The sequence below is a fragment of the Denticeps clupeoides genome, chromosome 14, assembly GCF_900700375.1.
Source record: "Denticeps clupeoides chromosome 14, fDenClu1.1, whole genome shotgun sequence".
Lineage (NCBI taxonomy): Eukaryota > Metazoa > Chordata > Actinopteri > Clupeiformes > Denticipitidae > Denticeps > Denticeps clupeoides.
The window spans coordinates 9580742-9651437 of NC_041720.1; the positions used below are offsets into that span (position 1 = coordinate 9580742).

The 70696-nt window shown below is 43.5% G+C and overlaps 4 protein-coding genes and 2 long non-coding RNA genes across 24 annotated transcripts in view; 4 read left to right on the plus strand and 2 right to left on the minus strand.

Moving 5' to 3' along the window:
* The first annotated feature begins 6852 nt into the window (after positions 1–6852).
* Positions 6853–8212, plus strand: LOC114763737 (uncharacterized). The gene is made up of 3 exons (XR_003742374.1): positions 6853–7073; positions 7374–7481; positions 7639–8212. It is a non-coding gene; the product is annotated as an uncharacterized LOC114763737 (long non-coding RNA).
* Positions 8213–11374: 3162 nt separating this feature from the next.
* On the minus strand, positions 11375–40384 carry syt14b (synaptotagmin XIVb). 7 transcript variants are annotated; one of them, XM_029002134.1, is made up of 14 exons: positions 40123–40384; positions 38587–38634; positions 35811–35878; positions 33052–34009; positions 32094–32222; positions 31302–31531; positions 29641–29811; positions 29263–29529; positions 28428–28608; positions 28267–28323; positions 24725–28004; positions 20313–20588; positions 14737–14874; positions 11375–14287 (listed from the first exon to the last, which is right to left on the minus strand). In XM_029002134.1, the coding sequence occupies exons 4-11, from the start codon at positions 33836–33838 to the stop codon at positions 27688–27690; spliced, it is 2139 nt and encodes a 712-aa protein (XP_028857967.1). In that variant the 5' UTR covers positions 33839–34009; positions 35811–35878; positions 38587–38634; positions 40123–40384; the 3' UTR covers positions 11375–14287; positions 14737–14874; positions 20313–20588; positions 24725–27687. The 7 variants fall into 7 exon arrangements, with proteins under 7 accessions (XP_028857967.1, XP_028857964.1, XP_028857968.1 ...); XM_029002131.1 differs by having other exon boundaries at positions 24725–28120; positions 40123–40383; XM_029002135.1 differs by lacking the exon at positions 28267–28323.
* On the plus strand, positions 20283–26346 carry kcnk5b (potassium channel, subfamily K, member 5b). Its single transcript, XM_029002138.1, has 5 exons — positions 20283–20606; positions 23537–23648; positions 23776–23942; positions 24415–24583; positions 24698–26346. Exons 1-5 carry the CDS (start codon positions 20421–20423, stop codon positions 25480–25482), a joined length of 1419 nt encoding a protein of 472 aa, XP_028857971.1. The 5' UTR covers positions 20283–20420; the 3' UTR covers positions 25483–26346.
* On the plus strand, positions 40088–47157 carry nt5c1bb (5'-nucleotidase, cytosolic IB b). 2 transcript variants are annotated; one of them, XM_029002140.1, is made up of 7 exons: positions 40088–40435; positions 41390–41552; positions 41644–41811; positions 44233–44362; positions 45384–45506; positions 45888–46072; positions 46169–47157. In XM_029002140.1, exons 2-7 carry the CDS (start codon positions 41406–41408, stop codon positions 46532–46534), a joined length of 1119 nt encoding a protein of 372 aa, XP_028857973.1. In that variant the 5' UTR covers positions 40088–40435; positions 41390–41405; the 3' UTR covers positions 46535–47157. The 2 variants fall into 2 exon arrangements, with proteins under 2 accessions (XP_028857973.1, XP_028857972.1); XM_029002139.1 differs by lacking the exon at positions 40088–40435 and having other exon boundaries at positions 41183–41552.
* Positions 47158–49660: 2503 nt separating this feature from the next.
* LOC114803062 (uncharacterized) lies at positions 49661–56029 on the minus strand. 2 transcript variants are annotated; one of them, XR_003751868.1, is made up of 3 exons: positions 55961–56029; positions 55635–55751; positions 49661–50956 (listed from the first exon to the last, which is right to left on the minus strand). It is a non-coding gene; the product is annotated as an uncharacterized LOC114803062 (long non-coding RNA). The 2 variants fall into 2 exon arrangements; XR_003751869.1 differs by having other exon boundaries at positions 55922–56027.
* The window catches only part of LOC114803060 (brain-enriched guanylate kinase-associated protein), a 23827-nt gene continuing 6775 nt past the window's right edge, over positions 53645–70696 (plus strand). Inside the window, exons 1-7 of one of the 11 annotated variants that reach the window (XM_029002340.1) lie at positions 54023–54155; positions 54908–56340; positions 56437–56600; positions 61712–61859; positions 63443–63681; positions 67332–67493; positions 68721–68787. In XM_029002340.1, coding sequence (XP_028858173.1) covers positions 63611–63681; positions 67332–67493; positions 68721–68787 — 300 coding nt within the window. In that variant the 5' untranslated portion in view covers positions 54023–54155; positions 54908–56340; positions 56437–56600; positions 61712–61859; positions 63443–63610. Of the gene's footprint in view, positions 54156–54907; positions 56341–56436; positions 56601–61711; positions 61860–63439; positions 63682–67309; positions 67494–68720; positions 68788–70696 lie in introns of all 11 variants that reach the window. The other 10 variants (XM_029002345.1, XM_029002338.1, XM_029002339.1 and 7 more) reach the window with 10 other exon arrangements.

Here is a 70696-nt window from a genome sequence, read left to right on the forward strand (position 1 = left end):
TGGTTGTGTGTGTGTGTGTGTGTGTGTGTTTTATGTTTGTGTTTGATTATGACACCGAGCTGCTTAGTGCAGCTCATAAAATAACTTTGAGATAATCCCTAAAACCATTTACAGGAGGGGACAAAAAGTTCGTTTACCGTAGCATAATCACTGTCTCCACCTTGTTTTTTCCCTTTGTGTGTCCATGTGTGCGCCACCATATTCCACCGCTCCTCTGTGTACATAAAAATCAACCAATAGACATTCTGTTTTCAGTTAAAAATGAGGACCGCTAAGCAGACCCAGGCTCACTTTATCCCGGCTGGAGCTGTAATTTCACCCGCCTGCCCAGGCCGGCTCTTGCCGGGCACCCAACAATGGGAAATATTTTGGCGCTGGCGGCCCATGGGACAGTTAGGGGGCGCTGTAGCATGTGATAATGGAGTGTGCCGGGACAGTAATGGGAACACTGCTGGGCGCCCATCTGCTGCGTGTCGAACGCCCGCATACCTTCTGCTGCGGCGCTCAGTCAGACACGAGCGTTTTCGCGGTTGGAGTCGTGGAGCCTGCTCACTATTAGTGTTGTCTTGTTGTGAGCCTCTCTTTTTCCCCTCGCTCTACTCACCAACGTTTTCACCAAGCACATGGTGTCTGTGGTGTTTCGGCGATCCACCAGGTTGGGTCTGTATTCACATATTAAAAAAGCACCCCTCTCTTTCGGTGTGTCTATGATACATTGGGGCAGTGGTGGCCTAGGAAGCGGCCCCGCAATCAGAAGGTTGCCGGTTCGAATCCCAATCCGCCGAGGTGCCACTGAGCAAAGCACCTGTCATGGCTGCCCACTGCCTGTCATGGCTGCCCTCTGCTCACTCAGGGTGATGGGTTAAATGCAGAGGACAAATTTTACTGTGTGCACCATGTGCTGTACTGCTGTGTATCACATGTGACAATCACTTCACTTCACGTTCCTTTGTAAGTGGTTTTGGTTTGTCTGTTCCCACCAAATTACTGGCTTTGCCCTGGTGCTGTAATTGGCAGTTCAGAGCAAGGAAGATAGCATGCGCATTCCTTTGTGTATTGTGTGTTGGTCCTGGTTTTGTTTTTTAATATACCTCCTTGCAAAATAAACCATTTTCCCTCTCCCCCTTGCAGTGTCACAACATTCATCTGTTTGTGTCCCTAACTTAGACGGGGACGTGACAGTCCACCTTAATGACACTCATGCATAGAGCGGTTGCAGCAGCATGGTGGTATTGTTTTGTGGAGCCATGGTTGGGTGCAGTGGGTTGGAAAAGTTTGTTTTTGGGGGTGTCTCAGTGGTGCTCAGGTAAGGCTCATTTATGTTTCCTAGAGGTTGGTTCAGATCCCAAACTTTCAGAAATGTTTTCATTTTAAAAATTAAAAGTATACGCAGTGATGGCAATGGTCAATGACACCCTCAAGCAGATTCTTGTTATCAAGATGCTAAAAACCATTTACCATTTCAGGTAATCTCTCTTCATAAAGTTCCAAAATTTCATTTGCATGACTCTCTTGGGGGAAGAGTTATAGCCAAATATCTCCTGAAAGAAAAAATAGGACATTTTGAGGAGAGGTAATGCAGAAATGTACTTACTAAACACACCATTACCACCTACTCCACTGTCGCCATGTGTGTTGGAAATTCGGAAACGTTGGTAAATGACGTTGATGATGTATGGAAGTGAGCGGGCCTTGTCGGTTGAAGAATCTGTTTCGTATGTAAAGGGAACACAATTGATTCCACTGTTGGCCCCTCTGTTCCAGCTCCTCTGGTCCTATCTCACTTCTGCATGTGGCTGCCAGGCCTCTGTGTTACCTGCGGCTGACACTGCCGCTATCCCCTTAGGGACCGAGTGGCGGATCCGCCAGTGATCTGAAACAACAGACACCGGCAGGTGCTACAAGACAGGCGTGCTTATGGACATGTGTTTGTTTCGTGACGACAGGGAAGGAGCGTAAGATCGCTTACACAAAGGTGGAGCGAGGCACAGGAAGGAGTGGCTTCGGCGGCTGCTCCCCAGGAAGCTGCTGACTTGAAAGGTCAACACATCCTCTATGGTTGTCATGGAGACCCATGAGCCTATGGCATCTTCCTCCCTGGGTGCTGCAGGTGGGACTTTGCAGCTTTGAAGTTAGAAGAACGGGAAAAACGCTGGCGTTATTGTGACGGGCACACCCTGCTTACTGCAAATGTTTTAACTCGGATGCGTATTTATAGATCGCGACCGGATGACGCCTCTTTTTCTGATTAATGTGCATCGTGAGTGATGACCCAACATGTCTTTTCTCTGTTTTTTAGTATATAGTGCCATCTGTTGGTGGAGAATGTGCAAAAATCTAAATTGGCCTGGGAATTTAGATTTACTTTACTTTACTTAGCAAACGCTTTTATCCAAAGGGACTTACAAGAAGAAGACACCATCAGATTTAACAGTCAGTTAACCAAAAATGTCCTTCTTGAATACAGCAGAAAAATGCTTCTTTTGTTCTACAGATGTTGCTGATATTACTAAGACTAGCATTATGTCTTTCTGTTTGTGTTGTGTGAAAGTTTTAGACACTGAACTATTTTAACTGTTCAGTGGCTAAAATGCTTGAAATCATTTCACTATCAGGACATATTATTATTATTCTTTTCTCGAACTTGAAAGCACATTCTATTGGTTGCCTCAAGCTTCCGGAGCTCGCTGCATATTTCATCAGAGGGCCTGCCGCACAGGAAAGGATGATGTCTGTGGAATCTCTCACGCAAAGTGAAGGGCCGGAGATCGCTGAGTAACCATGACACTGGAGGTCTGGATGGGTTGCCAGGCAACATAGTACAAGTAGATGCTGTCAACCAGTGAGCCACAGCTTGATTTCTCAGATGATAGTAGTCTGTGGCCCTGTGATCGGGAAATGGATGAGGAGCCTAAATTTATCTTCTGACAGAGATGGACACAAGGAGAGACTATGAGAACGAACCGAAAATGTGAAAGTAAAGCCTTAAAAAAAGCCAAAGAGTACAAAGAATTGTATTTGCTGCTATGGTTCTCTATCAAAGTGCTTAATGAAAACATGTTTTTAAAAAATTGTGAGTCTCGTATTAATTTGTCACATTTAAATTAGGTAACATAAATGTGCAATTCACTGATGGAACTGAAAAAGTACTAAAAATATATAGGTAAAAAAAACGAACGTATTTCGGAGGTATTTTTAGGTTAAAAGTTCATATTCTTATATTCTGCCTAATTTGGTGATATTTTTGGATGTATAAAAATAAGGCCATAAACACAGAACTCAAGGACACGTCATATATAAGCAATGAAAGAAATCCAAGCAGAAATTTACAGAAGGTAATTAAGGAATTAAAAAGGAGGAGTCAAAAGCAAGCAATGAACGAACATGTCAGTCTTTTTTTGGTTTATTGTTTGGTTCATTATTTCCGACTCACTCTCCTCCTCCTCTCATTTCCTTCTGTTCATTCAGACAGTGCCTCGCTCTCCCCATTTTTGTTCCGTTTGCTTTGTTTGTATTGCTATACTTCTTCGCCATCACTTCGACTCTCATTTCCTCCTTTCCTATCTGTCACCCCTACTCTTGGGTTCTTCATTTTTTCATTTTTAATGTCCACTTTCCACCTCTCTCATAGTCAGAATGGCTCCTTCTTTCTGTCACTCTGTCACACAGCAATAGGAAGTATAGTCTTCCTATTGATGTGACCCTCTCTCTGTCTCTCTCTCTCACACTTTTTGTCTAAGTACTTTATTTTTTTTCCTGCTCCAGAACAGGCACGTATTGACATACACCCCATATTGAAAAAAAACTATGTTTGAATGTTTGAAAAATTCATGCTGTTTTATCCAAATAGAAATAGCTTTAACCAAAAACATACATTATAAAGTTTATTCATTTTTATCTATTTAAGTGACAAAAAATGAACAATGGCTTTATTCTTCATAGTTTTTTATCATATCAAACACCACCAAAAGTCTAAGATGACACGTAAGATTGTCATTAAATTTAAATAAATACCTAAAAATTATCATTAATGCAACATGCATACATCTGTTGCTGTCACTTTAGGATTAACTCACCATTTCAGTAAAAAGTCTACATTTTTAATAAAAAAAACTTTAAAATACATATTTTCATTCCACACACAAACAATGGCTGAAAAAGACCTGAATAGTGGTGGGCCTTTAAGTCTGGCAAGTTCTGTGAAGATATTTGCATATCTCCCAGCATTCCCTTGTTTTGATTTCTGCTGCTCTTTCTTGTTGTTTTTCAGTGTTTTACATGAATGTTCTCCTATTTAGTTATGTTTCAACTTTTGTTGGTTAAGGTTAAAAAAAGAAAGAAATTTACCAGGCCTTAGCTCACCCTCACGTAGGTCCATGTTACTATGGCGACATTTATAAGGCAGACAGGGAGGTCATGTTCATTGCTCAGATGAGCTTCAGTGGTCTGGGGTGCAGGCTTCAAACCTGTAGCTGTCTAGCGACAGAGTGGTTCAATTCCACCTTCTGAGCGGGAATGTCAGAGCGAATGTTTGTCTCTGACATTTATGATATTTTAGGTTTTGTTAAAACATTTGTGAAGTGTTTCATATTCCTGTAAAGTAATTCTAACTTGACAACCAGCTGGATTTTTTTTATCTTGGCTTTGCATTAGTGGTGAGGGTGAAAGTCCACTCTGTGTCATGATTGCAAAGAGCATGAACTCTGCACTCACCATGCTGGCTGGAGTACGTATAAAGAAAGAGAGAGAGAGATAACAATTCCACTGAAAAGCTAATAGCCTTTTCCTTGGGCCTTTATTCCTTTAGATTTACATAGGGGTAGTGGTGGCCCAGCGGATAAGGAAGCGGAACCGTAATTGGAAGGTTGCTGGCTTGAATCCTGAACCACCAAGGTGCCACTCAGGTGCCACTGAGCAAAGTACGTCCCCTCACACTGCTCCCTGGGTGCCTTTCATAACTGCTCACTAAGGGTCATGTGTTAAAAGGATACATTTCGTTGTGTGCTGTGTATCACTTCACTCTTCATATTATCTTTCCTTTGTTCTGATGTTATCTATTAGAATATGCTCTTTAATTATAGTTTTTCATTATTGATCTGACAAAGGTTGCATGATTTTGCATGTATTGTTCGACTTCTACCTTTTTCCTTTTGTGCTTTAAATGCCTACTTACAGCTTTTTAATCTACATTTAAATTTAAGGCATTTATCAGACGCCCTTATCCAGAGCGACTTACAATCAGTAGTTACAGGGACTTAGGGTTAAGTGTCTTGCTCAGGGACACAATGGTAGTAAGCGGGGTTTGAATCTGGGTCTTCTGGTTCATAAGCGAGTGTGTTACCCACTAGGCTACTACCACCCTGAAAGCAAGTTGCATTTATATCCCATTTAAATGGAATGCATGATGGAAATAGGTTGCAAAATTAATGAAGACATTTTCAATATGTCACACCATTTTGCCTCCGTCTTTCTATGCTGAAGTGTTAAGCGAAGGGTATAAATCGCAAGCTGTGCCACCTGAAACCAAGAGGATATATATATTCCTATCTAGAGCCTCATCCTTCTCACATCAGCTCTTCATTTAAGCCTGTTTTTTGCATACATTAGAACATTGGAACCTCATCTCATTCAGCTCTGAGGAACCCAGAAGAACATCTCCATATAGTTGTCTGCATCAGCCAGATTTGTAGCCTCAGGGCCAAACTGCCTCAGGGCATGCATCGTTTAGTGTTTTCACAGAAACATGAAAGCTAATGTTCCTCTTATATCAGAGATGAACTGGAAGATTATAATTTTAAGCATTTGCCAGTTCAGGGGGAAAATGCAAGTGAACAGAGGAGGAAGGATCTTGCAGCCAGTGCTGCCAGATTTGAATTTGATATTTTGATCTTGTCTAGAATCACAAATCCCAAACCACAAATGTGCAACTGAGGTCCCCACTGAGCAAGGTACCATCCCACACACTGCTCCCCGGGCCCTTGGTGATGGGTTAAATGCAGAGGACACATTTTCTTGTGTGCGCCATGTGCTCACAATGGCAACAACAATCATTTTCACTTATAACCATTGTGTCCCTGAGCAAGAGCACTTAACCCTCAGTTGCTGTGCTGTGCTGCTGTGTATCACAAGTGACAATGACTTCACTTTCAAGCAGCAATCAGAGCAAAGGGTGGATATTTTAGAAACTAGAATATAAAACATGTTTTCAGCTATTTCACCTTTTTTTTGTTAAGTACATAACTCCACGTGTTCATTCATAGTTTTGATGCCTCCAGTGAGAATCTACCAACGTAAATGGTCATGAAAATAAAGAAAACACACTGAATGAGAAACTTTTGGTGTGTACTGTATATTTGAAACAACATAGGCATACGTATACGATGCAAAACAAATGCATATAGGTTATTGATAAAGTCTTTCTCTATATTGTGACTCTTCACAGGAGCTGCCGAAATGTTTGTGACTAATAGTTTACCGTAAATAAAGCAGACGCGAAGAACTATTTGTCTTTAAGTAGTTCGTAACCTCTCGGTTACGTGCCGGTATAAAAAAACATTTTAAAAAGTAAAGGCAGACAGAGATTAAATATTTATTCACTCGTTTTTTTGTACAACAGTTGAGTAGCAGCTCAAATGAAGAAACAGCTGGACAATAAATGTGAACAGTAACTGTACCCTGCTGACCGCTTGATAATTTACTGTAGACCTTGTGATGTGATGGAGTCGAGCAATGTGTCATGCTTGAAGAAATGAAGTTTGACACGAAAATGAAGTGTTCTTTGAACATGTGAAGCGATTTTAGGCCATTTAAAGTGTCCCATCTACACTTGGTTCATCCTACTAGTAATACAGTGCTGGATAGTAAATTATTCAGTATAACAATACTGCTAACATCTGAAATGCTGTTATAGTTCAGATTAGTTTATTTTTTCCCTTCCCTTCACTATGCAATGTGCTAAATGAAGGAAATATATGTTCTCAGAAGTGCAGATTCCCACCCTGAACGCCATAGCCTCCGGTCTGGAGCTGCAGTGGATGCTCCAGACGGTCGTCATGGGCCGGTAAGACCGTCAGGTAAGACCGGTTCGATGTGGATACTGAAAATATAATGCATAAGTTTTTGGTTTATTAGTGGTACAGTCTTTCACACTAGGCACATATTTCGCTACAAATAACATAAGATAAGATGATCCTTTATTACTCCCACAAGTTGGAAACGTACAGTATAATATGGAATAACATTCATCTGATAGATAAATCCTAGAATTTTCCGGTCTTTTATGGTATTTGGAAAGAAAATAAAGTAGACCATGACCCTGTATTGATGGTGTGTGGTTTTCTGATAAATGCTGTAAATGTAATGGTTGTCCTCAGCTCACTCCACAAGAAGAAGAGGAGCAGAGGCTACGAAGGGAAAGATACAAGATAGCTGCAGCAAAATGTCGTAACTGCAGGAAAGAGCTTGTTGAACAACTGCTAGGAGTAAGTTTGAGGGAAACCATCCACCGCACTGAAAAACAAATTCTTCACGCACATGCACTAGATTCAATTTACTGCCATGTGAACTTCTCCGATTGTGAAACCCTGAAACATGAATGACAAATGCACGAACGTTAACTAAGTGTGCACGTGCACTCAGGAGACTAAGAGGCTGGAGCAGGAGCAGACAGGCCTCCAGGGGCAGGTGGAGACCCTCAGAGAGGAGAAGGACCAGCTGGAGCTCCTTCTGAAGGCCCACTCCCTCGTCAGGCCGTGAGGATTCCCTCTGCCAGGAGTTCCAATTTCCCCATGACGACCGAACGAGAAAATTCAAATTTTATTTGTCACGTACACACAGTATATGCAGTGAGATTCGCGGTATGATATGTAGTGAAATGCTTTTGCGACTGCTGTAGACCTCAATATTGCAAATATTGCAAGTATTCAAGTGGAACCAATATGCAAATAAGGCAAACATAACCAAGTATGACAATTTTATGCTTTTAAATATAAAATATGTGTAACAGGTAGGGTGAAGGTGTGCAAATGTGTAAAGTGAGGTGAAGGAGGTGATGACGTTCAGCCTTGAAAAGCGCCCTGTTGCAAGGACCTTTCCTCCATTCTGTTACACTCTAAAAAACGCTGGGTTGTTTTTTCAACCCAAATGCTGGGTTGAGTCTGTTGTTGGGTTGATTTAACCCAATTTGGGTTGAAAATCGGTCTCGATCTGTAACCCAGCGGTGCTGGGTTGGGAACGCGGACCTGAAAGAGAGCACGCACGTCACGTCAACTACCTGGGACATCAGCGAGAGGAGCCGCCATTGTCTTTGCACCGTCTTTAGTTTCTGAGGGGCGAAAAAAAATTTTTTCTGAAGGGCGAAAAAATTATTTTATGAGCGAAAGCCGCGGGGTTAGGAAACGGGCGGAAAAAAAATTCTGAGGCAAAAGCTGCGGGTAGAAGGACAGAGGAGAATTTTTTTCTTGCTAACTAACACTTGCTATGCTAACAATGCTTAATATCTTGCGACTGCATTGGGGCCAGCAATTTGTGTGTACTCACTCACACGGAGATAGGTAAGCTTTATTTTGCATATACAATGTGAAAGGGGGTTTTGGGGTTTAATGTTGTATTTTAGAAGTATACCTTTCTGTCTACATTTGTCTGTTTCCCTCAAGTTTGGACTTTTTTTTTTAAAGGAGTTTTGCTTGCTGCAACGAGAACCATTTTGTGGATGAACAAGGTGAGTTGTTTTCTCTATTCAAATTAGAAACTGCTGGAACATTTGTAGTTTGAAACATGCATTTAATTATGAGGTCATCTTAAGGGAACAGTGAGCATTTGATACTTGCAGCAATGTGTTTTTAGAGTAGCTCTCTACTTATCTACATACAGTTTTGTAGAATTCAAATTATTTCAATGTAGGTTTGAAAAAGTAAACACCCACTTTCAACATATGCCATTTTTTGCACTACTAGTTTTGTTTAAAGCCACTTTAATATGCTTTGGAAATGCAAGTACTATCTGCGAGAAGAGCACAGTTTTTTAAACGTTACAGGCTAAAATATGGAACTTATGCAAGAAGGAACTAAGCCCTTTCCTTGCTTGCATCAGGAATCATGTTTGTTCTTAGACAAGAGGAGGTTGTAAAGGATGAGCCTGACATCAACCAGATGATCCAAAGCTGGCCAGTGCTTTTTTGACTGAAAACCAGGTTTGTGGATGTGTCCTTTAATGTTTTTTTTTCTTATTTGTTTTACATACATGATGTTCAGAGAGGTTTATTTGTGTTATAAATAACTCTGCCTGAATATCAAAACTGAGCATATTTAATATTTTTCAGGTTTACCTGGAGTTTAACAGGATTGTTGGTAGAAATTTTAAAGAAGAGTTCTTTGGTGTTCTTGATGGGTTGTGTCCAATTTTGATGGAAATTTCAAGAGGAAGACAGGTCGGATAGAAAAGCAATTAGCTGACCTGCTACAACACAACGGTGGGTTGATATTTCTCTTTTCTTCTCATAATGATATTGATGGTTAGTTCAATACATAAACTGTTCTCTTGTGGTATTTCTCTATATGGACAAATAAACTGATATAAGATTTATTTCCTTTGTTCTACATTCAAGTGTGTTTTATACCACTTTGCAGAGCACAGAGCCAACAGCCATTAGATGCCTTGTCCTGAGAGGACTTCCAATAATTCTTGGAGATCATGCATCTATGTTCTTCAAGAGCAGTTCAGTGAGTAAACCCTTTCTCCATTTGTACCATTCAAATATCAAATTGTGTAATATACCACCTACTGTCACAACATGAAAGACGCCTATATATAAACACAAAAAATAGATTGTTTACAGTGCCTAAAATAAAATCACATTGAATTACAAAATCTATAATATTAGATAATTCTATACAGTTGATTGTAGACAAATTGCTGTTAACCTGCATATTCTCTTTTTGTCATGTTTCTTGCACTATGTAGAGTCTATGGAGACTCCATGGACATCCCAGTGGGAATCCTCTATTATGAGGACAACAGTTCAGCAAGCCCAGCATTGCCATAACTCAACCCCTCAAGACTGGGCATCAAACGAGAGGGCAAGGGAAGCACTCACCAACCTACCTCAAGCAATGTGCCTCTTGTTTGGCTTAACCTACGCACTTCACCTGCAGCACCCAAAGTGCTTGAAAACACGTTTACCTTCATTCAGCAGGCAATGTGAAATTAAGGTAGAAGTGAGCTACCTCCAAAGGTTCAGAAGCTGAAGAATGAGCTAGCAGGGTAAGACCCAATTATGCTTATAGCACAGCTCTTCATGCCTGATTGTTGTACAATTACTTTGCAGTGATTAGAGCAAATAGGCTTGCAGTTGTTCATTTTGTATCTGATTCTTCTTGTGCTTGATGTGTCTAGTATTGTGTTATTGTTTTTTTTTACAGAGGGCACATTTTAGGAAAGTTGCAAGTTTATTTTGACCAAATCTGATCCTTACTGCATAGATGTTCTTAATGCCTGCTTTGTTGTGTGTTTCTTACAGATGACTCTTATATCTTAGTTTATGCATGATAAGAAAACTTTTTTTCATTACATTTACATGTCAAATTGTGTTTTTCTAAAGTTAATTTGGCTTCAATCTGATTCATTGTTACTGACTTTATTCCAGAAACACTGTGACTACAGTTTGATACATTCTCATAAAAATTGTCTTAATGTTGAGGTGGAGATGGAAAAAAAAGTCTTAAATTCATATGGACACATTTTTTACATGTTTTGTCATTAATAAAATTCCATTATTGAAATATGTATTGCTGTATAATTGTTTTTATTTTAGTAATTTTAATCACAAGTTTCTATATTAAATTTCTGACCCATTTTGGGTTCCATTCAACCCAGCAGCGTAGTCATTTTTAACTAATAGTTGGGTTAATAATCACAACCCAGCATGCTGGGTTAAACGTGTAACCCAACTTGTTGGGTCAAAATAACCCAGCGTTGGGTTGGTCCCTTTTTGACCCAGCGCTGGGTTACCAAAATAACCCAAATTGGGTTGTTTTTAACCCAGCAGTTTTTAGAGTGTAGAGAGGGGCGCTATTTTCGCTCATTCTAAAGCTCTGCCAATCAACACTTTTTATGAACAGCAGTGTCAATAGCTTTCTAGTGAAGAAGACTGACTTGACAATGAGTGACTTTTTTATGACATACCAAAATGTCCCAAAGATCAATTAATATTGCTGAAACAAATTGGCAGAATAATTGTTACAGCAATTGTCACAGTGTTTTCTGTGGTTTATTTTAGAATCGTTCTATAACGATCACTAGGTGGCGCTGTTGTACACTGGTTGGAAAATAGCCAACTGTAGAGACTCCAGTGGGCAAAACAACACACAAACACTCAAACAATTACTAATTTTAATGAAAATTACAAAAACCATAACGTTTTTAAAGATACAAACAGACATGTGTTTATGAGGAATCCATAAACTGACAGTATTTACTCTCTACAACTCTTATTGCCCATCTTTTCTGGAAAAAAATAAATAAAAATAAAACCACACAGTTGCATAAGATGGTTCCCAAGGTTTTTAACCTGATAATTGGTGCCTACATTACTGAGGTAAATGTGTTACTAGCCAGATTTCGACTTTGCTTCAGCCATGCCTCAAGTTGTTATTGCAGCCAGCTCCAAGTACAATTTCTATTTAAATACATTTTCTTACAAACAGCAGAAGTCAGCCAGAACAGGGGAGGTGGGCCCACTGACGCTAGACAGCGTTAAAGCCAATGGAAGCATTTTATATCCCAACAGATTCAGCACTCACCTCTACGGGAAGCCCAGTGCAGGTCCATTAGTCCTTAAGGATCTTTGCATTTCCTGTTTCCTGTGCTTTAATCACAGCAGTGGGGAGGAGATTTAAGGCTGGGGTATTTGGAACGGGGTTGGAGTGGATAGGCCGGATTTTAAGGTTGTGACATTTCCGCGACCAACCTCACGCCATCCAGCAGACGTGAGTCAGCCGCAGATGTCTGGGTTTGTGGGAGATTCAGTCGCACTCTCGCATGAGACAGCTGAGAAGACAATGCCTACAAGGCCATGAGGAGCAGAGGTGCACATATCTCCAGGACACCACGTGCAGAAAACAGCAGCCGGAGGGGAATATAAACTCACAGCCTCTTCCATTCATACTACGGGCCAGAAGCTGGGAACCACCCTCAGTAAACTTCCATTGTATTTAATTGACTGGTTTTGAAGTGTAAGGTCTTGCCTTCAAGGTGATGAATGGACCTGCTCCTTCATATCTCTCGGCACTCAAACTTCTCATCTAGATCCTCCTCTCATCAAAATACAAGCAAGATATGTATCCAGACTCTTTTTCAGTCCTGGCTCCACAGTGGGAGAACTTCTAATCATCATCAGAGTCACTTCCCACCTTCAAATGAGGATTGAAGACTCCTTTTTATAGAGTATCTACTGGGCTAAATACACCTAACTTCTCAAAAATCCCTGCTAATGTTTATTCCCCTCACCGCACTTTTGGTATTTAAATATAAGTTGTTGTTTTTTTTACTTTAATAGGGATTCTGGGGGTATGTAATTTATCTACTGGTCTTTGATGAACAGCAGCTGTTGATTTCAGTCTAGCTTCGCAGGTTTGAAGATCAGATATGGACCAGATATGCTGAAAATGAAAATGTGAGGTAACAACATTTACTGTAATTGAAATTTAATGGATGTAACAGTTTATGTAGCCTCACACTTGCCTTTATCACAGCAGCATAAATCCACTGCATCATTTCCAGACATTTTATTTTAGCAAAACTTGAGTCCAAACCCCTCCGAGCATCTTTTCAAGAATGCAAAGTATGAAGTCACACCTGACCTGTCTTCTTCAACAACTAATACTTCGAGCCTTTGTGGCTAAACAATGAGGCTAGGCCCAAGCTTTTCTAGCGTCAGATGTTCATACCGGCGATGCAAAGCTTATTCAGCACATTGTTCCTCATGATCATCCATCACTTGCCATCCTGTAGAAATGTTTAACCATTTATGGGCCGGAAACAGGAGAGCTTTCTTTTGTACCTCAAACATTTTCTCTGAGAACTGCGACCACGACGCCTGACTGAAACATTTTACACAGCAGCTGCCACGCCCCAGAATTCACTACCAAACTGAAACATTCAATGAGATTAAGTTAAACAAATATTGTAATAGCAATAATATAGGTCTAATAAAAATTATAACATGATGATAACAGCAATCATTCAAAATATAGAAATAATTATGTTCTTATTTTCAAGATGATCTGTATTACACAAGGAATATTTTTTCTCCAATTCACTGAAATTCCAAGTGGAATATGCTAATCATTGACCACTGAGAAATAAAAAATTGCCAAACTAACAAACATAGCTGAAATCTCAGTTTGGCAACTTTTTGCCAGTAACACCATACGTACACTAGTCTACCGTCTTCCCAAGAGCAGTCATTATGGCGCGCCAGTGCCCATGTTGCTAATCTGATATAATGAGCTCCTGTGTCAGAACATTGCATCATTTGTTTTAAAGTGTAAAGCCAGGGGGGTTTGAGCAAACAAAAATGCATTAGTCACTGACTAATGTCACATGTATTATACATGCAGAAATCGTACAAATTGAAGCAAAGACTGAAATCAAACTCTATTAGTTCTATACTAGAAACAAAAACATATGGTCCTAAGAATCATGCAAGCTATTATTGGCTAGTTAAACTTAAACTTGCACGGTTGTAATAGTTAACTCAGCGGTTACACCCATGTCTTCAGAAACGCAGCAAAATACTCAGAGGCAACAGCAGAGTAAATCGTGCAGACCAAACAGGATGTTGGCAAACCAAAATGACATCCACATGTTTACGACACCAGCGGATAAATGGAATCCACTGTGAACCAGGTCATAATTATTCTGCAGCTTCAGAAAGAAGGAAAAGAAATGTTCCATCTATAAAACTGGTAAATTAGATGAGTTTAAGGATCATAGACTAGGTTGGTAGAAGCCCTATTACACACTTCCCTATTAACAAGACATTCCCTACAAATAAACACGCGCACTACAGAGGCCTTACCAAGGGAGGGAGGTAGTAGGGGACCAACAACACACAGGCAACGGATTCTACACAACACCCTAAGCAAATACCACAACCAAATAACCACAGGGCAAGATCTCTCGCAGACCTCCCGAACACATTCGGGAGGTCTCCTTTTAAATCTTGTGGTGGCCAATCAGCAGCGGCAGGCGGAGTCGGTTGGAGTGGAGCCCCTCCCACGAAGGCAGCCTAAAACACACACACAACAGAGAGACACATAAAACACACAAAAGGTGGAAACATACAGCCTAATGACACCAGGACGTAACAAAAGGAGGAAATACTATTGTATATTATTGTAGTGACGGGCGTGGAAGGGGAGTACAGAGAGGTATTTTATAAACACTCTTAATACACCCCTTTACTGTCTTGCTTCTCCCCTTATCCAGAACATTGGGTGGCCTGCCTCAGGTGTTCACGGGCTACTGTACTGCCTACATACATTTACATTACATTTACATTTATGGCATTTGGCAGACGCCCTTATCCAGAGCGACTTACAACGTGCTTTCAAGCGACGTGCTTTCAAGCGACTTACAACGTGCTTTCAAGCCTACATCTGATGCTGCATGGCCACCGCGTATGCTTGGGGTGCTGGGCAGGGTGGCCGCCACACACCAGGTCAGTTGGAGTCTTACCCAGCATGAGGGCAGATGAGCCTCTCAACCAACCCGTCCCTCTGGGTGTGGAGCAGAGTCGTCCGTGTCCTGTAAAACCCACACAGTTCCATCACCAGGCATGACTTGCGGTTACGTCCTTGGTCACCGTGTGAACTCCTATGGGACGCCAAATCGACAAAAATCAGACAATCGACCACCATGGACGTCTCCTGGTTGTGAATGTTATATGCCAGTGACCCCTTCTTGGGCATGCAGACATCGCAGCACTTCACAAGCCCCGTCTGCGGTACCCCAGTTCTGGTAGAGTGCACCCTCTTCCAGCCACGGGGCATCCCAAATAGCCTCCAGGCACCTGACCTGTCTCCTTCCATTCCAGGACCTCTCACTGTTTTTTTTTTTTGTTGTTGCTAGGACCACCGGTGAAGCCCAGAGGCTCTGGGAAGGTTGAAAATAGCCTGCTGCCAACATCTCCTCAATCTTGTGGTCTGCTTCCTCCCTCAGTGACAGTGGGAGGTGCCGCTCTCTTTGGGCGCATCTCTGTTTTCATCCCATGCTCCACCAGGCCTGTAGTACTGCAGTCTCTATCGCTCACCACAAACAGGTGACTGAACTTCAACCCAGGGCCTTCAATCCGGCCCGAGATGCCTTCAGGAGAGTGGCCTCCTCGCCAGGGCCATGAGCCAGTCGGCTCCAGACGGCACTTGTTCTTCACGATGAAGAGTGATATCTTCCCCAGGGCTATGGGTGTCTGTGACCACCTGAGCACCCATGCTTCTCCGCTCCTTCACGCCTTCAGTTGCCACCACCATTCCCTGTCGCAGCATTGCTCTGACCTGCTGACACTCATTGCAATTCAACGTGCAATCCAACCCCTGACTCATTCCTCTCCTTACCACTAGAGACCGCTACTAACTCTCTCCTCACCTCACTTTCCCTTTCCATTGATCAACTCTGTCCTATATCAACTAAACCCAAAAGGACTTCTCCCCCTGCGCCCTGGCTCTCCGATACATTGCGTAGCAATCGAAGAGTTCTTCGAGCAGCGGAGAGAAAATACAAGAAATCTCAACTTGACTCAGACCTACTGGATTACCAGAATCTTCTGCGCAAATTTTCTACTAACCTCACTACTGCTAAAACTGCTTTCTACAAAACAAAACTAGAAGCCTCTGCCCACAACCCTCAAAAACTCCACAACATCTTCTTATCCCTACTCAACCCCCCGACTTCCCCTGCCCCAACTTCATTAACAGCTGATGATTTTGCCAACTTCTTCACAGGGAAGATTGAAAAAATCTGTGAGACATTCTCCACCACTAATCCTACTCTTCCCTCTGAAAATTCGACAACTACTCTAAATCAATTTTCTAAAATCACATCTGATGAAATCATTCAGATTATTTCCACAGGCAACCCAACCACCTGTCCACTAGATCCAATACCTTCTGCAATGTTTCAAACTATCTCCCCTGACCTCATCCCTTTCATTTCTTATATCATAAACGGCTCAATCTCATCTGGCCACGTACCATCCGCCTTCAAAACAGCCAGGGTTCTTCCAATCCTAAAGAAACCCACTGCTGATCCTACAGACATTAACAATTACAGACCAGTTTCCCTCCTCTCGTTTCTATCCAAAATCCTTGAGCGCTGTGTCTACAACCACCTATCACTCCATTTATCACAGAACAACCTCCTGGATCCTAACCAGTCTGGCTTCAGAACAGCTCATTCCACCGAGACTGCCCTTTTGGCGGTTACCGAGCAGCTACATGCAGCCAGATTGGCAAAACTGTCATCAGTTCTTATTCTCCTTGACCTATCTGCTGCATTTGACACCGTTAACCACAAGACTCTCTTGTCAATCCTGAAGAGGCTTGGAATTCGGGGCTCAGCATGGCAGTGGTTTGCTTCCTACCTTGATGAGCGATCTTACCAAGTGACTTGGAAAGGATCCACCTCTACCTCACGTAGACTCTCCACTGGTGTCCCTCAAGGCTCGGTGCTAGGTCCTCTCCTTTTCTCCCTCTACACGAGATCACTTGGTGAGGTCATTTCCTCACATGGATTATCCTACCACTGCTATGCTGACGACACACAACTCCTCTTCTCCTTTCCTCCCTCTGATCTACATGCTGCTTCCAAAATCTCTGCATGTCTAACAGACATCTCGTCTTGGATGGCAGCCCATCACCTCCAACTCAATCCCACCAAAACTGAACTAATATTCATTCCAGCAGATTCTTCACCACATCAGGATCTTGCTATTTACCTAGACAACTCGCAGCTCTCTCCTTCTGCAACAGCCCGCAACCTTGGCGTAACAATAGACAACCAACTCTCCTTCTCAACTCACATCAGCAATCTTTCCCGCTCATGTAGATTCCTTCTCTACAATATCAGACGAATCCGCCCTTACCTGTCAACCCAGGCCACCCAACTACTGGTTCAGTCCTTAGTAATCTCACGACTGGACTACTGCAACTCCCTTCTAGCTGGTCTACCTCTATATACCATCCGACCTCTACAACTCATACAAAATGCAGCAGCACGACTGATCTTCAACCTTCCCAAATTCTCCCATACCACCCCTCTGCTACGTTCCCTTCACTGGCTCCCAGTAGCTGCACGCATCAGGTTCAAAATACTGATGCTGGCCTACAAAGCCAAACATGGAGCAGCACCATCCTACCTCACAACCCTTATTACACCCCGCACTGCACCTCGTCTACTCCGAGCCTCCAGTACTGCTCGCCTGGTCCCTCCATCTCTGAAGGTAAAAGGAAAACATTCATCTAGACTCTTCTCCGTCTTGGCCCCTCGGTGGTGGAATGAACTTCCCCTCGAGGTCAGAACAGCTCAGTCACTGAGCACCTTCAAACGACAGCTCAAGACCTTCCTCTTTAAAGAATATTTAGATTAAATTGTAATTTTCTTGTCAAACTTTGTGTACAGAATCTACAACAGAGTGAATTAAATAGATGTATTCATAGTTGGGGTCCTAGTGAACCGGAATTGATCTCTTCATCGATGGTAACTTGAAAGCACGTTGTAAGTCGCTCTGGATAAGGGCGTCTGCCAAATGCCGTAAATGTAAATGTAAATGTAAATGTGGTTGGGACCTCTCAGACTCTTCCACTCTCAGATCCCCTCTTTCTATATTTCCTCCCATCCACTTCCACTCTGAGATCCACTCTTTCTCTATTTCCTCCCGTCCACTTCCACTCTGAGATCCCCTCTTTCTATATTTCCTCCCGTCCACTTCCACTCTCAGATCCCCTCTTTCTATATTTCCTCCCGTCCACTTCCACTCTCAGATCCCCTCTTTCTCTATTTCCTCCCGTCCACTTCCACTCTCAGATCCCCTCTTTCTCTATTTCCTCCCGTCCACTTCCACTCTCAGATCCCCTCTTTCTATATTTCCTCCCGTCCACTTCCACTCTGAGATCCACTCTTTCTATATTTCCTCCCATCCTCTTCCACTCTGACATCCACTCTTTCTCTATTTCCTCCCGTCCACTTCCACTCTCAGATCCCCTCTTTCTATCTTTCCTCCCGTCCACTTCCACTCTCAGATCCCCTCTTTCTCTATTTCCTCCCGTCCACTTCCACTCTCAGATCCCCTCTTTCTCTATTTCCTCCCGTCCACTTCCACTCTCAGATCCCCTCTTTCTCTATTTCCTCCCGTCCACTTCCACTCTCAGATCCCCTCTTTCTATATTTCCTCCCGTCCACTTCCACTCTGAGATCCACTCTTTCTCTATTTCCTTCCGTCCACTTCCACTCTGAGATCCCCTCTTTCTATATTTCCTCCCGTCCACTTCCACTCTCAGATCCCCTCTTTCTATATTTCCTCCCGTCCACTTCCACTCTCAGATCCACTCTTTCTCTGTTTCCTCCCATCCACTTCCACTCTCAGATCCACTCTTTCTCTGTTTCCTCCCGTCCACTTCCACTCTCAGATCCACTCTTTCTCTGTTTCCTCCCGTCCACTTCCACTCTCAGATCCACTCTTTCTATATTTCTTCCCATCCACTTCTAACACTATTGTAGCAATAGGTGTGGATGGGGAGTAAACAGACACAGAAGTTTGTTCACTGATTTACAATCTTGCTTCCCCTCTAATCCAGAACACGAATATACTACTCGCTCTAGCAATCACCCTGAACTCCTTGGGGGTGGGAAAATGCAAATGTACCAGCCTTGACAAAGAGAGAAAAACATTTTCACTTTTTTTTTTGCTTTGAGAACATAAACACACACATAAGTACACACATATAGTGTATATAACACTGCATATATCCATATTTATATATGTGAGGTTGGCGGTTTACTGTAAATGTGTGTGAGCGGGGCCTGCAAAAAGGAAAGAGTTGATGACTTAACATCCACATGTCTCCCAATCAGAAATTCACTGAAAAACACTGTTCTATCATAAAATAATTGGTTTGTATCTTTGCAATTTTATCATATAATACGAAATATTCACACACCCAAAAGTAGAAGAAATGATCACACTGCAGGTTACTTACTGTTTATTCACACCCTGTGTGAGCTGTACTTGATTCTATTGCTAGTTAATTAGCTTTTTTCTACTAATTAATTAGCATTTTCTAATATTAGCACATTTCAAATACAAGGGAATGCACGGTATCCTTTAAATACATATATGATAATCATTTTTTTGAGTTTCCTTAAATCATTTTACTATGCAAACCAATGTTCCTCAAACTGTTTTATTATTATTATTATTTGTTAAACAGGACTATGGTGAATTATATATTTTAAAAAGTATAAATACTGATATGGCCTTTAAGATGCTCTCTCGTAAATTTAAAGTACAGGCCAAAAGTTTGGACACATCTTCTCATTCAGTGTGTTTTCTTTATTTTCATGACCATTTACATTGGTAGATTCTCACTGAAGGCATCAAAACTATGAATGAACACATGTGGAGTTATGTACTTAACAAAAAGTGGAGACCTGACCTCCACAGTCACCGGACCTGAACCCAGTCGAGATGGTTTGGGGTGAGCTGGACCGCAGAGTGAAGGCAAAGGGGCCAACAAGTGCTAAACACCTCTGGGAACTCCTTCAAGACTGTTGGAAAACATTTACATTTACAGCATTTATCAGTCGCCCTTATCCAGAGCAACTTACAATCAGTAGTTACAGGGACAGTCCCGCCTGGAGCAACTTATGGTTAAGTGTACACAGTGGTAGTAAGTGGGATTTGAACCTGGGTCTTCTGGTTCATAGGCGAGGCTACTACCATTTCAGGTGACTACCTCTTGAAGCTCATCGAGAGAATGCCAAGAGTGTGCAAAGCAGTAATCAGAGCAAAGGGCGGCTATTTTGAAGAAACTATAATATAAAACATGTTTTCAGTTATTTCACCTTTTTTTGTTAAGTACATAACTCCACATGTGTTCATTCATAGTTTTGATGCCTTCAGTGAGAATCTACCAACGTAAATGGTCATGAAAATAAAGAAAACACACTGAATGAGAAGGTGTGTCCAGACTTTTGGCCTGTACTGTACGTGTATGTCTGGCCACGTCTGAAGGCGTGAGGACCGACCAGGGAAGTCTCACCTTGGTGGGAGGACCGCAGTCTCCGTTTCCTCCATTTGCAACCCGACTCCGCTGTTTTCTCGTCACGGACCTCCGGAGGCCGTGGGAGCCGCAGCGGGGACCCCGACCATGGCCGACAAAGGTCCCTTACTGACCTCGGGGATCATTTTCTACTTGTCCATCGGAGCCGCGATATTCCAGCTGCTGGAGGAGCCCAACCTGCAGGCTGCGAACGACGAGTACGACAGAAAACTGGAGGAATTCGTCACCAGATATCCGTGCTTGGAGAAGGAGAACCTGGACGAAATAGTGAAGGTATGAAAGTTCCGAGTGGGTTTTTTTTTTTTGTATTTATTTATTCATATTTTTTCGTTACCTGCTGGAAGATAAAGTGCGACAATAAAAAAAATAGCTTTTTTTCCGTAGTTATAAACTTCTCCAAACACCTTTAGCACACAACGTGTCCAAACGGACACTGGCGAAGAACCGCTGGTTTTTTTTAAACGGAGAAAAAGCTTCTCTGTGAACTTTATACAGTTTCTCATTCAACAGAAAAGGAAAATAAGGATAAAAGTTGCGTTTTGGCAGGTATGTAAAGGCGCGTCGGGACGTGCACGGCGCTATTGTTCACGCGTGGACCGAGTGGAACGGCGCGGCTTACATTTTAACCCGTTTAATAACTCGCGACGGTGTCGTTATCGTCTTTTTTATAATCATTATCACGGAAGGTTAATAAAAGCGTATTTTTTGTTGTTGTTGTCGCCGCTGGAAGCTCCGCCTGTTGGAAGGTGAACCGGGAGCCGAATTTAAAAAAAAAAAAAAAAAACAGCGCCGCGGAAAGTTTCTGTGGGATTTACTTCGGACCAGATTTTGATTTTTTTTTTAATTTAGAGTTTTTTTAATTTATTATTTAAGTTACATATTGACGTAGTCTGCAGGGGAATTCGGTCGGGGTGTGCTAAGGGCGTGTGTCGTGCCTACGGGAGCTGGCATGGAGCGGAGCGATGTCGCCATTTCCGGCCTCCGGTTCCCGCTATCGAGGGAACCGGTGACAATTAATCTGGAAATAAAATGGACCAGACACATCCACTCTACTCTGTCCATGACATGGGTCTGAATAGGAAAATTACAAATATAATAAGTTGTCGTTGTGAAAGTAGTGTAGTGGGTAACACACTCGCCTGTGAACCAGAAGACCCAGGTTCAAACCCCACTTACTACCATCATGTCCCTGAGCAAGACACATAACCCTGAGTGTCTCCAGGGGTGGACTGTCCCTGTAACTACTGATTGTAAGTTGCTCTGGATAAGGGCGTCTGACAAATGCTGTAAATGTAAATGAAGGTTTGAAATAATGAAACGAGTAGGTAAATCTGGATTTATAGTTTTAGGTGCATGTGTTGTTGTTGTTTTTTTTTGACGAACGAGCTCAGTGAGAATTATAATCGGTTGTAAAATTAGATTTTTTTAATTTAACTGTAACTTTCTGGGAAATAAACCATTGACGCAGAATGCGTTCTGTCGTGATGTGTAGATATAGATAGTTTGTAAGACTGGAAAGCCGAATAAAAGGTCAAACAGCAGTTTTCAATTTGGAGCAGGCCTAAGGCCAACCAGGAGTCCAAGTTGTAAACACTTGGCGCGTGTGAGTAATATTTTCCCTCGCTTGTCGGCCTGCAGCAGCTAAACCTCCAGAGTTTTGTGGATTATACTGTGACCCGGATCAGACTTCCGAAAGCAGCGATGACATTACGGTGTCGGCTGCATAATTATCTCGACCAGAAGCAGCGCATCATTCCCCCGGCTCTTATCAGCCGGGGCCCTGAAGGAAGCGACGTGGCGCAGGCCAGCGAAAGCGGCGAGCTCGTCTGAGGAAGATACCGCTAAGGCTCCTGCGCCCCCTCTGATAGGCCCGTGTTGATTTCCTGACGATAAACTGTTTACTTCCTGTATCTTAAGGCACAAATTCGGCGAGGGGAACGCCAACAGAGGCGTCCTTCCTTTTGGATTCGGTTGTCATGGGCACATGTTGGTCCCCACCCCGTTCGGGCCCCAAGTTTTTATGAGTGAACTGCGTGTCCCGGCTTCCTCCATTTAGAAACACCCTGGCGCTCTTAGAATAGCCCGGCAGCTTCGATACGTACGTCCGTGGCACAAAGACACATGCCTGAAATAAACGTTGCCACGCGAAGGAGGGCGAATGCCCTGTGAGAAGACTGGTTCCCCGGCGTATATTTTCAGTAAACATATTTCCGAGCTGCCAAATCTGGCAACACTATGTCTGGAGACCGACACACAGCCAGAGCTCACACTTCCAGTCAAGGATGAGAATCAGTTTTTAATCGAGATGGGAATCTAACTGAATCGTGACATTTTCTACATCATATACTGCGAATTATAGTTCATTAGTTAGTAGAATTTTAGTTGTATTTTTTAATTTGGTCTTTTATTTAGCAGAAGAACATACAAGAAGTTAATGTCTTTTGAATGTCTTTTGAAGTTTTTGCCCATTTTGTCCAGCCAACTGTTTACATACACACAAAGCATAGTTTTACTTCCACTCTAGGCTGTCTTGACTTCTGCTGATCACATAATGCAGGGACTCTTGTTGCTAGGGCCCCCTTGACAGACAGGTTTTATTCTAATCATTGCTTCACAACGCATGTGACAGGTAGAAAGCACAGAACGGAACACTTGATATAATATCTAACAAGTGCTGTAATAATTAAATAATCAAATTTAATCAAATACCCCTCTGTCTCCATTTTTTTTAAAGGCCCCCTATTATGATTTTTTTTTTTAGCCAGTCCCACAATGAGATTTCCCCAGGATGCACCTTTTCGGTGTGTAAAATGAGGTGGAGAGAGGCGGGACGAGCAGGAGAGCGGTCTGTAGAAGTGAGGGGGCATTTGCGTCATCGACACCATTCACCAACCACAATGGTTTGCAGGGGACAAATTCTAGATCCAACTTTCACACTCTGAACAGCGAAGCAGAATGACTAGCCATTCTTGTGACTATTTCTAGCCACTGCAGGACGATTGACAGGCTAGGGGAACTATTAATATAGTTCCCCCACAAAGTGAACATTTTAAATTGGAGACCTTTTAAGATATTTTTGCCCACCCTTATGCTCAACCATAAAATGATGCTCACAATATTCAACATAACAGTATCAATGGTCATAATCTTGATATTTATCAATATGTAACCCAGAACTGTTTTTATTATTCTGTGTCTTCAAGGCAGTGAAAGATGCTGCAGGACAAGGGGTTTCCATTGCAAGCAAAAACCATTTTGAGAGCTGGAACTGGCAGAACTCGCTCATCTTTGCGGCCACTGTCATTACTACCATTGGTATGGTGTTGGTAACTCTCTATTCATTTGATAACAACATGTTTCTAACCGTAGCGTAGCCAATGGCATTTGCCCGAACCTACACCGTTCTATCTTTCCAAAATCTCTGTCTGCTCGGGCTCTACAGGTTATGGGAACGTCGCTCCAAAGACCAGTGGAGGCCGTATATTCTACATCTTGTATGGGCTGTGTGGCATCCCGCTCTGCCTGACGTGGATCAGTGAGATGGGCACGTTTTTCAGCGGCAGAGCCAAACGTTTGAGTCAGCTTTTGATACAAAAAGACCTTTCAGCGGCAAGTAACACCGTGCAAAAGTTTTTGCACCCCACCCTATTGTCATTAAGAAAGCAGATTTTTTTTAAAATGGCGAAACATATTTACATGAGCTATCCTTTGTCTGAACGGTTTAAATGTCCATCTGACAATGTCCAGTATCTTTCTGTCTGGGTGTTCCAGAAAAATCATTTGTGGCAAAGATACAAAAGTAATCAACATTCCACGTCTTAACGTAGTTACGGAATGTTTTTGTACACTAATGGTGATAAATGTTCACCATGGTTTGAAACCCATAAGCAGTGATTCATTCCTCTCTGTATTGTTAGAGGAGCTAGGGGGGGAGAACTATGAAGGACAAAGGCAACAAAACAGCTTTCTATGTTTGACCGGTCAGACTTGATGTCCCGATCTTTGTTGTGTAAAACCTGTTTTTTACAAATCAGTGCAGTGATCTTATTTTCTTCTCGTGTATTCCACTTCAATCTTCTAGAGGAAAATTCAGTTCATCTGCACAGCGCTGTTCTTGTTGTGGGGACTCCTGGTGCACCTTATCATTCCTCCGTTCGTTTTTATGAAATTTGAAGGCTGGACCTATCTTGAGGGATTTTATTTCTCATTCACCACTCTGACAACGGTTGGCTTTGGAGACTACGTCACAGGTACAGTAAATATTCCAGTCCTGTGATACAACTATTAAGTAATCACATTAATTGAAATGAAGCATGCCACTAAGCACAGAAATCAAACAAAATCACATATATTTTCTTTAACAGGAGTTGATCCTGACATAGACTACCCACCTATTTACCGCTTCCTGGTGGAGGTGTGGATTGCCATGGGACTAGCTTGGCTGTCACTGTTCTTCAGTTGGAATGTTCATATGGTGGTGGAGGCCCACAAGGTGCTGAAGAAGAGAAGACACCAGCGCCGTCACAAGGTTCTTCCAGATGTTCAGCAGCTGCATGAGGACCCTGAGCATGGATTGCACAAAAAACCCTTAGAGCACAAGGCCACTTTCATTGACATTTTCAATTACCTGACAGTGAAAGATGAGGACTACAGTGATGTGATCAAGAAGATCGGCCTGGAAGCCAGGAAGGAGAAGGAGAAGAAGGTAAAAAAGAAGGTTACCATCAATGAGGAGGTCACCAGGTCAAAGAGCTGCAATGACCTCCTCAGTGAGATGAAGATTGAGACCATGGACCACTCACCTCGCCTTAAACGCCGCTTCAGTGTCAGTGAAAAAATTCTCTCTCAAGTCTCAGATTCCCTCATGTCCCTTGCAGAGGACCAGGAGCATCAGAGTTTGCTGGATGTCTTCAAGAAGGACCATGCCATAGACGAGTTATGTCTAGATGAAGAAAAGGTTGACCAGCGAGGTTGGTGTCCCTGGGATTCCAGAGAACCCATAACTCAGAGTCCAAGCACCATCATCAGCAAAGAAAACAACAGAGAGAACCACAGACGAGAGGAACGAAAGAGAAGGTTTACAGTATACAAAGTGCCCGAAGATGATCTAGTTGAATCAGAGGATGAGCAGAAGGATGAAACAGGATGAGGCCGAGTGTTTCAGAGGCTATGTCTGCACTTTGGGGGGGCATCTGGAGATGGCTGAGGAGTCAGGCACTCTTTAGCTACCACAGCCAACTTGAGCTCTTAGTAGGATCTGCACGGTAGGATATGCTGAATTGAAGAAATTGACTGAATCTAGGACTAAATTATTCGAGCGGTTCTCCGGAAGCGCCGCCAACCACAACACATTCCTTCTGACATTTTGACGCATCAGTGGCAGCTTAACAAGCATCTGAGCCTAAACGGAGTCACGGGGTTCTCAAGGGCGGGATTGTAAAACTCAATGAATGGTTTGGTGAGACCCAACCAGTGGGTGACAATCTATTGGCTGAAATGTTGCCATGATCTGCCTTCATTTCTGCCCACACTGTATTACTGGCTTTTCCCAGCAATGGGATGGGCCACAAAAAAAAAAGTGTCCTTGTTTACATTATCAACAAAGACTGAATATGTTTCATGTTTTCATCACATCCTGCTTACAAAGGCAGGAAATTGCTTGTCTGTACATTTTGAGTGATTCGAAAGCAGTGTTGATGATGAATGCTAGTCTCAGGTAGGTGAAGTGTGACGATAGCCATTGATTATAACAGTTAAATATTTTGAGATACAGTATTGCTTTTTGTGCTGAAGACTTTGCCTACATGATCTCTGTCTGGCAGCTTTACTGTGTTTAATGTGCGAACAGATGTGACGGGTTAGATCGATTCTGGTCTCATTTGAATGTATTTATCGTTTCAAAGATTTATACAATAGTAGCCAATTTCAGAAGACTTTAAGAATTTAAATGTAAACATTTGTGTTTGCTTTGACTGAAGAGTAAGGAACTAAAAGATAAAAACATTTGATCATTTCCTAATTTTTACATGAGACACACAACACTGGAAATATTGTTAATGAGACCTATACAGATATAGAAACTTTGTTCAGGCCTTTTTCGGGCCTTTCATGGTGTGTAATAACGGTGCAGTCAGTTTCACTAACTTGTTAATAAATGTCAGGCAAATAAAAAATTACTAGCTCACTATACTCAAAGCTATAAACCCTCGCATAAAAACATTCTTTTATAAAATAATATTTTAGATTATTCTTCGTTTTCATTCAATTTGTTATTTGCACCAGGACTAATGTATTTCAAGCCTCCTTTGCTGTTCAGCTGTAATCTGAGTTGATCAGGACTTTAAAATATCTTTACACACCACTTACGTTAGAAGAGAACGCACAAAAATATGCATTTGTGAGTAATATGCAGTAGAAATATGCATAATTTTATTTGTAAACAAACTGCATTATTATAGCCCATGTATGTAACAACGTGCTTGTTCAGGTTTATTTTTTTTCCACCCAAATCTTAAAACAGCATGGAAGTGTCAACATTGCATATGTGATGTTTTTGCCATCACATTCATGTGATGCCACAGTTGCCATGTACCGTGGTTCTACAGCACACGGAAGCAGAGCATGAATTTTATCTGCAGTGAACCCAAAAGCCCTCATTTTGATCCGCATGCCGTGCATAACGGAGCTCAGCATGTTCCGTCTCGTTCCTCTCAATTTCATAAGTAATGTGGCATCAGCTGGTTTTACACCAAAGTACATGTTCAGTGGAGAAGCTCACGAAGTCCAGAAGTCTGTTGGCAGTTTAAAGGGCACATGGGGATAGTGACAAGGGTGTAGGCTGGAAGTGATCTGTCCTCGACCAATACCAGTACATGACATCTGTTAAATTAGAACCTAAATTAGAAATTCTTCCTCTTGTAAGTCGCTTTGGATAAAAGCGTCTGCAAAATAAAGTAAAGTAAAGTAGAATGACAGCTGAATTGCATATTTTGGGGGAGAGTCCGCTAATGTCACATCAAGATTTAGAGAAAAAATATATAATTTTTTTTTTCTTGGGTGTAAAGAAAACATAATGCGACTTCCGCTGTAGACATCAAGTCTATGGAAGCAACCAAACCAAAACATGCAGATCCGTCATGTGTGAGTGTGACAGTTGAGAACACTCCCGCTGTGTTAGTCGTACTTCAGATCCATAAGCCAAATATGGAATTCATTCTGCTAAACGGGACTAAACTCCTTACTTACTACCTTGACTGGCAGCGTCAAGTAACCGTACAGTAGTAGCTCGTGTTGTCTTACCAAAAGGGGTAAGGGTTTGATTGGGTTGTAGCTTGAATGGTGTCTTTAGCTGGTGTCATTTTGTGTTGCCACATACGTGTGTCCCCTCATGGCTTTGCGCCTGTAGAGCTCGAGGCTTCATATCACCCACCAACGTGACCAACGTGGACGCTACGCTTGAAACTCCTCCACCTAGGATTCCAGGAGCGTGTGCCAGTGGCAGACCTGCTGTCCCTCTGCCTCCTTCATCTTGGCCCAGTGCTCCTCCTGCTCCTCGCCGGTGCTGTTGAGGCCAAGCGAGACCCAGCCGAGCCGCTCCCTCCTCTTCATGCTGCTTCTGCGGCTGTACACAGACACTTGAAGGGTCACCTCCGACAGCTGAAACAGCGCCACCTGGAAGACAAAGGTCTCCTTGTAGATGGGGCTGGGCTGTCCCCGACACACCGATGTCTTGCACTTGGACATCTCCTTTCCTTTCGAGTCCAGCATGATCAGCTTCACATATGTGTCTGAGAAAGAGGACGAGAAGTAGCTAATAAGTGCCCTCTGGCGGCCGTACGCATGCATTACATGTTTTATCCTCAAAAAAGACCTGGGAAGCAGGAACTCGGGTAAAACAGAAAGACAGGGGGAGTGGAAGAGGACAGACACTCACCTCGCATGATATAGAGCTGGCCTCCTACAAACTGTTTTATACAGCAGAACAGGCCAACTGCAAGAGAAACGGCAGCAAGAGTAGGGAAAGGATGGGAATAAAAAACAAGGAAGTTAACGCGAAGGGACAGAGAGTCTAGGCCAAACAATCAGCAGGCTTACTTGGCGGTTTGTCAGAGGCGTTGTTCTTAAACTGGCTCCCTTTGATGACCTCCGCAGACAGACGGCCGGTGGTGGCGTTATAGAGGAGGCCCAGGAGGATCTCGGGGGTTGCTGACTCCCCTGTGGAGCGGTAGGACATGGCCCCTATGCTGCGTGACACGCTAACCGTGGACCCGCAGCCCTGAAAGGCAAGCTTCGTTTAGCAAGGACGCTAGTCTGAGAACCTGATTTTCACTTACAAATCTTTGGGGCGTGTTGGAGTGAGTGAGTGTGCCCTCACTTTCCCTTTAAACTCTCCGGGTTTACATTGAATGTACCCCATGGGAGGTATTCTCAAATGTCACATGTACTACTTAGGAAAGTTGGACATACTGACAGGAGGGGAGTCATCGGTCAGAAGTTACAGGGACAGTCCCCCAGGAGACATTTGCTCAGGGACACAACAGTAATAAGTTGGCTGTGACTTTGCAGTCTTCATAGGCGGGTGTGGTGCCCACTAGGTCATGTTGCCCATTGTGTCCCTGAGCAAGACACTTAACCCTGAGTGTCTCCAGGGGGGGACTGTCCCTGTAACTACTGATTGTAAGTCGCTCTGGATAAGGGCGTCTGATAAATGCCGTAAATGTAAATATATGGGCACTATCACCCAACATCACACCTGCTCTTCGACCCCATTTCCCCCCATTTCAAATATTGTTGCAAATAATTACACATCCACGAAAAGGACTGGGTGGAGAGTTAAACCCAAGAAGTCATCGTTTCTGTCTATTCTATTCAATAGTTTTTGGTCATTCCTGAAGACATACTTGATGTGACCATGCACACGGTTACTTACGGTTACTGCTGAGCCGGCCTCCAGGGTCACAGGTAAGGCCATCTTGGAGTGTGGGTTGAGCTTGGTCAGGTAGAAGACCTTCTCGCCCAACACCTTCTCTTTCTTCATCCTGCGCACGCTGTAGAGGCGGAAGCGCACGGCGTAGTGGCCGAGGGCTTCCTGCTCCACGCGTGAGAAGCGGAAGGTCTCCGTGAAGACGGGACAGGGACCCTTCTGCACCCCGGTCTTGGCCCGCTGCTTCTTGGTTGGCAGAAGCACCAGGTGCACCTGTGACAGTGGAGTTTAGGTCAGCACAGGGCCCGCCTCACACCTGATCTCCAGAAGCTTCGCTTGCACTGAGTTTTCTGCTGATGGAGGTGGACCAGGACGGCTGCACACCTGCCAAGAGATGTTGCCGGTGCTCTTAAGCGCGGGGATGTCGGTGGCCGCTGTTACCGTGACAGCTAGACGCTGTTCCCCCGAGTCGTACTCAAAGGCCACGTCAAGTGTGCCGTACTTCCCCAACACCTCTGGCTCATACCCTGCTGGCAAAGGAGGTTCTGAAGCATCCTGAGGCGAAATGGACAAAGAAGACGATCAGAGGACACCGGAGCGTACGAAAGAGGCGGTGAAAAGGGCAAGTATGAGGGATTATGGGAGAGGACACTATTTTCAAACTCACGCTAAGCGCAATGCTATGGACTAAGCATGGGACAAGTCCACTGAAAAGTCCACTGGCATTATTTCATGTGTGATTTTTTTTCTGTCACCCAGAACAAAAGCATTTAAAATGGGAGAAGCCAAGTGATTGACAGCTGGCAGTACAAATGCACAAACACAATTAATTAAAAAATTGTTTTTCTCTTCTTGTTTGATCTGTTTATTTATGTAAATTCTCAGGACATCTTTGACCATACAAATCTTTGACCAGTTTGAGAATAGTGTCCAGACAATGTGCATGACAGCGGAAAGAGCCTAAATTGCCCGTTGATGAAAGCTCATGAATACATAATCAAGAACACAATACCATTAAAAATTTATTATGAGGCATGTTGGGGACATTTATGCACACTTATTTTTAAACTCTCAGTTTAGCACAATCTCCTTGGAGTCGCCTTTATTTGGTGACGCAGCAGTGCTTTTATTTGGGTAATAAATAAGCCGCATGAAACCTAGACATCACTAATTGCAAAGTCCAGATTTAATTGCAGCATTATAGTGCATTTTACCCATGATATCATTTTTGGTGTGCATTACACCTGCATATACCGCTTGCAAAATCTCTAGTGTGATACCAAGTGCACCGGCAGTCACCAAACAGCTTCAGGCAGACTCAGGGAGCGGAGCTCGACTTACCAACCCCTGGGCAGAATGAGGAGGCTGTAGCCCCGAGGCCAGCATAGAAAAGGCAGGGAGATCCATCCCACTCCTCTCCCTGACGTTTTCTCTCTCTCTCTCTCTCTCTCTCTCTCTCTTTCTAAACCAGTGATGCTTGTCCAATCATAGAGGAGTCCAATCATTTTTATGCAACGCTCAGCTACTCAAGCAAGGTAATGACAAAAATAACAAACAAAAAGAACATAACAAGTGTGTGGGGGGGTTTTCATTAGAGGGGGAAAAGGCTGAAAGACAAACCTCTAATTATGCAAAAAAAAAAAGTGAGGGTTGAGTAAATGGGTGAACGTCAATACAATTTTGGAATTTCAAACAAGCCGAAAAACCTGGCTGGCCATGAAAAAAAAATAAAAAATCAAGTCTGCTTCATTGATGTATGTGTCTCTGCTTCTTTAACAAGATCTTCAGGGAACATACCTACACTCCGGAGGTCTCCAAGCTTCTTTATTTATGCCAAACTTATCCATGAATCACAAAAATTAGCATATCTTTCGTTTCTCTGAGGCCCACACAGCTCAAGTCCACTCCACTGAACATATGAAGCAGGAACCCTTGTTTTTGCAGTTTGATGGTTAGGCGGGTGGGGGTAGTTGGAGTGGGGGGATGGGGCGTGATGGTGGCTACAGCAGAACACACTGGGGGAAGCGCTTGAGGGCTTCCTTTACCTCCGGCCCTAGGGTATTGGTGCCATTGCTGGGAGAATCCTCTTTGTGGCCCTTGAGGTGACTCTCTGTGTCCTCCTCTTCCTCGCTCTCCTCTTCCTCCTCCTCCTCCTCACTATCTTTGGCCACACCTTGGGTACGGGATTGGCGTGTATGATGACCAGAAGGCTGGTAGGGTGGTGGTTGAAGTTCGTTTGGTGGGGTCGAGCATTTCATTCGCTGGATGCTTTCAGCTGTCAGAAAAAAGACGTTTTAGCAAGAAACATCCAGAGCCAAAAATCCCATAAGAGAGAGCGAGGTTTCTCTCATGGCTGAAAAAGTCCATTACCATTGTGTGTGGGGAAAGCTTACAGATGGTCAGAGCAGTGTTGCCAGATTGGGCAAAATTTGAATTCTTCTTTTATGGTTTGAGATCGATTCTACACTTTTGTTTTGGTGACATATGCACCTATGTTATTTAAGCTATTTTTAGCAAACAAACCCAAAAGTGCTTTCTATTTTACACTCGACACTCCACATCAGTCCGTTATAAACCAAAAAAATATATATCAGGGAATACATTTTCGGTGGAACCAAGTGACTGGTTAGAATTAAAGAAAAAGTTTATATACAAATATGACGATCAAAAATCTCACTCCTTTTGACTGGCCAAAGTTGCCAACCCTGACATAGATATTACGAGTTATATTTTGTACTGTACAGTTCGTGAACCACTAATTTCCTCACAGTTCTTTTCCCAAACAGTAAAAGGGTAAAGTCAGCGGGAGATGAAATGAATGGATGTGTGTAGCTCACCATGAGCAGGAGAGCCCTTGCTACTGTAGCCCTCGTTCTCAGCGTATTTGTTTTTCTGAGGATGGGAGGATGTGTGCCTTCTTGGGTTCTCCTCCTCACTTTCCGATGAGCCCTGCTCAGCACTCCTGTCTGAGAGGACAAAACAGAAATAAATGGCCATGTGCTATTCCAAAAATATAAATGCTTAATATGGAAAGATTATGAAGTGGAAATTCATGAAGGAAAATCTAGTAGATTTTGAATATAAAAAGAAAGGGAAAAAGGAAGATAAAACATCACGTTTCCCACTTCATTTTAATAGACAATTATTAAGTACATCTCCTTGCCAACATTCTCTTCTTTTTTCTTTTTTTCTTTGGTCTGAAGAAGATAAGCTACAGAGATAATATTAGACACTAGACATTAGTTATAATTCTAACACTGATGATTTGGCATGTATTTACATTCATATTCAATTCTCCTACTTAAAAAAAACTGAATTATGATTGTAGTTGAATTTTCTGAACCTTTTTGTGTTTGCAGACCAATATGACCGTCATGAAAATCCAACATGAGATGGTCAAACCTGGAACCATTTCTCAGAGTGGTGTTTTTTCTTTTTCAAGTAAAAAGCCAAAAATCTGAGAATTTGAGAACAAGAGATATCTCAGCGTGTTGTAAGCAAGCAAGCAAGAAGAGTAAGAGCACACCATGCAAGAAACCCTAATCTTCCTTCTCCTCCATGCTGTAATTCATCACAATCCATTTCTCAGGACCACAGCGTTACTCTTGTTGCCAGAACAAGAGTGCGATGAGGTAAAAATTATATACCTCAGAGACAATCAGACTTATTGAATCAGTAAAATCACACAGACATTGGCCACACAAATGCTGCAGGATGAAATGAAACCTGCAAAAGTGTAGAAGTGGAGTGAAGAGACAGCTCTAGACACAGCACACCGTGCCACATGTCTTTTACCAGTGGTCTTTCCATTCTTTGCACTCTTTCTTGTTTTCCTAGCTTTGGGAGACACCTCATCAACTTCCTCGTCCTTGTCCTCTTGAAAACTGTCTTTTCCCTTTTTCTTCTTCTTCTGTGAGGCATCTGAAGTTTGTAGTTCCTCCTGGTAAATCCCATTTCTGTCCTTCCTCTCATCCTCTTTGTCTTCTTGTTCCTCCTCCTGTTCCTCCTCATTTGACTCATTGCTCTTCCCAGGTCTGTCTTGGGAACCACTGTACCATTCCTTCTCCTGCTCCTCTTGTTTTCTTCTCTCCTTCTCCCTTCTTCTCTCCACTCTTCGTTCCTTCTCTTCCCTTCTTTGCTTCTCCTCTTCGTCCTCCTCCTCCTGCATGTCTCCATCGTTCTTTTCTGATTTCTGTTTGTTCTTTCTCCCTCCTTCTATGTCACTTGGCCGTGTGTATGAGTATACACACTTTGTGTGTGAAGGCGAGTTCCAAGAGTCAGAATCAAAGACTTCAACACTGGGATCAAAAGCGTCCATCGACGGGAACTTGAATTTACTGCTCAGTGAAAAACTTGCTCCATCATGGGCCTCTTCTTTCTGGGCCTCCTCTTTCACTGTCTTCTCCTCGCTTTCAGTCTGGACTTTGTTGATGATGGTGGTGACCTGCTCCGTCAGCTGGTCACTTACAGTATATGTGGCATCGCTCACGGCTGTGGCCAGGTCATCCACTTTGCTGGAGACAGAGTCAATGATGGAGGTGACAGAGGGAAGGTTCGCCTGGAAGTTCTTGAAGAACGCCATGCTCCTGGTGCTGATTGCTAATCTGTCTGAGATTCTGACCAGAGCATTAGTCTTAAGCGAGAAGAATGATCTGCCCTTGCACTTTCCTCTTGTCTTGCACTTTCATCTTGTCTACTTTTCGCATCAGGACGTGCAGGTTTCACTAGTTCCAGATCTCACACTCAACGTGTCCTATATTTAATGCAAATGATAAAAAGGCGTAACCCTTAGCATTGCAAAATACACAAATTGCTCATATTGCACAAAATGTACCAACTAAGACCCTCAGATATTAACATCCTAAAACATCCTGGCCAATCAGTTTTTGTGTTTATATGGCATCACAGTAGTGATGAGCTTTTGGTGAAGCGGCATGACTGGGTGGTAGTAGCCTAGTGGGTAACACACTCGCCTATGAACCAGAAGACCCGGGTTCGAATCCCACTTACTACCATTGTGTCCCTGAGCAAGACACTTAACCCTAAGAGGCTCCAGGGAGACTGTCCCTGTAACTACTGATTGTAAGTCACTCTGGATAAGGGCGTCTGATAAATGCTGTAAATGTAAATGTAAATGACTGTGCCTGGTTGAAATACATTTCTCACACGTTCTCTTTTACATTTACAGCAGCATTTATCAGACACCCTAATCCAGAGCGACTTAAAATCAGTATTACAGGGACAGTCCCCCTGGAGCAACTAAGGGTTAAGTGTCTTGCTCAGGGACACAATGGTAGTAAGTGGGATTTGCAGCAAACACACTCGGTCACTGATGACTGCAGAGTTTGGCGCCTCATAGACAAAACGAGCAGAGGCAAAGGAAAAATACAAGGCCATATGGGCCATAATTCGCCTGCATTATAACACATGTTTTTACGATAAACACACAAGCTTTTCTGAAAAAAAAAATGTGTTCAGAAATTAGCATGCTAATGAAGTGAAGTGATTGTCATTGTGAAACATTGCAGCGCAGCACATGAAATGTGTCCTCTGCATTTAACCATCATCCTGGGCAGCCATGACAGGCGCCCGGGGAGCAGTGTGTGGGGACGGCGCTTTGCTCAGTGGCACCTCAGTGGCACCTTGGCGGATCGGGATTCGAACCCACAACCTTCTCATTACAGGTCCATTTCTTTACCTGCTAGGCCACCACTGCCCAGAGGCAATAACGCTAGCATGCTAACATCAAAAATGCTAATGGGGAATGGCCACGATGCATCATGTTGTTACTGTTTGTTCAAAAATTTCAAAAAAGACAAATGTAGTCTGAGGACGGACAACTCAGGCAAACACGCTAACGAGATAACGTCGGGGGAAAAAATTTTAGATTACGCAGATTACGGTCATGAATTCCAGTAATTTCTGGGTTTTATGCTGGTAGTTATGATAAAAGAAAAAAACCTTTAAACAAATGTAAATCACTAGCCTAGCTACACGGTGTCACCCACACAGGTCAAATTTGTGAAATTCTAGTCCTATTAAATCCTTTTGGCTGAAATAAAAATCATATTAAAATGGATTGTAAACAGGTTGATGAACAAAAAATAAGGCAAGAGGGGGGTTCACGAGGATTCTGTATGTGAAGTTTCAAATTCATAACCTCAAAACTGTAATCCTGTGCATGTAGAAAAACTAAGAATAATAACTAACAAATAAATAAATTAATAATAGAACAATACTTCGGCTTTTCAAGTCAAAGTAATAATAATAATGAAAAGAAATAGAAGAACAAGAATTTGGCTTTCCAGGCCAAATTAATAAATAAATATGCTGCATTATTTAATAAAGCAGTGAAGTCATTTCAGAATTATGTGGCAAAACAAAATAAATTAAACTGTTCAATTAAAACATGTTCTAGGCAGCATCATACAGTAACCACTGACTTTTTTACCTATATAATGCACAAAGGGTAAAGAATTGAGCAAATCACAAGAGAAGCATTTTTGTCAAATTCACGAATTACATTTAAGACAACTTCATCATAACGTCTTTACCTCGCAGGTCTTTCCTATAGTCATCAAAGCAGGATAAACTGCTGGGGCTCTCCACTGACAACTTGTTACTGAGGTAGAGGAAAAAGAGAGCAATCACCACCATGAAGACGGCAATGGAGGACAGAACACCTAGCAATTCAGGCGACACTGAGGAGAGAACAGAGAGACAGAAAAACACAGGAAGGAAAACTGAGAGAGATGCAGTGATCAAAGATAAAGACGGCAGGACAAATGAGAAAAGAGAATTCAGTAGAGGCACGTCAAGAAGCAGCACCATTCGGAAATAAAACATCCAAAACACGAGATATAAACTTGACAATTATATACAATTATATACATTTAATGCACTTTGGGAGTTTTACCCGTGATACTTGAGGCAGGAAAATCAGCCTCAAACCTAACTTACGTTCAGGACAAAGAAAGAAAAAATGAAAGAAGGAGGCTGTAAATACAGGCACAAGAATAAGCAAATACTTCACCGTCTTTAGTGTCTACAGGAAATATCTCCATCTCGCCTCACCATATCCCTAAACAACCCCGATCTTAAATCTAGAAGAACACAGTTAGCATTTTTATCTTTTAAAAAGAGAGCCATTTATATTACGCTTACCCGAAGGCTTTCCATGACACTCTATTGCTTCTTGTATCTGAAAGTGCTGGACCTAGGTGCACCTATCATCATCAGCCTCCTTCACCAACCCGATACTTTCTATGGCCGTCACAAGAGTATGTGAATAGTCGCTGAATAATTAAAGGCACCCGAGCAACCCGAAGCCACCTTATTGTCAAGACTGGATCCCAGGTCAGAACCTAGTCTGCACCACGTCCCCCTCCGTAGGCTGGCTGATTGGGAAGTGGGACGGTGTCCCACGCATCCCCAAGCGATTTGATAACAGGAAAGATGCAAGTGCTCCGGATCGCTGAAGGTGAAGTGTGTGCAGGTGACTTCAGTGTTCGGTGACGCCTTTATCCGTTCTGCAATACGTTTTTACATGAACATTTAAAGACCAAATAATGCGAGTTGAAGATTATGCGATTCTTTTTTAAAAGTCGTGGGAGGAATGTCGGTCAGAACGTCTTTCATTGACATATTTCAGTGTCAAACCTGAACGTATCAACAACAGTGCATTTAATTGTTCCTCTCTGTGCAAAATTAGGTTCCGGATTGGTCTGCCCAGTCAAATGTGTCAAAACGGGACCAGAGAGATCAATTCTGAACACACCTTGACCTCGCTTCCTTCCCTTCATTGTCACACCAGCCACACGTTCTCTGCGGCCCTATACCAGCCCTGGCCCTTGGTGCCCAGAATAAACAGGATGCCACTGTGGAGCACACTGCCGCCTAATGAGTGCCCGGAAGGGGGTGCGGGGGCCTGCAGATGCTCTGGGATGGCGGGCCGGATGAAAGAGCAGCTGAGTTTGACACGCAGCGCTCCTAGTACTTCAAGCGAACGGAATCAGCATTTTTTTTGCTCCGCTGGGCCAAGCGGCAACGGCATTCGAGAAAAACACTTCTACGCGGGTCAGACGGGAAGGTCCCGCCCACCCCAGCGAATCACATAATGGCCCTCGCTGCCGCTCTCTCATGACACAGCCAATTAAGTCTGCACCATGAAAATCAACACTAAAGATGACGAGGCGCGGCGCATGATGAGCGGTGCTGCCAGGCCATGTTGCTAAACGGTGTCATTGATATCCGAGAACGGATTTTGATCCGGGGACCTTTGCACTGTCAAGGCACTAATAGCTGGTCATGTGACTGTCCAGCAACATGACTTTTAATAAAAAAATATATATATATAAAAATAGATGAATAGAGATGATTACAGGAACTGTGGCTGCTTGGTATATGTCTTCAGCTATCATGTTTGCTCTTGGCAGGTGTCTAAAAATAAAATAGTGCATGGAACCATACAGGAAACCTGTATGTGGGTGTGAGCTAGGTGAACGTGGGTACGTGTATGGCGTGATGAGTCAGTGCCCTGGCCGGTTACGGATAGGAGCAGGCTGCCCCCTGACCGTGACCTGGATGAATGGCCGAGTGTGAGGATGAAAAGGCGTGAAATAAATTCGTCTTCCCGGCTGAAAGGGCGGTGCAGCTGCCGATGCCCTCTGGATGTGAATAACATGTGGAAACCTAAGCCAAACTTATTTAAACCGCAGTAGCTAACCTTTCTGTTGCTTAAACACATCATCCCCCTGCCCCCTCCCCTCCGGCGCGCACAGAAACACAGCCTCTGCTGAATTAAACATGACTCCCCATTGCTCAAAACTCGATATCCCATTTATAATTCAGACCAGGGGGAATATGCAGGCCTTCCGCCATCCCTGGGCCGCGACAGCACCCCGGCGCGCTCTCTCGGAGTTGTTCGGTGGGACGGCCATGCGCCTCGTCCTGGCAGGGACGGGGGAAGTGGCTCAGCAGAGAGATCGAACACTCACTGAATGACAAACAGGCCTCTTGGCTCGCTGAACTCACGGCTGACGCCTGAGAGGGCTGCATCGACTGCTTATTGTGAATAACACGTGGTGGCCTAGCGGTTAAGGAAGCGGCCCCGTAATCAGAAGGTTGCCGGTTCGAATCCCGATCCGCCAAGGTGCCACTGAGGTGCCACTGAGCAAAGCACCGTCCCCACACACTGCTCCCCGGGCGCCTGTCATGGCTGCTCACTGCTCACTCAGGGATTTCTACTCAGTTAAGGGTGAGTAGAAATCTGGACAGACAGGCTGGCAGACCAGCACAAGGACAAAGAGAAGGAGCGAGGGATCGTCTTACCTCTTCTGGCACAGATCAACTCATGGGCACCACAGCTTCTCCCTCCTCCTGCGGAGAAAGTGGACACTGCTTAAAAGCTGCATTTCACTTTTATGAAACTCTGAGAAAGCTGTCTAAATGTTCATCAGACGTTCAGGACCAGAAACATGACAGGCAATTTTGAAAAATCCACTCAATAAAACGAACACGGCAGCATCAGTACATGGCATGTCGATGCTCTTCTATTCTCTACGCTGCCTTATGCAGCCTATTACTGTCTGGTGTTCCGTACACTGTGTCAGTGGCGTGTTGCCAGATCTTGAAAGAAAAATGCATTTCCTTTTTTGGTAGTATTTGCATTTGCATTAAATAACTAACGGATGAGCTTACACATAGTCTTTCAAGTTTTATGATCTTCAACAATATACGGTTGAGCACCAACATTAATAAATAATAAATAACCATTAACTACATGAATAAACAATGTTCCTATGATATCTGTTATGCTGGATCAGATGTTTTATAATATGACACCAAGAACTAGGAATCAGTTCTGGTAAAAGTATTAAACCAAAGCCAAACCAAAATTGTCTATATTTATAAGGGCTCTGGGACGTAACCTGTCAAATGTAGCGGATGAAAAGTGGTTTTCATGGAAGCAGCTTCCATGTCTCACCCCCCCCCCCCCCCCCCCCCCCCTCATTGCAGGTCGTCCAAAATTAGCAAAAAAAAGGTCAAACTACTCCAGATCCATCAGTCTAGTCAACAAAATGATCAGACCTTCACCATGAGATTTTTTTTAACCAATGGACAAACTACAGTCTGTATTGCTGTATTGCTTCAAGGTGCATTGAAAGGATACTGGATTCATTTAAAATTAATAAATAAACAACCCTCAGAGTCATTTATCAGCACTGCATGCATCATGTTTGTGGGAACATACACTCAAAATTATGTGCCCTGTCCAGGGACCGTAAGATTTTCATACATGCATTAATATACATATGTCAATATTATTATTAGAGGTAGTCGTTTTGGTACTTTTTGGTAGTCTGCTATAATAAGTAATAATTTCATTAAAAAATAATCATTATTTTGACTATCAGTAGTAGTAGCAATAGTAATGTGGTGGTCAGTCGGTGGTAGTGGTAGATATCTTATAATAACAATAACATTAAATAATGAATCATTATTAGTTGTTGTTATTATTGTTAATTATAGTAGCGATAATAGTAATAGCATCGTCTTATAATAACAATATTAAATAATTAGTCATTAATTAGTTGTTGTTACTATTGTTAATAGTCGTAGTATTGTAATAATAATAGTTATTATTATACTCCATGGATATGTTATAATGATACTGCGTGGTGTCCTACATGGTGAACTTCTCCATCACCCTCCAGGCCGCGGCTCGCTCCCCTCCCCCGGCTCGTCTCCACGCGGACGGACCGCTAGTCTCGAGCCTCCGGACGGGACGTGGTCCGTTCGTAACTCGCGCGTCATCGCGCCTTCCGTCCCGCAGCAGGTCGTTAGTGGGGAAGGCGGAAAACGTACCTTCGGTCGCCATGATGCGCGGACGCGACGCGGACGGTCAGCCCGGGAGGAGACGGAGACGGAGAGCGCCGTGTCCATGTTGGACGGGACTGCGCGCTGCAGGCTGCTCCGCGCAGGACGCACGCACGCACGCACGCACGCACGCACGCCCTCCCCCGTCTCCCTTGCGTGCATCTGTTATGCAACGCGGGCTCCCCGCAGCCTGAGTCGGGGAGGACGGTGCACCGGAGCCGGAGGCTGTAAGACAGCAGCCTATAAATAAGCACCCGGCGTTGCATAGACTTTCATCCCTTTACAGATCTGCTACACAAAGGTGTGTCTACTCTACCGAGCCATTTACAGATGTCCTTGTTTTGTGCATTTTATTGCTTCTTTAATAAATATTTATTATTTAAAAGGGTTTTCTGTTAATGATTGAAGCCTTTAAAGTGACAGACTGGGTTGATGAGCATCCACTGGAACTCCAGACTATAATGGCTAAAGTTCCTCTCTAGCGGAAGTGAAGTGATTGTCATTGTGATACACAACTTATAACATCACCCTTGGTGAGCAGTGGGCAGCCGTGACAGGCGCCCGGGGAGACGGTGCTTTGCTCGGTGGCACCTTGGCGGCTCGGGATTCGAACCGGCAACCTTCTGATTACGTGGCCGCTTCCTTACTGGTCACCGCTAGTTGGCGTAAAAGGCCTGTCTGTGTGGAATTATGGTATATCTAAAAAAAAAAAAAACTTTGGGTAATTTAGAAATGTTTTTGTTATTCCATTAAAAAAGGGTTTGAATAAAAAATATGACAAATATAAGATTAAGCTTGAAGTAATTCTAGTGTGGATTCGGCCAGTTTTATTGCTTCTTGAATCACTGTAAACGTGCCCAGCTCCTCTTACATCACTGAAAATAGTTTATAATAACGAAGGAGGTTTTAAAGGGACAGACTTGGGTTCGGGAACTCCTGACTGACTGTTGCTGATGATGATGATGTTCCACCCACATAAGTACACCGTCTGGACTGGAGATCGACTTCAAGTTCAAGTCGAGCTTTAACATCATTTCGGCTACACGCGTGTTGGACGGTGCACAGTGAAACGAAACTGCGTTGTAACGTGTAAACAGATCGTAGTAACCGTAGTAGAGTAGCAAGGTAACCCTTTGAGCTTTTAAACAGTAGTGTGTAAACTATATCGCATATCTGAAAAATATACGAGTAATGGAGCATCATGGGTAAAACGACACGCCCCCTTTAGCCCGCTTTCTTCCCGTTTCCGTCGAAGTTTGCTGCGGAGCTGGATGGGGAGCTCGTCATTACCAACTTCAACTTCTGCGCCCGAAGGTATGAGTGGAACCGACAGCGATGCGTCTGGACAGCGCGAAGAGGAAGACCGGGCAGCGGGGAAAGCTCCGTCGGACGCCGGCAAGCACAAGAAGCCGAGGCCGGTGAGTAGGAAACCAGGAAGCCCCCCCCCGGCAGCATTCTGGCCGCTTGTCGCAACTCGCTCTCACCCCGAACGTCTCTCCGACGCGCCAGCCCAACCCGAGGCACGCCGTGACCGTCGCCGTGTCCTCCCGGACCCTGTTCAACATGGTCGCGGAGGCGAGGGTCTACGACGAGGAGGGCCTGGAGAAGTACGCCGCCTTCCAGGTGGAGCACGAAGACGAGCCTCTGAAGCCGGGCGCAGCGTTTCCCTTCGTCAAGGTCGGATAACAACATTAACAACAACATTTATTTCTTATATAGCCCAGAATCACATACAGTATGTCTCAATGGGCTTTGACAGGCCCTACAGTTGACACCCCCCACACTTGACCCTTCTGCACACAAGGAAAAACTCCACACAAAAAAACTCCAGGAGAGAGAGGGAAAAAAGAAAGGAAGAAACGTTGGGAAGGAGTGATACAGAGAGGGACCCCCATCCAGGGTACAGTGAGCCTGCAAATGGTGTCAGTGCAGGGTTTGATATGATATAATGATAAGTCCTACGGTTGTAGGGTTGGAGAAGTCCAGGATGTAGTCCAGTGTCATGGTCTAGATTACGTGTCCATAATGGTCCACTTGAAGATCCCTGAAGCTGTAGTTGTAACGGTGGTGGTGGCTGTGGTGACCCTCTGGTTTGTTTCATGGTATGTCCTTGTTAAGCAGTTGTCAGGAACCAGGGTTTATCTGCTGGTCTCTTCACTGGGGTCTGCCAGTAGTCTGGGCGCCTGATTCAGTGTCTCGGAGAAAAACAAACAGAAGCAGCAGCAGACGGTGGCATCATAGGACCGATACTGAAATATGTGGTAATGACAAATACGTAAAAATAACGCCTTATGCTTTACTGACGTCTGCATTATAATATATTGATCCAGAAGTGAAAGGCTGTAAGGCAACAGCAGTGTGGCCTGCATTATGCCTTCAGGTTGTCACCAAGTGGCTATCTTGCCATTATCTGGGAGTCAGATCATGCGTCTCATCCGATGGAAAATATTAAATGATGGATGATCATTCAGTGCAAATAAACACAACCGTAGTAAAGTGTGTATAGATTTAAAACGATGTGATCACTGCCGTGCAAAAATTGTAAAGAACAGTTACACACAATAGTTGTCCCGTAAACAGTCGTACAGTAACGTGGGCAAAGTGTTGTGTATTGAAGTGTTTTATTAGTTTTAAAGGCTTTTACTGACAATTACACAAAGAGTCAATATTTGCAATGTTGACCCTTTTTTTCCCAAGACTTCTCAAATTCGCCCTGGCAAGCTGTCAATCAACTTCTGTGCACGGTGCTCCATCATGCTGGAAAAGGCATTGTTCTTCACCAAACTGTTCTTGGATGGTTGGGAGAAGTTGCTGTCGGAGGATGTTTCGGTGCCATTCTTTATTCATGGCTGTGTTCTTTTTGTGATTGTGATGAGAAGCAGCCCCACACATGAATGGTCTCAGGATGCTTTACTGTTGGCACGAGACAGAACTGATGGTGGCGCTCACATTTCCTTCTCCAGACAATCATTTTTTCATATGCCCCAAACAATTGGAGATGGGATTTATCAGAGAAAATGACTTCACCCTGTATAGTTAAGCAGAATATCAATCTGTCCTCGATGTGGCTTCTTTGCTGCCCTTCAGGCCATCCTCCAAAAGTCTTTACTTCACTGTGTGTGCAGATGCCCTCACACCCGCCTGATACCATTCCTGAGCAAGTTCTGCACTGGTGGCACCCCGATCCCGCAATTGAATCATCTTTAGGAGACGGTTCTGGGGCTTGCTGGACGTTCTTGGGCGACCTGAAACCTTCCTCACAACACCTGATCCTCTCTCCTTGAAGTTTTTGATGGTCCAATAAATGGTTGACTTGGGTGCAATCTTAGTAGTAGCCATATCCTTCCCCGTAAAGCCCTTTTTATGCAACGCAATGGTGACTGCACGTGTTTCCTTACAGGTAACCATGGTTAACAGAGGGAGAACAATGAGTTCAACCATCACCCTCCTTTTAAAGCATCCAGTCTGCTATTCTAACTCAAGCAGCATGACAGAATGATCTCCAGCCTTGTGCTTATCAACACTCTCACTTGTGTTAACGAGAGGAACACTGAAATGATCTCAGCAGGTTCTTACGTGGCAGGACTGAAATGCAGAATGGGTTTTTTGAGATTAAGTTCATTTTCATGGCAAAGAGGGACTTTGCAATTCATCTGGTCACTCCTCTGGTTATATGCAAATAGCCATAATAAAAACGTAAGCAGCAAACTTTGTGAAAACCAGTATTAGTGTCATACTCAAAACTTTCGGCCATGACTGTAGTATCATGCTATTATCATTTATTACAACAAAATATCATTGCATTATTACTTTTTTAGATATAACGCATGTATAAACACATACACTACCCGTCAAACGTTTGGACACGCCTACTCATTTATGGGTTTTGCCCTTTTACATCATAGAACAAAACTGAAGACACATGAATATGAAATAAAACACCATCTTAGTCTCCATAACTGCCACAGGGAAGCCACATCCAAACTCTGAGCTGGGTCTGTATATGAATGTAACACGTATATAACGTGCATGTGAAGGTGTGACAGTGGTGGAAATAGAGGTGCGTTGCATTTTTGACCTCACGGCCTTTCCCCATAGGCTCTGATGGCAGTCAACGCCCGGCTGAGGCAGCTCTACCCGGAAAGTGAGGAGCTTTTCGACATTGTGCTGATGACTAACAACCACGCCCCAGTCGGAGTCCGGTTCATCAACAGCATCAACCATTACGGTAGGTTAATGTAAAACTTTACAGTCACGGTCATCCTTATCACATATTTTTATAGATATATGGTCTAGAGTGATGTTTCCTGTCCCGCACCCTGTTTCCGCTTATATTTCCAGCGGGTGGGGTACAAGGAAAATGAAAAATATTTGTCTCTCTAGAGAACTCTAGAGAAGCTAGTGTCAGACAATCTACTGACAAATTATATCACAATATTTCAAGGAAATATGTTGATGATGACATTAACAAACGGTGCTACGGAACAACATTTTATCACTGATAGCAGCTCGGTTATTAGCAGAAAAAATACAAAATGATGGGCATTTTCCCTCCTTCTTTTCCAACGAGCTACTGTCATTGATGACGGATTACCTACTTCAGAGCACGAACGTCTCAAGGTGCCAGTGGCAGCGGCATTATAATGCAATAGTAGTGGCACAGCATTACATGTAGTGACACAACACAGCCAAATCAAAGTACAAAAGTAGCCTAGGTACTGTCATGAAGAATAGTATGATCACTTGACTGTTAATAACATAAGAGAAACTTGATTGAGTTGAGTTGACTGCAGATGTGTGCACGGCACAGTTATTCTATGGGCACTCTTCATGTACACGGGCATGCATTTTTATCTGCACTGGTTTTGAAACCAGTGGGGCAGTGGAGGCCTAGCAGTTAAGGAAGCGGCCCCGTAATCAGAAGGTTGCCGGTTCGAATCCCGAACCGCCAAGGTGCCACTGAGGTGCCATTGAGCAGAGCACCGTCCCCACACCCTGCTCCCCGGGCGCCTGTCATGGCTGCCCACTGCTCGCTCAGGGTGATGGGTTAAATGCAGAGGACAAATTTCACTGTGTGTATTGTGTGCTGTGCTGCTGTGTATCACATGTGACATGCGCCCGGGGAGCAGTGTGTGGGGACGGTGCTTTGCTCAGTGACACCTCAGTGGCACCTTGGCGGCTCGGGATTCGAACCAGAAGGCGATGAAAACAGATTTATGGACAAGATAAATCTGTGTTGTGATTTTTAGATTTGACCATTGAGAGGTTCTGCATGACTGGAGGAAATAGTCCCGTTGGATACCTGAAGGCCTACATGACCAATCTCTACCTCTCCCAGGACTCGGAGAAGGTCCAGGAAGCCATAGAAGAAGGTTTTTTTTTATACTTTCCATTAACAGTTATGGCATTTATCAGAGTGACTTTCAATCAGTAGTTACAGGGACAGTTTCCCCTGGAGACATCCAGGGTTAAGTGTCTTGCTCAGTGACACAGTGTTTGTAAGTGTTTTTTTAAACCTGTGACTTCACTAAGCTATGACACCCTGTACCGATATGAAGGGTAATATGGTAACATTGGACAAATACCCAATGGAGCACTTTTTGTGTGGTATGCTACTTTGTCTTCTCATGATAAATGCTTCTTTGTCCATGTGTAAAATAATGAAGTGGAAACTCATTCTTATTATGTTTAACCTTAAGGTTAAAAAGAGTTTCGGCTCATACAATGCAAGTTCTGGTGACTTTCTTCTAAAGGGATTGCAGCAGCCACCATGTTCACCTCTGACAAGGAGACACATCTCTGTGAGAACCAGCTTAGGGTGGCCTTCGATGGAGATGCCGTCCTCTTCTCAGATGAATCTGAGATTATTGTGAAGGAACATGGCCTGGACACTTTCTTTGAACACGAAAAGCAGTTTGAGAACAAGCCTCTCGCACAGGTAAATCTTCTACTCAGTGCGCTTTGTACAGTTTGTCGATAAGTTGTTGTATTGAATAAAGAATTTTGTTAATTCAGTGCTAGTGTATCTCCTTAGGGTCCCCTAAAGTGCTTTCTTGAAGCCCTGGGCAAGCTCCAGAAGAAGTTCTACACCAAGAACGAGAGGATGAACTGCCCCATCCGAACGTACCTGGTGACGGCCCGGAGTGCCGCCAGCTCTGGGGCCCGAGTGCTGAAGACCTTGCGAAGCTGGGGCCTGGAGATTGATGAGGCGCTCTTTCTGGCCGGGGCGCCTAAGGGTCCTCTGCTGCATAAGATTCGCCCTCACATCTTTTTCGACGACCAGATGTTCCACATTGAAGGAGCGAAGGAGTTGGGCACCATTGCTGCCCATGTGCCCTACGGGATTGGTCAAAAATACCACAAAAGCAAGCTGATTGAGCAGCCAGCCAAAAAAAAATGATATGAATTTTGACACAAGGATGGAGCAGCACGTACTTCAGGAGATCTTAGAACCTGAATTACTTTGATCTATTTCAATTTGTTTACTTTGGCAGAAGATATTAAACCCTTTAGCACTCTAGACAACGTTTAAAAGCAGTTAAAAAATGTTGTAAAGCATAAAACTATTTTAATATTGTTATTTGGTTTTGTTTTATATTATCATATCATTATATGTGCATTATCACCTTATTGTCTTAGTGATAAGATTTTGGAAATTTGAATGTAGTTCCAATTCTAAAAATAGATTTTTTTTTTACTTACCACAATAAAAGAGTGTGGCTCATCATGTGTAGAAAAATTAAGGTTTTAGCGTTTTGTGAGTCATCCCGAAACTGACAATCCAAGGTGTATCAACCAGCCCTGACCTAGGATCTGTCCAGTCACTGATGTCTCATTGGTAGTTTCTATAAAAGGTTTTATATATAGGGGATTTGATGGTCGTGCAGGAAGATAGTAAAGGGTATAGCTGCAAAAAAGTACATTTTTAAACTGTAATGTCTGTGCCCCTGTTGTGTTTTTGGTCTTATTTTTTGCAGAACACTCACTACCTTACGCTCTAATGTTCAATCTGGGGGGGGGGGGGGGGGGGGGGTGAAGATCATTATCTAAGCCTTCAGTGTATAAATTAGGTCATTCCCAGTCTGGGTGGATGCTCATGTCCTACATTCATAGAGGCTTTGAATTGGTTCATGGAATTATTTGTTCATGTATGTAAAGTGCAATTTGCGATTCTGCAATGCAGCAAACCAGTTTACAAACCGGCACAGCATTGTGTGTTGGCACAATGTTATACTGTGTGGCAGCCAATAAATCCTCATAATATTTTCAGACTTTCTTACTCTACTATATATTATGTATATTTACTATCAGTTTAAAATAGTGTTTTATTTAAATAGTATTTCTGCTAGTAAAACGTTTCTACACAGGTTAATGAATAAGGCTTAATTGTGTCAATGTAAGAGAGATGCATGTATATGATATTGAGTTTATGAGGGTACTATATTGAACATTTTGATACCACTAGATATATTTTATTCTATGCATCATATAATGATGTGCATTATTACATGGCATGGCGATTAAGGGATTTTTAGATATTTTTTTTAACTAGGAAATGTATGACTGCGTGGAAGTGTTGTGCGACATGCATTGTGCAATGTGTCATATAGCTGCCACCATGTCTGCTTTTGGCATTCACAGCGTTCAGCAAAAATGTGTTTTATTTACATATTCCACGTTGCACTTACTGCTTCTTTTCTCATTGAGCTTTTTCTACAAGATTACATTTATGAGAAAGGTAAATGGTTTCTGGTAAGTTTCTGGCAGGCCTGGATTTGTTTATGCATTAAAAGCTACACTGACCATTTGCACAAACATCATGTGAAATTTACCCAGTTGTAAAAGCACAATCTAAAGAAAGCTCTTTGAGGGTGTTCTGAATTTCTCATTAAAACGTGAACCAATAGATGGCGGTGTTTGCTTGTCTTTTTTTACCTTATTAATTTATATAACGGTTTGTCACGACATTAAAATAATTCAGCTATGTATATATATATATATATATATATATATATATATACACACATACATATGGTACTGTGGTAGCAGGCATAGAATAACATAAAATTGTGGCAATCAATTTTAATCAGTTTTAAATCAAAGAATAAACATAACGTGAATAAATCTAAACATTACTTAATAAATGCATATAGAAAGGTGAATATAGAATATTCATTATCGATCCACAGATTTTTATTATTATAATTTCTATGCATAATATTTTTATGCATATTGTGCAAATAAAGCACGTGTATTATTCGAACAATTTACCATTAAAAATTGTGCCAAACGCTACCACACGAGGGAGCCTGCGCGAATGCGCTTGAAACCCTTTATTTTTGTCGTCTTTTTCGGAGTACCCCCTCTTTCTGCTCAGCTACAGCCTGTCTGTCTCCGCGAGGCCGTCCTCCCCCCTGTTGCCATGGTTACTCGGCGGCGACACCGTGTTTGTTTAAGTCACAATTAATGACAAAGGACCAGAGGCACAGAGTGGCCCGAGGTTGCGGAGAGTTACCGGGTGCGGGAAACGTGAGAGTGGAGAACAAAAGTGGAAAAATAAATCCATGTCGCTTCTTGGCGCGACGAATTGCGACATCGCGACCAGAGGTGGGTAAAAGCGTAGTGGAGCATCTGAGGTGCGTCTGCACGTTGGCCAGACCGGGCTTGACCTGCAGTTTGGACCAGCTTAACGCTGCGCATATATTTGAAAGGGCTTTGAAATGGTTTGGAAAAGATGAAAGACTTTTTGTCTCCCACCTGCACTCACGTCTAAAGTCAAGCGGTGCGATTTCGCGGCTCTTTTCGGGGTCACGATTTACGCTCCCATCTCCCAGCCAGGTTTGCGTGAGCCGAGACCAAAAAATAAGACTGTTTAAACAGCTAGATTACACAACTCGTGATTTTGTTCATATTTCTGTCTGCGAATGTGAATGTATTACCAAGCAGGATAAACCTGCCCTCTCTCTCTCTCTCTCTATCTATATATATATATATATACACACACACACACACGTACAGTACAGGCCAAAAGTTTGGACACACCTTCTCATTCAATGTGTTTTCTTTATTTTCATGACCATTTACGTTGGTAGATTCTCACTGAAGGCGTCAAAACTATGAATGAACATGTGGATTTATGGATTTATGGATTTATTTAAAGTACAATAAAAGGTGAAATAACTGAAAACATGTTTTATATTCTAGTTTCTTTGCTCTGATTACTGCTTTGCACACTCTTGGCATTCTCTCGATGAGCTTCAAGAGGTCGTCGTCTGAAATGGTTTTCCAAAAGTCTTGAAGGAGTTCCCAGAGGTGTTTAGCACTTGTTGGCCCCTTTGCCTTCACTCTGCGGTCCAGCTCACCCCAAACCATCTGGATTGGGTTCAGGTCCGGTGACTGTGGAGGTCAGGTCTCCACTTTTTGTTAAGTACATAACTCCACATGTGTTCATTCATAGTTTTGATGCCTTCAGTGAGAATCTAACAACGTAAATGGTCATGAAAATAAAGAAAACACGCCTGTACTGTGTGTGTGTGTGTGTGTGTGTATATGTATATATCAATTGGTAATTTTTCACACCATGCTTTCAAATAAAGAGAAAGTTTAGCTTAACAACTTAAAACTCTGAAGGACGCCAGCAGGAAATACACCGCACGTCACCCGTACATGACTAGCCAGCTTCAGCCAGTCAAGTTGTGTTTTATTCAGCGGGTATTATTACTGAGTCATGGATGACAGCATGCAGTGAGCTCAGGGAAGCAACGTGAGATAATAAGCGTTTTATACAAGTCTGAATTTGTACTTAAATTGTTGAGTGGGGCTATAAATTTCCATCAATTTTCTTGCCAGTTGGGAGGAAGAAACTGTGAGAAACATGTATTCGGGTCAACCGGTCCCTCCTGGTCGCCGGCAGGATTCTGTCTTCACTGTATTTTCAGTTCGCAAAGAGGCCGAATCCTGGGCTTAGATGGTAATAAGTTTGTAATATTGCCGGGTAATAAAAGTCATCTAAATGTCTTCACATTTCCATCAGTGGCCGAGACTGATATTTCCTCTATAACCCAGGACATTTGGCTCAGTTCTCGCATGACATTTTGAGGAACGCGCAGCTGTAGATGGCTCCCTGGGGACAGAGGTGCTCTGTGGCCTTTTAACAGAGTGTGTTGTGGGACTTTAATGGGCCACTTTATGAATGCTGCTGCACTTCAAAGCAAAGCGACGCAGCATATGCCTTGTTTTTCATTTTTTAAATGACGTTGTTCCTTTGTGCATTGATCTATTTCCTATAGGATCGGTGAGTGAAGTGTCCATGGCCGTCGGCAGCCAGCGCACTGAGGTCTGAGGACAGGGATAGTCTGTGGAGTTATTATCAATGATGCAAGATATTCTCATGAAACGAAAGACCCCTTTGGAAATTAACTCTGCACATTCACAAAGCACTGGAAATAAGAGGAAAAGCCTGCCTGAAATGACTGCAAATGAACTGAAGTCGATACCTTGTTAGTGTTCCGAGGGAGAGAACGTATAGACCTTCAGGAAATGGAAGAGGCTTTATATGCATGTACATATAAAGTGGTGCTTCCAGCCTACGAGTTGCGATTTTCAGCAGTGGATTAGACTGATACGGTGAGAAAGTGATCTAACGGAACCCATGTGTCCATCAGATGACAGGCATTGCCGTGGCAACTGCAGTGGAGCTCACGGGTGGCGGTAGTGGGGCGAAGGATCCAGTCGGTAAAGCAGCGTGGTGCAGTAGGGCCGCTCCCCTAATCGGAGAGGAGGACCGGTCTCGAGCCCCTTGTGGCCGTTATCATTAAGACTCCTGGGAGAGGGAAAGAGAGAAAGAAAGAAGAGGAGGGATGACAACGAAGAGTAGTGCAACCTCTCAGCACCCTCCACCAATTATCCCCTCTTGTGCTGTTGTGGTGCGAATCAATTTCATCACCGTTACCGTCTCCCAAGCCTCCACCCCTTCATCATTGCCTCTCCATCAGGGCAAAGAGTGTCTAAATTTGCCTCCGCCTCCCTCTTACCTCCTGCCCCCTCCCTCCCGAGGCTGAGATGTGTTGAGATTATTAAAGGCATTTTTCATCGCGGAAAAGAAAACCGCTAGAATAAATAATGGAGGGAAAGTATGTGCTTGGGAGAATTCCGTCCAGACTGCAGGCCCTCCATGGTTTCTGGCACTCGTCCCTGCTGACAGACTGGAGACGCCCGGGGGGGCCTGAACGCCAGCTGGGCAAACACAGTGGGCATTGCAAACATCCCGACACCAGGGGGCGCGCATGCGTAGGACCCCCACCCCCCCCGGTTGCGTGCCGGCCCGCCACTCCTTATTAATTCAGCGCTAATTGGATGGGAAGAGCTTTCCTGGAGAGAGTCGGCCTTCCATTTTAATCAGCCCAACTGGTGATGCACTGCATTGGCACTCCGGCGTTGCTCCACATACGAAAGGGGCAAACGCTCCCAACAGTCCAGCCTGTCAGCAAGGCCCTGGCTGGTATCGGGGGGGCCCGGGAGTTCGGAGACGGCCACAAATAAGGAAGCGAACCGATCTGCCGCGCATTTATTCATGACCAGAGGAAATGAGTTGGTGCGATAAACATGCCTTTCGGGGCCAAGAACATTAAGGAACTCGTTAGCCGGCGAGCACACATCAATGAGGACCGGAGCAAATTGGAAATTAAGGAGATAGATCATGGCGTGCGCTGACACACCACCCCTCGCCGGTAACAGATTGCCTTGTAGCATCCGTGCAAAGTTCAGGAACAATGGGCCGATTGTTTCTGAATCGGGAATAATCGTCAACTTAGTAGTATGCGGTGGAAAGGATTTAAGTATTATTTCACAAGTCTGCCCCGAATCTCTTGCCTGTGAAGGTGTTAAAGACGGAGATGAAATGGTGCTGTGAAAGTGTGATAAACATGTACACGGGTACTTGAGAACTGAGGGTGAAACGCTGTATTTTTAACTCGTCCAATCTGAATTTTCCCTGCCTGGAGTTATTTCTTTCCCTAACATTCTCACAGATACACAAATAATGCCATTTTAAAGTTACAATTCTTATTCTTTAAACTTCATGCTGGTAAAACAAATTTCTGTAAATTAAAAAAATGTACTTCATATCTACTACATGATATTTACAGTCACACCACATTTATGTTCCCACATAAACCAAGAAATAAGAAATTAAAACTGTTTAAATTATACCAATCTATTTGGTATTTTTTGGGATAAAAAAAAATTTATAAAATTTTTTATTACACTGAAATAAAAAAATTCCACCTCGTGCTGCACAAGCTCCTCATGGTATGTCATCGTCGCAACTTTATTATAAGTATTACTCCAACGTTATATGCATCCATGACTGTTTTGTCTACAAAATGCATGCTGAGGAATATTGCTGCTGCAAAATCAGTTCCGTAGAAACATTACTCAGGGAGCAGGTTTTAATATGACGTTAAGATCATAAAGAGTCCATTAAGGCTGAAGGAGCCGAGTGACAGTATAATCGAGGATAAATCAGAAGATGTTTTATATTATGTTGTGCATCATTTTCATTGTAGCTAAGAATATGTCATAGAATACTAGTCCAAATCTTTGGGGTTAATTCCAAAACTGACCAGTCAAAATGGAAATGGGCCTTTATGTTTATTTGCGCCTTCAGAGGTGACAACCCCCGTTTATCACATTGCATCCATGTGCAGCATTTGGTCGATGGGCAACAGGATGCATTGACCTGAAAAGGCCAACTGTTGGTCCTGCTATCAATAGATGGCCTAATTAAACAGCCCCCTTTACAGCACTCCTCATGGTGGTTGGGGGGCTCTCGTTTTTCCTTTTATGATTTAGCTTTATTCATTTTTCGACCTGCAGGTGCTCACATGAGTCTGACAGAAGGTAATGGCTCCCTCAGGTTGTTCTGCCATCCTCTCTCTCCCTGAGGGCTTTACAGTTGAAATGTTCTGGGTCATGGCCAAATGCGATAATTGACTTGTACTTTATCAGCAATAGAAGCAAAGATTTGAAAAATTCTGATTCCAGATCAGGGATCTTTAGGCCAGGGCATTATGAGTCCTAAACTTGATGACCCAAAGGATTGAAGGATTGATGGAGCCAAAGCTATAACACTTTCGCTCAAAGCCTCTGGCATTAATAGGATAGACACGTCCAGCGTACCTGGTCAGATATGATGCCACTATGCCAACCTAATCTTACTTTGAACAGTTAGCCTTGAGCCAAAGTGCCTAAGCTCCAGGTGCCTTACCCACGCCAGTAGCAGCCTTGGAGTGGGTAGCAAATCAGACAGCGTTGACTCGGAAACCACCTGCCTACACTGAGTCTGGTCTACGCTGGGTCTGCATTATATGAGCCGACAACATCAGGCTCTGCCAAGATCCTCTGAAGATAGCAAGGGGTGCTTGCAGCAGCAGAAGGTGTCAGTGCCACTGATTTAGCGCAGAGGCTTAAGAGCCGGGGGCGAGTGATATAGTAAAAGCATTAGGGAGGAGGAGCTCCACCCACAGTGGCAGCTGTCTGCCCCCTCCACATGCAAAGGTATCAGTGCCTCGTCACTGGCACAGTGTCCCTAACACAGCGCCCACTGGCAGATGTCCCTGGCTGAAGCTCAGTCTAATATCAGCAAGGTGACCTTGACTTAACTTGACAAGCACTCGAGAGAGTTCATCGTTGCTTCCTTCCAGACCACCGGGTCACCGAGGAAGTGTACCCTACAGTAGACCACACAGACAGGGTAAGGGATGCAGGAGGAGCCCAACCTCAAGGATCCTGGTGCAGGGAAGGCCTATCTGGAGACCGACATTGACAGCGTGCGAAGACACGATGAGCTGAAGCAGAGGACAGTGAATCACAAGGAAAATCAGAGAAGAGGAGCAACACTTGGACCAAATTTTGGACTCAACCCCATGGGGATGAAGAGCAGGGCCGCGGGATTCGCCTGGGCTGAAGGTCTCTGCAGATATCCATACAGGTCCCTGTCACTACCACGAGGGATTGACATGGTGGGTGCCTCACAGTCCTGTTCCCTCTCCCTGTAACTGTGTATATAATACAATATACTGCTCATATTCACTGACAAATGTGATATTTTCTTATGTTTTTATGAGCCATCTGGGTGTTGTAAAGCGCATATTCCTCAAGCTGCTAAACATTTGAAGGCTTTTTTTTAATAACCAGCTCGGTATTTCCCATGATTACTGTAGTTTCTGTGGCTCATTATTGAGCCATTTTGGCAATACAATGTCATGTTGAAACAAGATGAGTGTGTTAACGATGGCATCCACTGCTGATGCAGAGATCACATTTCCAGCCTGCATGCAGACTTACTTGATTGATCTGTTTTTACATAACTGTCACAGAAATATCGATCGAAATGTGTTTCACTCACGGCATGGGGGGTCATATCAGCAAAAAATCTTTATTTCAGACGACTTGCAGGACCCCAGACCAGGGGGCATCTTGCTAATTATCATTTCAAAGCCAACCGACCATACCTGGGAACAAACAAGAGGCAGCTTATTGGCAACTCGCATCGCACTTTTAAAAGAGAAGACATCGTCTTAATTTATTGTCTGATTAAAATGCTGCCTCTGCCGTCACCTTAGCAACCACTAGGAAAAAAAAAAAAAGCGTGGGCAGTGTGGAGGCTGGAGAGTGAGTGAGTGAGTGTATGTGTGTGTGCTGACAATAGCAACCCAGCCTTTGTACCTGTATAAAAGGAAACATAGCAAGAGACTTTTTTTTTTTTTTCCAGTGACGTGATGCATGGCCTTCAGTGTCTCTTGCATCAAGTCTGAAATTTCTACAGTTTTGGCAGCGCCGCGAGGTTCAGGCTTGTCAGAATTACATTTTATTGCATAGGCTAGTTTTTATTGTGTTATTGTTTCGTTTCTATTGCAGCATTCTATTGCGCTTTCTTTTTCACACTCTGCAAATGGCGCAATTGTCAGTAAATCCTTGTAAACCGTAACCTCTGTCAGGCGTCCAAACCGATCAACTCGTTCACAACAGCAAGCACCCATCCACCCATGCATTTCCCCAAGCCTGCATTTCCATGTCAGGGTTGTGGAGACGCTAAAGCCTTTGCCTCAAAATCTTCTTATACAAGGCAGGAACAATTCCTTCCTGGACAGGGGACCGGGCCTTTACCGGATTCTCACACTCACACGTCACACACACTACGGCACAGTGTGGCATTTCATCAGTACAGTGACATGAGAACATTATATCAGAGCAAAATCTGAACTGTTGTAACAGTCATAATCAAATATTACTGTGTAAACTGAGGTACTGTCTGTGCCATGTTCAAGCTAGGCCCAAATATGTTCCATCTTTTAATGTGGATAGAACCTGTAGATCCTGAACAGCCTTCATTTTTTTTCAGTGTTGCTGCACGACGATATGTATAAAGCGACACGTCCGCACTAATAAAACAAAATGGAAGGGGGGAGGAGGTGAAATTTCAATATGCATGCTGTCACCGAAGGCAGCTGCTGCGGGAGGCTGCAACGGGCTCCGTCCTCTTCCCGTGCCACTCGGTGTCCGGCCATGGCTGAATGGTGGAGCAGATTCCTCTGGCATGGTGTCTCAGCCTTCAGCTGCATTATTCATGAGGAGGGAAAGAAAGAGTAAGAGAGAGAGAGAGAGAGAGAGCGATGGTGAGAGAGAAAGTGACACTGAGCTCACATACTTCCCCCTGCAACAGACCCAACGCTAAGAGTAGGTGCGAGAACTCCCTCCCACACACATAACACCACCCCCGCCTCACCCTCCATCCCAACACCATTCCATCAACAGATGAATCCACCTGTTCCCCCTCTCCCCAGTCGTCTGGCGCATTTCTAGCTCTTTCTGTCTCGGTCCCTCAATACTCCATGGCTCCTGATATCGAATAAGATGCTGAGCCAGTAGTCTGTAGATCCCCCCCCCCTCCTTCTGTCTCTCTCTCTCTCTCTCTCTCTCTCTCTCTGCTGTGAGTATATCTGCAGTCAGGCTGCGATGATGGAGAATTTCTGGTCCCTCTGCTGGTCTCCGCGCGCCGGGATACAGGTTGAAGCGGCGTGACTTCGCTGCTCGAAGGGGTTTCTTAAGGTGCAGACCGCAGCGGTGCTGCCCAATCAGCTCGTCCCTACTCTAATGTTCCTCCTCATCCTCCCAGGTTGGCGATGAAGAGATGCAGAGCACACGGTAAGCAACTCTCTCTCTTTTCTTCTTCTTGTACTCCCACTCCCTCTTGATTCATCTCTCCGTCCCTCTCTTCCCCCCCTCCCTTCCACTGCCTAGTCATAGCTCTCGTCTCTCAGTCTCATTCACCGGAGGGGGGCTTCTCAGAGCTTATCAGGGCTGGTTAAGCCCGGCTGCATCGCAGGGGCTTTTCTCCGGCGCGCAGGATTACCGCCACTGCCGCGACTCCCTCCGACGAAAATGAGGCTTTCGGGGGAAGGAAGGTAGAACTTGAAAAGGCTCGCCGTGGAAGTGGGGACTCGATGCGTCCGTGTGCATGGGGTCTTGCGCACACTTGTGTTTTTGCGCGCTCGTGCATGTGGGCGTTTCTACGTGCGCATTTGCAAATGTATGCCTCTTTCGTCCTCAAGACATGCGTGTTTCCATTTTCACCCCTTCCATTCTGTATTAGACTGGGGCGGAAACTGTGGGCGACTGTTCCCCGCTTGCATGATTTCCGTCTTGATTGTGGAGGACGAGCTCGGAGTGACAGACCCATGAGCGTCTTGGGGAGCGTTCCATCCGTTCTTTCTTTGCCAGGCAGGCATCACCGGGGAAAAATAAGAAGTCCAGGGGAATACTTGGGGTACCCCCGAAGCAAAGAAACTGTTTGAGTGTTGAACTTGTGAGACTTTAGGAGCACAGATAGGGTTTTTTTTTTTTTTTTTTTAGTTTTGGCGGGGTTTCCCCACACTCGCTTCTTCGCGCTACATTGTGCGTGTCCATGTTGGGAGCGGTAATGGCAGAGGAGCGCGACTGAGTCCCGGGTGCCACTGCCACCCTGACGTGTCAATCAGGGAGGGGAGTGCAGAAACGGGCCGAATGTGCTGTCAGTTCGTGCCATTTGATTTTCGGACGCACTTTTTAATGCAGCCGTTCACGGCGTGAGCAGGATAATCTGCCAACGCTTTCTGCAAATCGTTTTCCGAGGCCCACATTACGAAAGTGCAACGAGTAACTCGCCCCTAGGCTCAGATCTTGACCATGTTTTGCTGGACGGCAGGCGTTTAGACGCTGACTTGCCTCTGCTTCGTGTCTTCCACTGCAAATTAACCAAAGACGAAACATATTTTTTTGTTAAACTGAATGCAAGACCTGTGGAAGAACACATTTTTACTTGGATTGGACTTTTTTTTCTTTTTTTAATAATGATTCTACGTAAGCGAATTGGACATATAACATTTATTCCCTTGTAGTTTGACTAACACACTCATTATTTCTTGTCTGTGTGCATGTTTTAAAGTCTAAGCCAACTCTCCATGTCTGCTTACAGAGAAATATGTATCATAATCTAAAATGGCAAAAATAAGACACAATCAACAATTCAGCATGCTATAAGTAGGTGTTTCCGGCTGATTTGTATTTTTGTTTTATTATTATAATATTTAATAAATCAGATGGGGGGGGGGCTCAGTTTGAAAAAAGAAGTGTGGCTGCACCTTCTGCACACAGCTGACGGGGCTCAGCAGGGCTCTCGGCTGCATTTGCATCCCGCGCCCACCCCCAACCCCCCCATATCTCTTTCCCCACTCCAGGCTGCGATCTAATCCCGAGCCAAAGAGGGCTCTTTCACAGGGATATCCAGGACTGCCAACGTGCGCCGGGGCTCTGTGCGAGAGAAGAGGGGTGACCCAGAGCTCCCAGGGAGGATTAATAAAAAAAAAAAGAAAAGGGGAAACCATTGCGGGATGTTCATTACATCAGACATCATGAAGTAATAATATATTTAGGGTTTACTTATACATTGGTGAGTTTGTCACAGAATAAGCAAAAAATTGAGTGAATGGTGAGAATTGTCATAAACACTACTTTAATCATCCTAATATGTATCCTAGATTTTAGATACAACCATGGAGAATATTGTACATTGGCACAATATTGGCTGAGACAAAACTTACATGTTACATGTAAAATCCAAAAAGCAGCAGTAACAAAACGATGTTGTCTGGTGGAAGTCATGATGACGGGAGGGACAAATAAGGGTGAGGGCGGAGGAGGAGAGACCTGTTATATTTGGTCAGAGCGAATCATCGCCAGCACTCCTGTGACCTCGAACATCTGATGTAACCTCTTGAAACCGCTCCACTCTGTCCACCGCCTCCTCGTTTTACCTCCCCGATAACGCTCCCCCCGTTCCGGACATGGAAGAATGAACCTTTTAGACGGGAAGTCAGTGCTGGCCCGACACTCCTGCTGTACCTCTGATTTGTTGAGGGCTGGGTGGAATACAGATGCATTTGTGTGAGTGGTCGGGCAGGGCACTATACCGCAATAACAGTACATAGATCTTCATATAGGTGAAGAACCTGATATAATTTTTTTTTTTAATTCTCAAATTTCTATATAACATATAAATGTATGCTGTATATTTAAAAACACACACTTAAAAACAAGAGTGTACAATGCATACGTGAATCACTGAAACAATATTATATTATATATACTTATTCAATTAATTAATATTGTATTTGTCACCATCTACCAATATTGTCCAGACATTGAATTTAAGATGGCATCACTTTTTTCAAAAAAAAAATTATTGTCAGCCATGCAGACCCATGTTGTATATTATATTAAACTACATAATTTAATAGCCAAACTGGCTGTGATTGCATCTCTCCACTTGCTATGAGTGATTGACAGCTGAGCTGAGGCCGGTGGTTACCTTTCCACCGCTCTCATTTGCTGCCAGGGTTCCCTGAAGGGCCGTGCCCGAAGTCCTGAGACAGAGGGGAATTTCAAAGCCCAGCCGTTCTGAGCACAGTCCTGGCAATTTATGGTTGTAGTCGGCAGTTTAACGTGAATTATGAATTATCTGATGCTGATCCCAGTGCCTTTTTGTAATTGTGCGGTGTCGGACCCTTGGTATTTGATTACGCAAGACAAATCCCACATTTTTAATGGCGACCGCAGTGTTCCTGCGCTTTGCTATGAGACCTGGTTCGTTATTTTTTTTTGTGTCTGGTGGTATGTTCAGGTTGGGTTTGGCAAGTACCTCCTGTCTCCAGAATTAACCCTTTGATGTGAGAGTCTGCTCCCTTGGAGCCTAGTTACAGTCTGGATCACTGTGGTGAGATGGGCCGGATCCTTTCCTTTCTATTTTTAGCTCACAGTGAAGGCGGTCGTGTGCATGTGTGTGCACGAATCTGTGTAGTGAGGGAAGGGGCTTGAAATCAGGATGTGTGCAGATTCTAGCATGTTTTCATGGCTGTAGGAGGGCTGTTTGCACTGTTTTTGTTGCCAACTGTGTGTCTGTTTGTGCACATTTTTATATATGTGAAGGATTTTAAACTGTGTAGGTATGCTCTATATTTGCATGTGGCGATTAATGTGCTCACTGGTATGAATGCGTGCGTGTGTGGTGACACCATTTGCGATTTCCAATCCATTGAACACAGCCAAACACAATTATCACAGAACTTCACAATGCCTGCCAGAAATTAGGGAAGTGTTACTTTGGCAAAAGGATTGGGTAGAAGCAGATGTTGTGTGTGTGTGAGTATACACATATATATATCATTTTGCATTTTTATTTTCGTTTTTCAAAGATCGGATCGTGCTCAGTAAATACAACCGTAGTTGAGCAGTCTGATTCGTTCACATACAAGTCAAATATATGTATAAATACACGGCAGTATGTTCCATAATAGGATTACTATAAAAAACATACTACTGATAGTTAAGACAAACAAGAAAATTTTCATATATTCATAATATCCACAACAAAAAAATCACATTTAATTTGTGTGCCACAGCAGTAATAGATATAGAATTGTGTTTGTCCATAGAGGCGAATGTAATGAGTATAATATGGAATATAATGCGTGGAAAAACACGTAACATAGATATTAACTATGCGATACGGCATTACCTATTAATGTGATCACAATAACTCAGACGCCGTGAATTTACTTAGTTTGGTTACATTTCGTATTTTTTTTGGATATCAATGAAATTAGTGTGAGAAAGAGGAAAAGACAGAGAAATGGTTAGATGATATAAAATCAACATAATAAAAATTATTCTGTCTGTTCAGGATGGAACTGGTCCATGGCTTGGGTGCTGGATCTGCTCACTATACTTTATGCATTTTATGTATTTCTGTTTGGAGCATAAGGTTAATTATAAATAGCAAAAATGAATTAAAGTGGCAGTTGACAATCCCAGTTACCAGTAGATGCTGTAAACAAGTGGCCTGAATGAAGTTGACGTTTACATATGTTACTGAACTTTTCCTGGAATGTCAATGTCTGAAACAGGCTCCGTCTACTTTTTCCTGTCTGTGTATGTGTATGTGAGTGAGTGAGTGAGTGAGTAGTGCCATCAGCAGTGCATGAAACCCAGTTTAGCCCTAATTTTCCCCCTGCTGTTACTAATGAAGTGAGCACTAGTGGGTGAAGGACCTGGTCTGGCAGGGCCTTGGCCAATCAGGGGCCGTCTGCTGCACATGTGCCTACGCCGATCTGCAGCAATCCATAAATGTGACAAATGAAGAAATGGTACTCAGTCTCAGTCACCACCCTAAGACATTATCACACATTAATAAGTGTCTGGATTGATATGTAGCCTCATGCAGTGCTGCTGCATATCTGCGAATCTGTGAATCATCATGTGTCTAGGCCAATGCATGTCTCATATGCATGTGTGTGTGGGTTTGGTTTCCTTATATCAATGTGTATGTAACTACAGGGTGCGCATATGTGGACAAAACCTGTGTGTGTATACAAGCATGTGTGCATGCAAATGTACAGTACAGCTTACTGAAAATCAATTGTGGTTGTAGTCTAGTGGCTAACACACTTACCTGTGAACCAGAAGAGCATAAAATTACAGATCCAAACCCCACATTCTACCATTGAGCCCCTGAGCAAGACACTTAACCCTGAGTGCTTATTTACAGAGATAAAAAACTAAAGAAAGTCATTGCTTTATGTTGCTAGGCCAGGTGAAATGTAATAACCTTTTGACTCGTGGGTTCCCACAAACCTGTGTGTATAGGCTACCTCTTTATTTGTGTTTTATTTTTCTGGGTGTCCATGTGCTCTGAATATCTCTTTCTCTCATTTCAAGTGAATCAGAAGGTTGCTGGCACGCCAGGGCGCCTGTCATGGCTGAGCGCTGCTCAGCAAGAGTGATGGTTAAAAGCAGAGGACACATTTCGTTGTGTCACCGTGTGCTGGGCTGCAGTGTATCGCAATCACTTCACTTTCACTTTTGTATTTATATGCTAGTCGGGTCGGCAGAATGTTTAATTTAGAGTATAAAAACTAAATAACAATTTAGTGTGTTAAGGCGTTGTTGTGTTTATTGTGGGACACTTTTTTTTTTATCGTAGGTCCTCACAAAGATGGAAAAACAAATGTGTGTATGAAAAAGCATGTGAGTCAGCGTCAGGGTTTCCCAGGCTGGGCAGGTGATTACAGGGTTTCCTGTCAGCTGATCCATCAGCGCGGAGAGCACAGTGCGCCGTAACACAAAGAGCCGTGAGTCTCTCTCTCTCTCCCCCTCTCCATCAACCATTTCCTCGAACGAAATCTCCCCATCTCTTCTCGATTCCCTCCCCTCCTCCATCTCCTCTGCGCTTACCATCCCCGTCTCTACCTCCCTCTGACGTGCTACTCCCCTGGCTCTCCTCTGTGTCTGTCTTTCCGTAATCCCTCTTCCACCCTCATCGCCCTCCCTCCTCCTCCTCTCCTCTCCTCTCCTCCCCATCCCTATCCTTAGCCCTCCTCCACTCTTCACCTCCTCCTTGCGCTCTTTCATTCGAGCCACCGTTTCCCTCGAATGTCACTCTCCCCCCACGGAGATGCTGGGAGACAAATGAAGCCCCTCCACGAATGCAGCGGCTGTGCGCGGTCAAATTTCCTCCTCGCTCCCTCTCACTCATTCGCTCGCTCTCCTCTCTCTCTCTGTCTCGAGCACTCCTTCGCAGTGAGCAGTAGGGCTGAATGTGTTGCAGTTGGCCTGCTGTGTTGGGCTGTTGGACTGCAGCAGGTGGAGAGATGCTGTTTTCACGTAGACAATGTCAAATTGCATCCCTCCTGAAGACAACCGGAGACATATTTGTCCCGTTATTTAAGACGTAGTCCCACAAATGTGAGATTAAGGGAACAAGTGGTATAACAGTCACAGAAAACAGAGAAAAACAGAGTTTTGCCAGTTGCGCACAGCTTTGGAGATATTGTGTGTGGAGAGTTAGTATCGAGGAACACAGTTCTTATTTAATTACATCACCTAATTATGTTTTATCGCGTTTGTCTTTGTGAAAACGTGGGTTTTCAATCCTCGATCTGGCAACACTGGTTATGCTACTTTTCATGTGTGGCATGTTTATGTGAAGGGGTTTCAATCATCTAGATAGTTCAAGACATAGATTAGCAATGACCTTTCTTGTCAGTATATGTTCAGTATCTTCCTGTTAACTACCAGTTCAAATCCGGAACCGCCATGGTGCCACTGAGGTGCTACCGAGCACACACTGCTCCCCGGGCACCAGTCACGGCTGCCCACTGCTCACCAAGGGTGATGGTTAAGAGCGGAGGACACATTTCGCTGTGTCACCGTGTGCTTCACTGCAGTGTTTCACAATGACAGTCACTTCACATCCACTTATCTCTGTCAATTCGGACAATTCCCTCTCACACTGTGGATTTGTACGTATGTGTGTTATTTACGTGCATGATGGTGCATGCGCCTGTTGCTGGCATCTGGGTTTATCTTTGTGTACTTGACCGTCCAGCAGCTGATAAGCGCAGACTTTCTGTCACGTAGTTCTCACCTGACGCTGATTCCATTTGAGCCCCGGACGCCGATATCGAGCATCCATGGGAGTCACATCCTGTCTGATCTCATCTCGCCCACAATTCCTCTCCGCCTTACCGACCACACCTGTGCCGGTTCCAGAGATGGCGCGTCCCAAAACGGGGGTTAATTAGGCCTGTCACAGCGCATTACGGCGCACGACACGCGGAGCTGCAGCTGCTGGGCTCTACACTTGGTGTGTGAGGGTGTGTTTTGGGCGACTCTCTAATCAATGTCAAACTCTGTTTCTGTGCTTTATCAGCAGGATCTACAAGGGTAGACAACTCTCTCCCTCCACAGGGAAAAGCTAACAAACTCCTCCGGGAATAAAAGCTCCACGCCAGCAGGGAGAGGGAGAGAAAGAGAGAGGGAGAGGAGGAGGACAGAGGCAAAAAAAAACCAAAAAAAAACTACAAAAGGGAAAAAACGAAGCATGAAAAAAATATACATTGGGAAAACTGCCCTCAAAGCTGCCCGGAATGGCAGTAAACACCAGAAAAAGAGGTGAGAAGGGTGAACGAGTGGTCGAGAGAGAGAGAGAGAGAGTGTGTATTTTTAATGTTTCTAATCCATCCGCCCACCAGGATCATCAAGTAACCCGCTTTCGAAGCCGTCAAATACCACATGTACCACTACTAATGCTACTACTGCAACAAAACAAAAAAAAATCACAAAATGGAGGCACACTGTGCCATTTCACGGAGTCCGTCGTGAGTCAGGTCTCACTTGGCTCTAAAGGTCACTCGACGTGCCTGTCTCATCTCGGCTGAGCGTGCTGCATCCCTGTCACGTATGGACCGTTCCACGTCTGCGAGGCTGCGCTGATGGGGTGGAGTGAGTCACACCGCTAAAGGGGCTGATTCCATTACGCACACAAAAAAAAAAAAAAAGTACAACGGCAAAATGCACAAAAAAAAAAACACGCGTACAGATGCATCCAGAAACGGTTATTTGTCCGCTAGAGCTTCTCGCGTCTGCCAATTACAAAACACGGCCCTACCCCGGAGCAACATGGGGTTGTACTGCCTCATATCGTTTCGCTGCTCCCTGCTTATGGCATGTAGTATGCCAGTGCAGTAAGTGAATTAGCTTTGAAGGGGTCGTTCATATCCAAAAATCAAGATAAGAAAAGACTGTCGGTCTTTATCAGGGTTTTTATGAACTGGACCTAGAACCAAAGTCACGGGCCACAAATTTCCCTTGACTTCCCTTGACAAATCGAGGTTTAGATTTTACATATATCACATACAAAAAGGGGTTTAATATGTTCCTGGAATGTTATGTAATTCAGAAATCATTTGCTTATCACACAGTACAGAACAGCAGCAAAAAATATGTAATATTTTAATAATGCAGTAGAGGTTGTGACTGCTGAACCTTTAACAAAAGCACTGGATACACAGCCAGTTTAAAAGTCACTTTTTCAACAAATCTTTAAACACACGCACCCAAATTCTGCACCACCGCGCACAAGCTATCACAGTTCTTACAAACGTACGCTCAGATGGCCGTTCCGTACACACTTCCAGCCTGGAAAATGTGTTCGGAACAGCTTGAGTTTACAGCATGCGCCCGTAAAAACGTACTGTAACTCAGCACACATCTGGCCGTGCCTGCAGGAGCCGACCCGTTCCGGGCTTTTCCTCCGGCTCTGAAGTAGCCGGGGCGCGGGCTGTGGATGTTATGTTTGCTTTAACCAGTCCATATGATCATGCAGCCGGCGCTTTTCAGTGAAAGATGCTTCCTATATGAAAGCAGCGGCTGTGTGTGTGTGTGTGTGTGCGTGCATGAGTGTGTGTACTGTACACCATGTGTCGGTGCATTAATGGGCGGTTGGGCCGGGTGTGTGGGGGAGGGGATCATTGATCTCCATCTCCGTTTAATTTGCGCCCATTTGTCAACAGCGGCGAAAACACACAGGCTGCAGTGGAGAGCTCTATCTGTCTGTCTGCACTCCATCTGTGTGTGTATGGAGCGAACAGAAGGATGGATGTGTGAAGTGGTGTGCGCTTGTGCATCTGGTGTCCTGGTGCATCTCATTTGTGCATATGTGTGTGTGTTATTTTTGGGTCATTTCCTGTGTTCCACTCTACCCTCTGCTAGGTACCTATGTAACTGGTCCAGATTAAATGAAAGAATAATTTAAGTGTTTAAATATTAGCGCTATGTTAACATTACAATGTAACTATTATAAAGAAACACTCAAATATATAAATGTTGTTAAGTTATTGTGGCATTATTTAAAAACTGTTAAAATCAAACTGACAAAAAACTAATTTGGCTCTTAGCTTTAACCCTCACACTTTATTTTAATACGAACACTGGAAACAAAGGGGACAAATTTTAAACTTTTTTTAACATCCAAAGGCCTTGTTACTGCTTAAGTGCAACATACCATGTAACATAATATTATGCTAATGCACTGATGTAATTTGCTGTCGTAAAGTAGCCTACTCAATTACAGCCCTAGTTTATCAATTAGCTACAAAATAATGTACAGTGTACAATAACACCATGGCAAATAGCTCACTTTATTTGAAATATGTGAAAAGGAAGCAGTGTGTAATCCTATTATGCCATTTTTTGCTTAATGTTATTAACATATAACATTATTAACAGTTAATCACATTCTAAAATATTGTTTTTTGTGATTATGTTCATTAATTTTCGCGCTTTTCAATTTTTGTTTTCCAAATCTTTACTAATCCTAATGTTATATAGTCCCCACAAAATCTAAGAGTGTGTGTATATGCACATTTATGTGTGTGGGTGTGTACCGTTCCACTGTTTGTGGGATACCAGTGGTTTGTAGCTCATTGTTATCCGTTATCTCACTGCCAATAGCCAATCATTATAGCCCCCTCCACAACAGTCATTCATCAATACTCAGTCATTAGCCTCCTATGCCTCCTCATATCCATCAAAGGACAACTAATTGAGTCCTGGCTCATTAATCCCTACCCATGTGACGTGTGGCGTCTAAATTTAGACCCTCTGTGTGTTCTCTCATGTTCACGACCCACCATAAGCCGCTATCAGCATTTTCCCCCTCTAATTATGTTGTCTCAGAAGTTAGAGTGTGTTGAAAATTTGGCACAATTTAATTAACCCCGGCTTGCGGCTGAACACTCTTCCACTGAATTTGATGTTCTTTAACACTGGGAAAAGGAAAAATCACAATAAACCAGAGAGATACAATAATGAGCCCTTTCAAATGTTCTCACACTGTCATAAGTACAGCAAGACATTTACATATGAAAGACATGTTTTATTTCGTCTTATCAAAAAAATAACAACTCCGTTTAACACAAGACGTTCCACATGTTACTTTGCCGGTATTTTTTTTGCAGATATAATGTACTGTTTAGGCAACAAATTAACCCTTAATAAATGAGCGGAGGACCTCATCAGGGGTTGACACTTGCCCGCCTTAGAACGAAGAGTCAGTGCAGGTCAATTCCCATTGATTGTAAGTGATCAGCCTGTGTGCTAAGATCTCTGCTGTTCCTCTCCTGAATGGAGGTGCTGTTTTGGGATGATGGTTGCACCACCCACTGTCCCACATAGCTGGGTGAAATCAGATGAGCACCAATCTCAATCCAGTCTCAATACACATCAACACCTCCACCAAAACAGCAAATTATGGGATGTTCGTTGGGATCATAACCCCTTCTGGCGGTTAATGTAGACTGGAAAAGGTCTTTTGAAGCCATTCTGGAAGCTCATGTTGCCTGACACACAAATCATTAACAAAATCATTCATCACAGTGCAGATAGAAGGGTGCATATTGCCTTTAAATGAAACCGTACCGAGTGTGCATATTGCCCACAAAGTGGAACATATGGCATACCCAGATGATGTGGACAAGCCGTATGGCTGACTTTTGTTTTAGAACCTGTTTCCTATTACTTTTCATCTGTATGTTCTGGTATTTTCTTCAACGTTCCAAGATCAGCTGCAGAATTCTCATTGCCGAAGCATATCCGTTCTGTGAGAACGGGCCTCAAAAGTGTTTGAAGACGAGATCTGAAGATAAAAGGAACAAGAGGGGGATTGTCTAATCTTTTCCTAACAGATCATGTCTTCAGAAGGCTCTGATGATGCTGAAACTGTTCTGTTTGTTTGGTGTGGGGGGGTGCTGTCCCGTCCACAGCTCGCTGCACGAGCAGAAGGAAGACCTGCGCAAGCGGCTCACCTACACCACCCACAAGCTGGAAATGCTGGAGAATGAGTTCGACTCCACTCGGCAGTACCTGGAGACGGAGCTGCGCAGAGCCCAGGAGGAGCTCGACAAGTTCACAGATAAACTGCGACGGTATGAAAGACAAAAATGTTGATATGGTTATGTTATATTACATTACATGTATGACTGGCAAAATGTGTATGCCAACCAGTGCGATTCATTTAATGTTTTTAACGTGTTTAACTGGCCTGTGGCACAGATGCTTAAAACTCATCCTAGTCAGAGACAATCCCTGCCTACAGAAGGAAATGAACACTGAAAGCTGCCTGATTGAAGCACTGAGAAACTCAATCATACGAGCGGCACAATGTCTTATTAAATATCACCTTAATTTACAACACCTCGTGGAAACCTGTAAGTGAAAGGCTACCCTGTACAGCACTTTATTGGCCGAGGCCTTCTTTCTGCCATTCTGTGTGCACAACTGGTTTTAAAGACACCATTAAACAATGCTGCTTGATATGTACTGTGCTGTTCAAAAGTCTTAGGCACCAATACAAATGTTAATTTACGCAGCAAGAAATTTTGTAATGAACGTGACAAAATAGCCTGTCAAATATTGATCAAATATTGATTTACCTAAACAGTTTATTGATGATTTTTCTTAATTTCATTTAACAGGAAAATTTCATTTAGAGGAAAAAAAGTCTCCACAGTTCAAAATTATTCCCCATCTGTAGACTGTAACAGATCATTCATTATTTCTGTGATTTATACTTTTAGAGTTACTGTTGATGAAAAATGATGAAAAACCCTTAGGTAGTTTCACTACTGCATAAAACCTTTGCACAGTACCGTAAAGTCTTATAGTACATTTAAATATAATTTACAACCAGCTACATCAGAAACAAGTTTTAAAAAATGACTAATTCTAATGAAAAGCTAGAGTTTTTATATTATATTATATTATTTTATAATAACTTGTACAATAACTTGTCCTCTAACAGCCACACTGTGTTTGATGTCTCTCTGAAACAACTTTGAGAGAAAAGGAAGGGAAGTTACAGGCATGGGGAGAGACAGAACCCTAAAGTCAAAGTCCCCTTCTGCAGGGATTAGTGCCCTACCAAGAGGAAACATTTTCCCCGCCTCTAGTTCTCCCAACCGTGCCGAGGTGCGGAGGGAGAGAGGTGTGGGCTGGAGGCTGTGGTCCTTGTGGTGTTGAGCCATGGCTCTGCTGTGGGATTGGCCCCCTACAGGGCTGGAAGCAGCCGTGGCTCTGGCTGCAGTAATAAAGTTGTCTAATGATGTGTGCTGTGAGATGGTGACTGAGGTTTGTTTTGCCTCACGCCTCCTCAGAATACAGAGCAGCTACTCGGCCCTGCAGCGCATCAACCAGGACTTAGAGGAGAAGATCCACAGAACTGTGAGTTAATAAAGCCACAGAGGCATTGCCTGTGTGTGTGTGGGTGGCAGAAAGGGGGTGGATTTTATGTTGCATGTTCTAAATTTAGATTTACAGCATTTATCAGATGCCCTTATCCAGAGCGACTTACAATCAGTTGTGACAGAGACAGTCCCCCCTGGAGCAACTTAGGGTTAAGCGTCTTCCTCAGGGACACAATGGTAGTAAGACGGGTTTGAACCTGTGTCTTCTGGTTCACAGGCGAGTGTGTGACACACACACATACAGTACAGGCCAAAAGTTTGGACACACCTTCTCATTCAATGTGTTTTCTTTATTTTCATGACCATTTACATTGATAGATTCTCACTGAAGGCATCAAAACTATGAATGAACACATGTGAAGTTATGTACTTAACAAAATATATATATATATATATATATATATATATATATATATATATATATCTATATATATGTGTGTGTGTGTGTGTGTGTGTGTGTGTGTGTGTGTGTGTGTGTGTGTGTGTGTGTGTGTGTGTGTGTGTATATATATATATATGACCTTAATAATAATAATATATTTATATATGACCTTAAACCCACCACTGAAGAATGCTGTTGGCACAGCAGGGTGCACACACACACATAATTTTCTCATACACTCACATCTATAGAATATTCAGAGTCACAATTCCACCTAGTGCTCATGCACTAGTGAGAGGAAACTGGAGATCCTGGAGGAAACCTGCACCCCCCACAAATGGATGCCATGCTAATTCCCGACACACAAGGTCTGAGTTGGGATTTGACCTCACAACCTTGGAGGTGTGAGGCCACATCACTAACCTCCGCACCACCATGGGTTCTGTGTGTTTTACACAATGGTAGTGAAAAGAATCCGTCCTGCATTTAACTGCTCCTTAACCATCGGCAACAAATCTATTATGTAAAAGAACTGAACTTGTTTTTAACGTGTTGACCTCTGAATTGCTATGTAATTGCTGTGATTAAGGTGTTTAATAGTTCTCGATTAAATATCTGTGAGGTCCCAAAGCCAGATTGCGCTTTGCCAAACAAAACTCGCTTTCTGAAGTCTAATAAAACTTTCTCACAAAAACTGTGACAGTGTTTGTGGAAACAACATGCCTGGGGAACGGCCAGACGTCCCCGTGAGCACAATTAACAAGTTCATACTGAACAGAACAAAATTTCGGACAGCTGTAGCCTCTAGAACAGGCTGATCCCATCCGCATCCCATGTTCTCTAGGGATCCAACTAGGCATTGAGGCCTTTCACACTCGAAGCGGCACGTGCACCGCTCGTGAAACATGATGGTTGTGCACACCAATGTAACACAGTGTCCTTTTTAATTATTGCTCATAAAAAATCATGTGTACTTATAATACTGTTAGCCAACCACCTTGTTTTATAATGATACGTAGCCATGCGATGTAATTCATGGTAGGGATGGTGGGAATACCAATACATCCCTCCACCATTATTTTGGCAAAAATTTGGAAATCTAATGCTTACCTTTGTAAGTGGTTCGGCCTAATAGGTTGTCTCTACATCTAAGGTAGCAATGGAGCTGAATTTGTGTTTGGCATTCAAAATGTTGATTTATTATTGCACATTTTGCACAAAGGCCTCAAAAAAAAAAATTATTCTTTTTTATTCTTGTTTAAAATGTAAAAAATGCAATTTTCTATATGTGTGGAATTGTTCTAACCTCATAATGCAGTAAACTTTGTAATATTTACTGCAGGAGAGTAGAGGCTCAGTCCTCGAATGTACCGATTTTATTTTTTAAGACTTGTGACTCATGCCCGGTGTGAAATGTTATGGAACGCTCTGTCAAAGTGTCGCTGAGCACTTCCATCTTGCCATCCACACCACATACTTTTCGGCTAATGCGGCCAGCTCCATG

Coding starts and splice junctions, on each gene's coding strand:
- kcnk5b (XM_029002138.1), top strand. CDS start 20,421: ATGGCCGACAAAGGTCCCTTACTGACCTCGGGGATCATTTTCTACTTG. Junction 23,943..24,414: donor TACAAAAAGACCTTTCAGCG/GCAAGTAACACC, acceptor TCAATCTTCTAG/AGGAAAATTCAGTTCATCTG. Junction 24,584..24,697: donor CTTTGGAGACTACGTCACAG/GTACAGTAAATA, acceptor TTTCTTTAACAG/GAGTTGATCCTGACATAGAC.
- syt14b (XM_029002134.1), bottom strand. CDS start 33,838: ATGGCGTTCTTCAAGAACTTCCAGGCGAACCTTCCCTCTGTCACCTCC. Junction 28,609..29,262: donor AGGCCGGCTCAGCAGTAACC/GTAAGTAACCGT, acceptor CTTGCCTTTCAG/GGCTGCGGGTCCACGGTTAG. Junction 28,005..28,266: donor CCAGCTCTATATCATGCGAG/GTGAGTGTCTGT, acceptor TTTGTCTTCCAG/GTGGCGCTGTTTCAGCTGTC.
- nt5c1bb (XM_029002140.1), top strand. CDS start 41,406: ATGGGGAGCTCGTCATTACCAACTTCAACTTCTGCGCCCGAAGGTATG. Junction 41,812..44,232: donor CAGCGTTTCCCTTCGTCAAG/GTCGGATAACAA, acceptor CTTTCCCCATAG/GCTCTGATGGCAGTCAACGC. Junction 46,073..46,168: donor AGAACAAGCCTCTCGCACAG/GTAAATCTTCTA, acceptor GTATCTCCTTAG/GGTCCCCTAAAGTGCTTTCT.